We start from the raw sequence: 62,079 nt of genomic DNA on the forward strand, positions 1-62,079 counted from the left end.
CTTCTGGCATGACCCATGGTGCTCAGAAATTCCGCTTCTGTCAAATGCTCAAGCAAGATTGCAATTTGCAGTAAATGACACAACAAAGGTTGCAGATTTCATTGTCAATGGTCGATGGTCCAATATCATCACCGATTTACCTCAATGTGAGCTCAAATCTATGATAATAGGAACTCCTATTAATTCTTTGCTACCAAATGATCAGTTAGTGTGGACTGTTACAAGCAATGGAAAATACACTATCAACTCTGCCTATGCAGCTCTTAAGGCTATTCGAAGGAAGGTAAAGTGGTTCAGCGTTGTTTGGGGTAAGCTCGTCATTCCCAAACACTCCTTTACTACTTGGCAACTTTTTGCAGGTGCGCTTCCTACTAAAGATAAACTGATGCAGAGAAATATCTTGAATCACTCGAGTTGTTGTTTATGTGATAGTAATGCCAGAGAAAATTCACATCACTTGTTTTTCGATTGTTCTTTCTCAAAACAAGTGTGGTCATATGTGAAATCTCTACTTGGTTGGGGATCAGTGGTTAAAACTTCTGTGTCAGAATGGTATGATATCTTTAGAAGGTGTAGGGGTGCCTCTAAAGAAGGTGAAATTGCAAAAGCCTTGATATGTGCAACGGTCTACTGGATTTGGCAAGAAAGAAATGCTAGGAGGTTTAGAAATCAGAGTACTACGCCTCAATTACTCTACTGGAGAATGGTCAAGACTATGAAGTCAGATTTGCAATGTCTTGATCAAGGGACGAACCGATAGTATTGGTACAAGAGAGTTTATGCACGAGAATAGGTTTGCAAGTGAACCACGTCCCCTCAACGTTCATTGAATGCTCATGGATCAAACCGAGAAGATGAAGTTATGTTGAATCCGGATGGATCGATCCACTTCCAGCAGGTTGTGGTTATGGAGGTGTCCTACGGAATAGAGAAGGAGCTGTTCTTGGTGCTTACACAGGGAGCTCACTCAATAGATCAGTCACGTTTCAAGAGCTATTGGCTGTTGAGAAAGGACTTGAGTGTGCACTTCTTATGAACCTTAAGAAAGTGAGAGTAGCTACTGATTCGTACAGAGCAATGCAGATCATTCAAGGTAAGGAAACCATTCCGTGGTATTGCCTAAACCTTCACGCATCCATTACCCTCCTCATCAGCCGACTGGAGAAATTCAGTATACAACACACATACAGGGAATGTAACAAGCCAGCAGACTACTTGTCAAAACTATGTAATATCAATTATGTAGTTTTTATGTTTATCAATCACCCTCTTGATGCCCAACTATCAGAAATGATAGATGATGATGCAAGAGGCACCATGTACCAAAGGTTTCAAAGTTAATACAGGTTGGGGTCTGCCTAACCCCGTAACCAATCAAAAAAAAAAAAAAACTTTGGTAAGAGTATCTTTAGAAGATCTGGAAGAATCAGTGTTTCCCTAATGGGTGCTTTGTGAAGCATGTTTGTCAAGAAAAGTGTATGCTTTAGTAACGCCTTTGTCCATGAAACAACCATCGTTCATTATATCTAATGTTTTCTTTTGATGGTTAGAGAGACCTTTAAAGAATGAACGGACTAAGACAATGGTGTCGAGTTGATGATGAGGACATTCGAGAAGCATATCAGTAAATCTACTCCATGCTTCTGAAAAGGATTCCTAGGGGGTGCTAGCGAAAGAATTGAATCTTCTGAAGCATTTCTATAGTTTTCTTCTGAGTATAGAACTTTATCATGAATGCTTGTACGAGTTTGGCCCATGTGTCAATGGATTGCGGTGCTTTGCCTGTGAGCCAAACTGAAGCTTTATTAGTGACACTTCCTCATTTTTGTGTGTAGATGGTGTATGGATGATGTAGATAGATGATGGTCGTTGAACAAAATAGAAGCGTATCAAAACCTAATTATCCCTCAATGAGTAAAGGATGAGTAGGGTATCGTTCCACTTTTAAGTGTATGTTTATATGAAGGACAGGATTGGAAAGGGGGTTTGAGGGATTTAAAACTATGATTATAGATATTGTAGATTCTAATGCTAAACTAAACTAAACTAACTAAACTTATACTAAAGCTAAGAATTGGAAATAAGGAGAGAATATGAGAGAGATAGATTCAAGATATTCAAATCCACCAATGCTTTTGATTCAATGACCTTTTGCTTCATGTTGTTCTCCAAGTGTACTACAATCGGGCAATCGAGCGAGTGTCGATGCCTTTTTGGGTGAAACATCGTTAAACAATTAACTCTACTTAAGGTTGCTCCTATGTTCATGTTACTAGTATCTTCTTTCCTTTTATGTGAGCTTGGGCAGCTATTCAATGAATCACCATCTAAAGCAAACACAAGGAATACTTCCCTTACTCTAAAACACTACACAATTAGAAGAAAAGTAGAGAATAATAGTATAATATTCAATTACAATAAATAAAACTCTATTCTAGCATTATATTCAATTGCAATAAATAAAAGCATGTTACTAACAAATATTCAATTGCAATAAATAAAATCCTAAACTAGCATGATATTCAATTGTAATAAATAAAAACCTTAATCTATACTTCCATCCCCTGGTGTGGGCAATGGAACTAATAACTAAAAACATAAAGAACTAACCTGATTGAAGAACACCATAAACCAAAAGAATCATTAAACCTTAAGCACCGGCTTCATCTCCTCCCTTGAAGGAGAAGATTAGCCTTCCATATAGAAGGAAGAACACGAAGAACGAGAAGAAGAAGAGTCGAAGAACATAAGACTAGAAAGACTAATTTATTAAGACTTCGCCTAGTTAAAACCGATCTTTTATTATTAATCTCTCTCGCCTCAAGTTAAGGAGACAAGAATATAAGTGAATTGGCCCATTACATGAGGCACTTAGGTCCTCTATTTATAGGGGTTACAATGAGCTCTAGAAGCATTCCAAACCGTCATTTGTTTCCTAATACAAATAGACTTCTTTCAGAGTCCAACTTCATCTCCAAAACTGAGAAGGAATTGGCTACAGTGCCGATTCATGCGTCTGGACTCATTATCCATGCGTCTCGGACTCAAGAAATGCATCCCGGACTCACGATCTATCGTCCCCAATCGCGAGCATTGAGTCCAGACTCATGATCCATGAGTCTCAGACTCAGAAGTCTATTTTCCCTCTTTTGCTCCATCCTTCTATCCTCTTTTGTGGGCTTTGGTCCAAGCAACGAATCCTTTGGCCTTGGGCTTCCAAATAGGCTTTAAAATAGGTCCAAGGCACATCTTTAATAGCTCCAATTCCTTGGCCTTCTCCATGATTGTCCACGGACTTCCCATGTGATCCTTAATGCTCCGAATTGCTCCATTTTACCCTTTTTTTCTATAATATTCTACAAAAAACTCTCTTTTTCACCTGTAGAATCTTAAAACACAACTTATAAACACTATTAGTCCACTAAGATGGCTAAACAAGAGGCATAATCGAGGGTTAAATAGCACTTTTTGAGCACTTATCACAACTCCCAACTAGCCATTTGCTATTCTCTTAGCAAATAAGATAAAAAATAGATAAGTGATCAAAATCACATCCTAATAACAAAAATAAAATCCTAACTCATTTTCACAGGCATCGCGATGGCATTTACCATATGCAACAAGGCTTTAAACCTTTAAGTTCCCCAAAAAGGATGAGTTATAGTCTCGTGAGGGTTTTCAGGTGATATACCCACAAAATCAATCAATAGCATGTTCAAGAATGATAGTATTTTTCAGAGAGAGAAATTCCTTACCCACTTAGTGCTTACTCCAACAGACGGTATCCATTGCTAACTACATTGCTGCAAAGACTCATAGATTATGATGGGAGATAGTAAAAATTGACAAAATTCTCAATCAAGGCTTATGTGTGTACTTAGTCAATCTCCTATACTCTCCTATCCAAGAAACGGAATCCCTAATTTACCATAGGTAGATAATCTCGACTTTCAATCCTCACCGGTCATACTCTCAGAAAAGAATCTCTTAGAAGATGGTCTACTATTTTACCTCATGTATGTGGGGAAAAGAATAATGCATTTGAACATCCCACATACTACTTTGAAAAACAAACTTCTGAATAAAAGTAGTCTCATGGAAAGAATGTCAATCACATATGAAGTGTCGGGTCCTTCACTTTAGCATCCTCTCACCTATTCTAGACTTCGTACCATACTGTAGTGATAAGTCATGGGTTGTAACTTGGCTTGGATATTGGTTTATGAAGGAAAGGTAAAAAGGATTCTAAGGTTGTTTCTGAGAACACTAAGGGTTTTGCTTCTTTTTTTTTGAAGATTTATTCAAATTCTGTATTGCAGAGAAAATTCTTCCTTTGTCTTAGCTTTTCCATCCATTCTGTTCAACTTTTTTTTTTTTACTCAGTGGTATATCCTTGATTAATACTAGATATACTTGTTTTCCACTAGCTTCTTTCACTTTGAATAGAATGATGGTCTTCATTGTATCTCTCTGATATTTCCTTGTAATCTTCCTTTTGTGCTCTTTCTTCCTCCTTGTGCCCCTCGTATTCTCAGAAACATATGGGTATGGCTGATAAAGATTTTGGCTATACTCCTTGTCTGGAGTTAGGTAAAGGGTAGAAGGTTTTATGAAAGAAAATGGCTTATTATAAGGCGCAAAAGGGTTTAACATAATGGTCCTACTAGGTGGGATAAAGGCTGAATGGGTTTACTACTTGACTTATCAAGATGATACTGTTTTGAATAGACTACAAGACCTAATGGCTATCTCCCCAGTTGATGTCGCTTCGTGATTAACCAAATCAACAAAATAATGAGACTATATTACAACGACATAAAGAACTGAAAGATGTTGAGTCACTAAGACTCGGATTTTTCTCGTAAGAACTCTCCAAAAAATGGGTATAAAGCTCAAGTCTCACAGGCTAAGTCTAAAAACTCTACTTCCAGTTTACTAGGAGTTTAAATCTCTCTTCTAGCAAAAGTACACAAAACTGACCAAGTACTATGGTGGTGCCTTGATAAATAATTCTATCAACAAGAACTATGTCCGAGCATAATAAGTAGTCTAAGCGGTAATGAAATCAATAATATCAACTATCTATCAAACTCAACACTAAGTAGTATAAAATATATATCCCATACTCATCATTAAAATTCATTTTTCTCATGCTGCTGATATAGAAACAAAAAATTTTTTGTTTGTGAAAACTAATTTTCAAAATTCATTTCTCAAGTACACCCTCCCCCAACTTAACATATGCATTGTCCTCAATGTATAGAAATTAAGTAAATGAACTGAATGAGAAAAAGGGAAGATGTTACCATTGATGCCAAATTTTTAGGTCTTTTTACGTCAGATCCCTAAGACGTAATGTGAGTCTTTTAAAGTCAGATTCTCAAGACTTTATATCATGCATTATCAATTTGGAGTGAGGAGATCAGATTTTCTCACCCAAATCTGACAAATGTTTGGAGGGCGAGGAGGTCTCACCTTGTGGGTCATCAAAAATACTCCTTGATATGCTGGAAAGATTGTTGGTGAAGTTGCTTCTCTACCTTGAACTATTTCAGGTCTGATGATTGTGTGATAGGCCTTGTGGTTCCCCTTTGTAGAAGGTTGACGAAAATCTCTCTTTCTAATAGGACAATAGTATCTGATGTGCCCTTTACCACCACAGTAATGATAATGGATGTCTGGCTGACTACGCTCAAGGTGGGCAGTAGACTGGTTCACATACTTCTCTCGTTCAGACAATAATGGTGTAGAAGAAGCTTCAACAGTGTAATGCTTCTTATCAATATGGTTCACTTTCTGCTTCAGAAGACTCATTTCAGTTTCTAGATTCTATTGTTTTTCAAAAACTTCTTTAAGCTGATTCTCTAGTAACTGATTTTTCTGGGCAGAAGTATGTTGTTCATCCTGAAATGTAGAGTTCATCTTCTCAAGGTATGATACTCTCTCTACCAATTTTCCATTATGCTCACTTAAATCCTGAATTTTCTGCAGAGATTTCAAGAACATGGCTAGCAACGCCTCTGTGGTGGGGTTCTCATGTTCATCACAGTTTTCTGTAGATTGAGCACTTTCAATTGTATCTTCGAATGGGACGAATTCTTGTATCATGCTATCAAGGAAGTACACCTCTCCACCTTCGGTGTCATCACAATCCTTATGCAACAGGTGAAAGATATTTATGTCCATGGACATCTTACCAAAGTTTATCTTCATTTCACCGTTGTGACAATTTATCAAAGCTTTTGAGGTAGCAAAGAAAGGTCGGCCTAGAATAATAGGAATTTTATCAAAGGCCTCTTTGGTGTCTATCACAATGAAATCCACTGGATAGTAGAAATCGGCTACTTGAACAAGAACATCCTCAACTATGCCTCTGGGAATCTTGGTAGAACGGTCAGCTAACTTCAATTTGACTTTTGTAGGCTTTAGGTTCTCCAGGCCCAACGCTTGGTACACATGATATGGCAAGAGATTAACACTAGCACCAAGGTCTAAAAGAGCATTACCCGTGAATTTTTCTCCTATCTTGCATGATATTGTAGGACTTCCTGGATCTTTGAGCTTGACTGGAGCTTGCTGATGGATAATAGATGTTGTTTGTCCAGCTAGAAATGCTCGCTTTGGAACATGAGTACTTCTCTTTATGTTGCATGCATCCTTCAAGAATTTGGCATATGATGGCAACTACTTGATCGCTTTGAGAAAGGGGATATTGATGTTATCTTTCTCAAATGCCTCCTTCATCTCTAAAATTGCTTGTCCTTTTGCTTTGAGCAAAAAAATATAGGAAAAGGTGCCTTCGGTACAAACACATCAGCATGTGTCTGCTCTTCTTTCTCTTCGGCATTCTTGCATATCTTGTCTTGGTTGTCTTGACAAATGGGAGTTGAAAGGATTTCCCCCACTTTCTTTTGAACTTCATTTGAAATCTTGACCGATTGCTCTGTAGCAATGTCATCATGAGAAGGTAAGTCAAACTTGTTGTCTATCTTTAATCTTGATCTGAGAGTATTAACTGAGCTAACATGATCATGGAGGTGATCAATACTAGAAGTTGTCCCAATGTGGCATACATCTTCACTCTTCAATATTGGTTCCAATAAGCTAGGTTGAGTGGCTTTTGTCTTTACAGACAAAGCATTGGTGAGTTGGTCGACCTTAGCCTCTAGAGACTCCATTCTAGAACATTGACTTGCCTGAGATTGCTGGAGATTGAAAGGAGACGTGCAAGAAGCTCTAGAACACTTTCAAACTTCTGATTTTTCTCGTGATAGCAAAGTAATTGCATTCTCCGGTTGGCAGGTGTGGCATAATTTCTCCTAGGATCGGCACTAACTCTCCACTTGTATTGGAATTTTGTTGAGAGTATAATTGTTGTTGAGGGACCAACTGTGAAACTTGACTTGTCTCGTGGAATATAACTTTGATCTTGAGAACACGGGGGTCCAAAGATTTCTCTCCAATAATTACCTTGAAAGTTATTACCACCTTGGTTGGGCTTCGAAATGAGTTTATATTGTACTCTTCAACCGATGCATGTTGATAGTAACCGTGACATTCTAGAGTTGCATGAGAAGTGTCGAACAGACTTCGCGAGATTGGCTAGCTTGCATGACCGGGAGAGATTTAACTTGAGACTTGTTGAACTTGGAGGGATTCATAGAGAACTGATTAAATTTCTTACTCGAGTTTCAATCTTTGGTGGCCAGCCGCCAATGTAGACTTCAGTTCTTGATCTGATTGTTCATGTGCTTGGTAACCAAATTGCTTTGGCTCCCCCTCCATGCTAGCGACATCCTCGTTGCTAGTAGTCCATTGTTGTGTTTCTTCAGCTAAATTCTCGAGAAAGTTGTAAGCTTCCTCTCCATCCATTGATGTAAACTTGCCTTTGTGCATTGACTGTATCATCTGCTTGTTCATCATCGAGAGTCCTCGATAGAAAAAATGAGCAAGTGTGCTCTTATCGTATCCATGATGTGGACATGAGACTAGCAGATTATTGAATTTCTCCCAGCTTTGATGATATTCTTCAGTCACCTTCCCTTTGAAATTGTTGATGGCTTGCTGCATGGCATCTGTCTTCTGGGGTGGGTAGAACTTGTTCATAAACTTTGTTCTCAACTTCTCCCAGTTGTCTATTGAATTGATCGGCTGTGCAGTTAACCATTCAGATATTTTACCTTCGAGTGAGAGTGGGAACAGAATGATTTTGATACTCTCATCCCTGATATTCTAGTTCTTGAAAGTTCTAAGGACTGATAGAAATTTGTTCATGTGAACATAAGGCTGAACATTGTCTGAACCGTTGAACTTTGGAAGCATAGAGATTACTGATGTTCTAAGCTCAAACTGGTTAGCTTCTGTTTCTAGAAAAACAATACTGTTGGGTGGGTCTCCAATGATTGGGGAATAGAAATCGCTCAACTTCTTCCTCTGTTGTGCTTGCATGGGTGGGATAGCTTCAGGATTATTGGTGTCCAAAACACTTCCATCATTGCGTGCGTGCATTATATCAATCCTGTCTAGTATTCTTGCTATGCGAAGATGATGAAAACTATCCTATTATGCTTGAATGCAATTAAACTAATATGCAACTATTCTAAATTATAGTAATATGCAAAACTACTTTTCTTCAACTTGGTTGGGCTTTGCAGCTAGTATCCCGCCCGTTGTCTAAAGCTGTCTCTTCTAGGGTTATGGTGAATCACTTGGATTGCTTAAGTACCACGTCCCACAGACGATAGTCCGTTTGTCAAGATTCAGACAAGAAACACTAGAGTTTGATATTTCGCTGTGTTGGCTTACAACTTCAATTGTTGAAAAGATCCTAAATGCAATTATACTAGAAAGCAATAAAACTAAACTATGATGCAACTATGCTAAGAATGAAATAAAAAGAATGAAGATTCGACTAACCTGGATGGTAGATCTTGTCTTCGAGATGTCCTTCAAGCTTCTCTCTTTCTCAAAAGGTTGGATGATGCGACTAAAATTGCCTCAAGATCCAAAGTTCTAATCTTGAAAGAAAACGTTAAACATAAACAACTTAAAACGGCAGCAGCGCCATTGACACTGCCTCTTTTTGTGTGTGAGATGTGGTATGGTCGTTGAACAAAAGAGAAGCGTATCAAAACCTAATTATCCCTCAGTAAGTAAAGGATGAGTAGGGTATCGTTCCACTTTTAAGTGTATGTTATGTGAAGGACAGGATTGGAAAGGGGGTTTGAGGGATTAAAAACTATGATTATAGATATTGTAGATTCTAATGATAAAATAAACTAAACTAACTAAACTTATACTAAAGCTAAGAATTGGAAATAAGGAGAGAATATGAGAGAGATAGATTCAAGAGATTCAAATCCACCAATGCTTTTGATTCAATGACCTTTTGCTTCATGTTGTTCTCCAAGTATACTACAATCGGGCAATCGAGCGAGTGCCGATGCCTTTTTGGGTGAAACATCGTTAAACAATTAACTCTACTTAAGGTTGTTCCTATGTTCATGTTACTAGTATCTTCTTTCCTTTTATGTGAGCTTGGGAAGCTATTCAATGAATCACCATCTAAGGCAAACACAAGGAATACTTCCATTACTCTAAAACACTACACAATTAGAAGAAAAGTAGAGAATAATAGTATAATATTCAATTACAATAAATAAAACTCTATTCTAGCATTATATTCAATTGCAATAAATAAAAGCATGTTACTAGCAAATATTCAATTGCAATAAATAAAACCCTAAACTAGCATGATATTCAATTGTAATAAATAAAAACCTTAATCTATACTTCCATCCCCTGGTGTGGGCAATGGAACTAATAACTAAAAACATAAAGAACTAACCTGATTGAAGAACACCATAAACCAGAAGAATCATTAAACCTTAAGCACCAACTTCATCTCCTCCCTTGAAGGAGAAGATTAGCCTTCCATATAGAAGGAAGAACACGAAGAACGAGAAGAAGAAGAGTCGAAGAACATAAGACTAGAAAGACTAATTTATTAAGACTCATAGTTAAAACCGATCTTTTATTATTAATCTCTCTGCCTCAAGTTCTGGAGACAAGAATATAAGTGAATTGGCCCATTACATGAGGCACTTAGGTCCTCTATTTATAGGGGTTACAATGAGCTCTAGAAGCATTCCAAACCATCATTTGTTTCTTAATACAAATAGACTTCTTTCAGAGTCCAACTTCGTCTCCAAAACCGAGAAGGAATTGGCTACAAGATGTCGATTCATGCGCCGGACTCATTATCCATGTGTCTCGGACTCAAGAAATGCGCCCGGACTCACGATCTACGCTCGCCCCAGACGCGAAAGCATTGAGTCCGGACTCATGATCCATGAGTCTCGGACTTAAGTCTATTTTCCCTCTTTTGCTCCATCCTTCTATCCTCTTTTGCGGGCTTTGGTCCAAGCAACGAATCCTTTGGCCTTGGGCTTCCAAATAGGCTTTAAAATAGGTCCAAGTCACATCTTTAATATCTCCAATTCCTTGGCCTTCTCCATGATTGTCCACGGACTTCCCATGTGATCCTTAATGCTCCGAATTGCTCCATTTTACCCCTTTTTCTATAATATTCTACAAAACTCTCTTTTTCACCTGTAGAATCTTAAAACACAACTTATAAACACTATTAGTCCACTAAGATGGCTAAACAAGAGGCATAATCGAGGGTTAAATAGCACTTTTTGAGCACTTATCAATTAGCTAAGGTGAAGGGAAACAACCTAAGAAAGACTTGTTCGTTGGTAACGGTCGGATGGCGGAAAGTGGTGGCTACTTGTTGCATCTGACGAAGGTGATTATACGGTTTTTCATGGTCTAGACCATGGTAAATAGGTAACAACCCGAAAATGTTTGGCGGAATGTGAAAATCTCCTGCAATCTCATCGAGTTTAATACAAGAAGCAGGTCCTTCCTGTAAGGCAGTATAGAAGTCCAAAAGGGGTTTCTCGATTGTGGGATTTTCCTTAGCCATAACTAAGGGAGATAATGGCAATGAAGATACTTGACGAGGTTGGTCGGGCTAGCAACTTCGAGTTTGTGGGCCTGGAAGGGATGAGACGTGAGCTACGTATTCCTCATCCGCCACAGCCTGTTTACAACCCACAACCCTCGAATGCATATCGGCCCGACTCACGTAATCCGCCAAGTAATCCTCGGATGTTTGTCGTGTGTGGACTGATGGGGAGCCTACTTATATTTCCATTCCCGAGGTGCCTCATGCTCGTTTCTCGAGTTAGAGCCGCGATATTGATCAAGATACCATGGTGAGTTTAATTATTTTATTTATCTTCTTCATTATATATATATAATATGTACTAATTTTTGTATTTTCTTGGATTTTCAGGCTGAGGTTTAGGAAAGATATGAGAACCAGGTTCTTATGTTTGATGGGATGAGGACTGCCCTGTATCATTATAGCCAAGAAAGATAGGGGGCATATTCTCAGACATATCAGCAATCTCAGCGTGCGTATGATGAGACTCGAAAAGCGTATGAGGATATGAAGCAAGTGTACACGCAGCAACATCAGGGATATGAGGAACTTCAGGCTGAAGTAGTTAACCTCCGTGCAGACATAGAAGATCATCAGTCTCAGATTAGGAACTTAGAGGAGCGACTTGAACGCCCAAATAGAGAGGAGATGGATCGAGTGGTAAGGGGCGTAAGAAGAGAGCTAAATAAATTTGATGTAATATGATAGGTTTTGGATTATTTTGGATATTATATGATTATATCATAATCATAGATTTTGGACTGCATAATCATAATCATAGGTTTTTAATTTCTTTAATTTTTTTCAATTTTGAATTACAATTCTTAATTCCTTCAATTGTACAAATGTTAATTTCTTAACTTCTATGCACAACTCATAATTTTTCAAGTTCTATGCACCATAGTTCTAATTTTCAGAAAAAACGCACGCGGTTTTGGCAAAACCGCGCCCATTGAAGCCCAAGCCCACGCGGTTTTGCCAAAACCGCGCCATAGAAACCCATTTAGCAGCTCAAGCCCACGCGGTGTTGCCAAAACCGCGCGATTTTGGCAAAACTGCGTGAGTGATTTGATACAGCACCAAACCTGGAACCAAATATTGGTCTATTTGGTGTTTGGTTTGGTGTTTTTTTTTTTGTTTTCATCAATATGTAGTTCTCCTGAAGTTGAAAAAACACCAAATTCTTGATGCTAGGTTGATATCACTGCTGAGATGCTCTTATAGTGGTGATCCATGACATGTTGATGCAAGACATGTAAAACTTACTAGAACACCGGCCTGAGCAATATGAAAGAATATTTCGAAGTACTCAACATATATATATATCATATGTAATAATATGGGAATATTTCTGAAAAGACCAAAAGGATCGTCATCTGTGCTCCCATCCAATCTTTCGATGCCTATAAGTAGTGCTAATAATTCCCAAAAAAAAAAAAAAAAAAAAAAAAAAAAAAAAAAAAGAAGCACCAATCGTGCCAGTGGGTCTAGGAGAAAATTTGTGATTTGAAATGGATATTCTAGAAATTTTGATTTAACAATGTTTTGGACACTGTAGATGAGGGTGTGTCTTAAAATAAGACTGGCCAGTTGGCAACAGCTATATTTATACCTGAGAACATGGATCGACTTGTTCAAGTAATCAGTTGAATATGGCTATTCGAGTTCATCTGGTCTTAGGCCTTTTTATGGTTGCTATAGTGATCACCTTAGCAGCACATTTTGATTCCTCTACATTTAATCGAAGAAGTTTTCCAACAGAATTTGTGTTTGGAACAGCTTCTTCTTCATACCAGGTAAGTACATAATCGACTTGCATTGTTGTTGTCATTCGTCAGTGCATTCAATTTGTTCATTGTGTTAATATGCTTCGCTTTCCTTTCTTTTATAGTTTGAAGGTGCTTACAATGAAGGCGGTAGAGGCCCAAGTATATGGGATACATACACTCACAAACATCCAGGTAATGAGCTGTGATGTGTGCTCGTGGGAAATTTTCTTGATCTTGGATTATTGTCTTTTTTAGACCTTGCATTTTTTGCAACTAATTGTGTTTCCCAATACCAAGTGTAATGGAATTAGGATTTTCCAAAACTAAGTTTTTACTTTTATTTTTAGTAACAATTCTGATTTCTGAAGATCTTGAAGTCCTATTTTAATTCTTGAGGTATTATCATTTGGTGATGGTGACACAGAAAGAATAGCAGATGGTAATAATGGAGATGTAGCCATTGATCAATATCATCGCTATAAGGTACGTAGAGTATGAAACTTTTCTTTTAAGTTTTTTGCCTTTTCGAGTACATTCTAAATTGTAAAAAAAAAATTGCATTTAACAGGAAGACGTAGTGCTTATGAAAGACATGAGCATGGACGCTTACAGATTCTCCATCTCTTGGTCAAGAGTTTTGCCAAGTAAGTATATCAATCATATAATGTACACATTATATGAATCAATTGCTCCAAATGTACGTATGGTGTAAAACAAATTCTCTGTATAATGCGTTCTATGAAATGGTGAGTGTCTGACTATCTGGAGTTATACATCCTCAAATGAAGATTTTTTTTTTTGGTAACTGCATTTCCTTTTTTTATTAAACATTGCGGAAAGTACATACAACAGTTATATCATTGAAAACTAGATTAACAATACTAGGTGGTGGTCTATTACACCATACAAAAGTATGTCTCAGGGACAAAAGTTGTAGAGCTTCCGGCAAATTTGTTCTAGCTACTGTAGGTTGTAACCACCATTCATTACTATTAGCCTGAGTAGAGCCAAATTTTGCAAGACCATCAGCCACAAAATTTCCTCTCTATAAACCCATTGGAGTTTAAATGAAGTGTGACAGAGAAGGAGGCCCTGAACATCCATGATTATCGATCGTATTTCCCATGGTATAGCCTGCTTGTGCTTTGCAATGCATTGAAAGATATATTGGGAATTAGTTTCAAAGATAATATTTGTTAGTCCCAATTGAGCAGCTAGTTGAATACTAGTTTGCAGAGCAGTGGATTCCGCATATATGGTATCAGATTGGTGTAGAGAAACCCAACATAAAGTCACCCAAACCATTCCTTAAAACACCACCAGCGCCTACTAGACCAGGGTTACAGAGAGAGGATCCATCTACATTGAATTTGAGATAGTGGAGAGGAGGAGAAGTCCAACAAATTGCAATGGAAGTACTACTATGTTCAGAGAATTTCATACTAGAGTGCAGATTCAATAACTCACTAGATAGTTGTTGAGCACTGCGAATGACATTGAAAGGATTGGGTGGCTGTGTTGTAGGTTGAAACCGATATTTGTTCCGCTCTAACCAAATCAGCTCAGCCACATAGTCATAGGAAACAATATAGTCTGGTATTGAGATCATTTGATGTGCGAATCATAGAGAATATATCCAATAGCCAAAATTTTATGTGATTTCTCCTTGAAGCATTTATAGCTTGCAAAAAATTAAGTCCAAACCAAACCACTCAACCAAAAGGACACTGATTAAAAAGATGTAATTGAGTTTCCTCCTATTGTGCACATAAGTAACAAGTAGGATCCACTAAAAAAGATTTAGTCACCAAAAAATCTGCCGTTGGAATGACCCCTTGAGAGCCCTGCCATAAGAAGAAACGAACATTGTATGGCACTTTTAATGTCCATATTTTCAAATATAAAGAAGAGTAAATATCCCGTTTAGGATTAAGAAACCTCATCACTGTTGTATAGGCACTCTTGACTGGTATATGCATGCCATGCGTGTCAGGTGCCCAGAATTTGGAATCCTCATGAACCACGATACAAAGAGGCAGTGAAAGTATTCTGTTACTAATGAGTAAGAACAAGCTCTTCATTCCAGCATCGATTCACCGGATCAATAAAATTTGGCACACAGTAACCAGTTGGTTGTGGAAGTAATGGGAGTGGACAAGGTGTGTCTGGCACCCAGGAATCTAGCCATGCTCGAACAGATAAACCATCTCCAATATTCCACCGAATACCATGCGCAAGGAGATGTCTAAGTTTGTATATTGACTTCCAAACCAATGAAGCAAAAGATGGACATCTTGCTCTAAGAAAATTGCCACGAGGAAAATACTTGTCTTGCATATATGTCGCCCACATAGACTTTGGATTCAATAAAGACCAAGCATGCTTGCCTAATAATGCAACATTTTGAACCTCCAAGTCTTTATTAACACCTAACCCTCCTTCTTTGAAAGGTTTGCCCACAAGGTTCCAACTGAATTAATGTAATTTACGCTGCCCTTCTCATGCCCCCAAAAGGAGGATTTCCTGTACTAGTCTAACTCCTCAATGATATGGACTGGAAGTCTAATACATGACATAATATGAGTAGGTAATGCAGATAAAACAGAATTAATTAATGTAATCTTACCACCCTTTGCAATTGATGTCAAAGAAGACTTCCAGCCTGCCAATCTACTTTGAAGTCTCTAAATCAAATTAGAATATTGATCCATGGTTGCTTTACCTACCAAGTATTGATGGGACTCCTATATAATTAGGAAAAGAAGTAGTACAAGCAACCTTATATACTCTATGCAAGATAGAAATAGAACTTCTTGAAATGAAGATTAATTGAATTGATGAAAACATGTAGTAATGCCTTAATAAGAGTTTCCGAGAGTAACTGCATAATTCCCTCCTTTCCAAAACAGGGCAAAGCGGCCTCGCCCAGCTTCTGTTAAAACAGTTCTAGCTAAGATTGGAGGCTGGAAAAATAGAGCGAGGGAGAATACTCAACTCTACCAAGAGTTGAGTAGTTTCCTATTTATATATATCTTATATATAATGGGAAAACTTGCCCCGTTTATTAGTCCCCGTATTCTCCATTTTACACCAAGCTTTTTAATCACAAGGGTACCCGAAAGTTTCACCCTCTAAGTTTTCGGAGAGCTTTAAATGAAAGGGTATATTGGCCATTGTACGCACTGAATTATTTCACACCCGTTTAATCGAAACAGTGCGTCTCTTATAACAACTCTAAAACTCAATTCTGTCAATTTCTTCATAATAATTAATAAAACTCTACGAGGTTGCTATGGTTATCCAAATTAAAACTTCAAGTTTCATTGCGCACACTTCAAGAACCCCAATTGGATAGAGAAAAATAAAAGGTTCGTCTTCTCCATTCTTGACCCTGCATGATTTATTGTAAATACATAGATATTTATTTTAGTTTACTTATAATGCCAAAACCTGATTTCCTCAACAATCATATTTTCTTTCAATCTGTTGTCTGAGACTTTTGTATGGTGTTTTTCTGTTGTTGCGGTTTTGAAGGTATATTTCTGTTTTGACTTTCTCCTCAACAATCTGTTGTCCCCACGACGCAAAGGTATGGTCTTCTGCCTCTTTTACAACTTTCTGCCTTAATGGCTTCACAGTTATCTACAAATCCGAGTTTTATTCCAAATTTTTGTTTAACGATTTCTACTATAATAGTTGGTATACGATTTCTACAACTTTCTTTGTTTATACGACTATAATAGATTGTCATACTATATTGTTGCTTTTGTTCTTCATTTTATAGTTGGTATCATTATTCTGTTTCATCGGTAATTTACATCATTCCCAGCATGACTATAAAACTCAACGTCTTCAGAAAACAGACATAGACACCGTTTCCGTTTTCCCAATTAAAAAAAAAATGAAAACCGTTCGTTCATCTTCTCCGTTCCTGATATTCCCAATTAAAACCCGTCAAGTTCGAAATTTCAAATCAAACACTTTGCAACCAATTCTATGAAGATGACCAGTCGATCAGAAAAATTCCGAAACCAATCGATTATTCCGGTGGCATTCTTTGCTTCGTTATAAATGCAAGTGAGTAAATAAAACTCTTCGATACAATTCTCTGTTTCCAATTTGTAGGAAACCACACTAAATTCTTTGCACCGTTTCAACACCGTTTCCAGATTTAACAAAGAAAAGTAAATCATCTTAATTCATGTAATTCATTATATATAAAGCGGATACCAGATTTCCCAATTAGTTCCCGTATTCCCGGTTTTACACCAAAGTTTTTAATGGGAAGGGTACCGGAAAGTTAGACAACCACTTATTTTTTGTTCTTCATTGAAAGGGTACATTTGTAATTAGCCTGTCACCCGAAAAATAACCCAAACAGACGCACCGCTTTGAGCAGTTTACCAAAATTAGAAAAACTAAGTTGTTCGGTCATCTTCTCTAAACCAATCTCTTTCTCAACTCTCTATCTCTGCGCCTTCACATTTTTTTCCATAATCGATTGATGCATCAAAGAGGCGATTCTTTGAGATAAATCCGTTTCATGAATAACTGCAATACCAAAACTCGTTTCGAAGTTCGTTAATCTGCAACGAAATTTCTGATTACTTTCTTATCTCTCAACAAATTTTCTTTGGATTCTTGGTATGTTTTCCCATTATAATTTATTATTTTGTTTAGATCAGATTTGTATTTAGAGTGATTTTGTTGTACTTTCATATTGCAATAGCACTATCGGGCTATCAACAATTAATCCAGGAGTGTGTGTTCTGCGACTCCCATTTTTCAGGTGTGTTCCATTCAATTTTCGTCGTTGGTGATTATCTCGAGAGTTTAGTGCATTCTTAAGAAATAAGTACTACTAATTTATTATTAAGACTGATTCTGTGTGAACCAGAATGGATTTCCATACTATTGTTGCTTATGTTCTTCATTTTATAGTTGGTATCATTCATTATGTTACATGTTGCTCGTTTGTTTCCCCCCAAATAATAATATTCTTTTTGCTGGGAATGATTTCAGTGTGCTCCATATATAAAATTATGGTCTCTGGATTATTTGTTTAATATATAAAATTATGGTCACTAGGGTGTCTGCTACATACCGTTCTTTTGTGGGTCTTTAATTTCTATATCTCTTAAGTGTAGACTCACAATGTAATAAGACATCTCTTTGGATGCATTACTTTTGACATCATTTCAATTTACCAATCTTAAATGCAGCGTAGCCAAAAAGTTCGCCCCTTCTTTACCTTTTATAGTCTGTAGCCTATTTAACTTTTTCCTTCGTTTATGGCTACTCACTTTTACATTTATATTTAGCGATGCTGTTGTTCAGACTAAATTGTTGTCTAAGTTACTGTATATAGTATTCTGTGGTGCTTAGTTTCCCTACATAAGGTTTTAATTTTTAACGTCTCATCAATTATTTCAAACAGAATTCACATTTCGTCTATTTTTCAACCATCGGCTATGCATTTTGTAGTTTGTTCAGATAGTTCAAACTGCATTTCACGGTAAACAATTGTAGTTTAGTTCAATTCCCAATGTACTGTGATTTTCCTCTCTTTGTTGGCGTCTTGGTGTATGTTCAAGGTTTATGAGGACGAGTCCAATCAAAAGGATCTTCTCCCTCTCAATTCCATCCACTCCTCCAATATTCTTTTTAATGTGTATTTCTTAATATTTTTCTAATGTCACAGATTTAATAATAATTACATTATTAATAGGGCTATTTTAACACCGAGGAATGATGTTGTTGATAAACTTAATAATTAGATGATAGGAATGTTCCCAGGACAAGGAAAAAACTACAACTCATTTGATATTGTTCCACCTGATCTTCAGAACTTATATCAACAAGAATTTTTAAATTCTATTGCACCAGGTGGCTTGCCACCACATCAATTAACTCTGAAAAAGGGATGTTCAATCGTGCTTCTTAGAAATATTAAACCGAGTATAGGGTTCTGTAATGGTACTAGATTAATTTGTCTTCATTTCTATGATAATACTATATGTGCTGAGATTTCGACTGGACAGTTTAGAGGTAAAAGAGAGTTTATACCACGGATACCTCTCGAGCCAAATAAAAGCGAACACATGCCGTTTACTTTTATAAGGAAACAATTTCCAATTAAGCTTAGTTTCACATTGACTATTAATAATCACAAAGACAGACTATTCGTGATGTTGGTATAGTATATACCTTCCTGATCATGTTTTCACTCATGGCCAACTATACGCTGTGCTATTAAATCGGCGAGTACTCAGCGAGTACTCGGTGAGGAATCGCTACTCGGTACCTAGCCGACCCGACCAACCAATTACTCCCCATAAGTGATCGGGGTCCAAAAATCACCAAGTAATCGGCCGCGTTGCCGATTTATGACGAATCGGAATCGGGCGAGTTACTCACCATAAATCGGTATATAAAAGAAAACCGAGATTTTTCTTTTTTCTAACCACGAAATCAAGTTAGGGCTTTTCTCCAGCCGCGAAAACAAGCTCCAATTCCAGGTACGTTTTTTTCTTTTTCTCCACTTTCTCCACTTTCTTTTTTTCTTTCTCTCTGTCTCTCACTCTCTCCAGTCTGTTCTTCTCTACGTTTTTTTCTTCCTGCTCTTCTCCTCTCCAGTCTGCCACTCGCCCACTCTCCACTCTCTTTATAAATGCAAAACGTCAATTTTTTTTTCCCCGATAATCTTCACAAAATATGTTCAGTGAACACTATGTGGTGTATTTTGACTGAACACTATGTGGTGTATTATGATTTTTGAGAACCTACTTGAATACTTGATGACAACTTAATATAAAAAAAATAAAAATAAATGTGCTAACCCATGTTTTGCATTTGTAACTATGACAAGTTAAAGAAAAGAAAAGATTGAAAAAACAATGATATTGATTTGAAACTTTAGTGGTCAAATAACTATGGACAATGTCAACATTTCTATAGCATATTGATAGCAAAATTTTGTACCATGTTGTATGCCACATTGCCCGTCAATGTACATGCTACATATAAACATAAAAATTAAGACATCTCGAGTAATCCCGATTAATCCCGACCGAGTAGACCTATTTCGCTACTCGCCTCCTCCACCGAGTAGCGACCGAAAGTAGCGGTTTAAAAATCGCCGAGTAATCCCGATTAATCCCGACCGAGTAGACCCTTTCGCTACTCGCGACTTCCCCGAAAGTAGCGATTTAAGCGATTTAACCGCCTGACTATACGTTACATTGTCGAGGTGTGTCTCAAGAAATAACATAAAGATTTTAGTAAAAAATGGAACCTTAACTAAACGTAGTGGAACTTACACTAGAAATATAGTATATCGGGACGTGTTACTTAAAGATAATGATGATGCTTTGGATGCTTTACATTGAACTTATTTTCATGTCATTATGCTATCATGCAATGAATTGTTATTATTATTATTATTTTTTTAATAAAAAAAACTCCCTGATTTTCGTCTGTATAATAAAATCTGATGTATTCCTGCAGTACCTTTTTAATTTGATTTATTTGACGATTATTTGTCTACCGCCGTTTAAATAAACAACATGGTTAGTTCGGGATACCCACCCACAACTAATAGTTGCAATTAGGCATACCTCATCCCTACTACTCCCCACCTCCTTAGACAAAAAACATAAAACTGTTCAAAAAAAAAAATGGTGATACCCCCGCAGTTGAAAAATCCACTAGCGAAGATTTTTTTTTTACATGAACAAGGTTTGCTAAGCTTTCCTTTTGTTGGTACAATACATGGGTGCCTTTTGTTTTTACAATTAAGCCCTTACTGTAAACAAAGCAAACAGCCAAACAATAAGAATAACAACTATTAAAGGGAGGGTATCCACGAGTGACCCAAAACATTTTTAACTCCGCCAATGCATTTTGCGTTTTTGCGTTGCTGGTCCCAAGCCCAGATAAAGGAAGAGGGAAAATAAATTTATTTTGATGTTCTCTGCTCTTAGTTATTCTTAGTCTTGATAGCTCATTTGGGACTTTAAACATAGCATGTCAGGCTCTCGAAATTTTCTTAGGAAGTGCTTACTATCCAGCTGTTAATTCCTGTCATTTCGTCCTTTTTCCATTTCAGGTTCTACATGTGGTGGTGGAGCAATCTAGATGTCACTGAAGCTGATTTTAGTTTTTGCATGTGGTGGTGGAGCAATATACATGTCGCTGAAGTTGATATGCAAGTACAGGTTAGTAAATGTGCTATACAAGATGTGCAGCCATTATTGGGTCTATAAGATTAGGATTTAAGAATTTAACTCTATACAAGACTATTTTGTTTTTGGATTTGATTTATGCATTTTCCCTACAATCTGTGGACTGACCTCTTTTGGAATTCAAGTGAGTATAGTTCTATTGGCCCATCATTGGACCAGTTTTCCTGATATTCTACACGTGCTTACCTCTTTCTTTTTATCTTCGCGCAGTTTGTTCAAGATATACAAGTAATCACGTCTAACTTTTGTTACATTAACAATCGATTGTGACTCTGAAGAGGTCCAATAGAGTCAATGGTGTCGCAAAGGATGGGATACGGACAGTGTTTTCAGGCTGAACAAAATGCAAGGCTAGGTGTTGCCGTCATTGTGATTAAACTTTAGATGATGATGAATATGTTATCACTCGAAAGAAGTCGATGGAAAGCCAACATCCTTCTTAACACATGAATCATAGCATCGATATACATTGGCATCGCTCTCATCAATGCAAGATTCCTACAAGGAAGGAACATTACTCTACTCCTACAACCGTGTTATGCATGGCTTTAGTTCGAGGATAACACCATCTCAGCTATCCGAGTTGCATCAACTACCAGGTCATCATGTTGCATACCGTGAGTCATATGGAAAGCTATTCACCACTCGCACCCCCAAGTTCCTTGGCTTAAAACACATTTCTGTTTTATGGTCTGCAGCTTCATATGTTAAAGATGTAATTATCAGATTACTTGACACTGGCAGGTTGCAGTAGTTTCAATGACAAAGCAATGACACCAGTGGCAGAGAGATGGAAAGGTAACTGTGAAAATTGAACAACATTCAGCCCTTTCAATTGCAACTTCAAGCTCATAGAGGCTATGGAACGCACACATCCTCAACAGCTGTAGATAAATCTGTAATCACTGCAGCACATCCCGCATATGCCAAGGGAACATTAAGAGGAGTCACCCCAGGTGCACTCCTTGGACTTGATGTTGGAACCCCTTAGCCAGCTGGTTTTGCAAAATAAAAAACAACTGAGTCAGTGAAAAGAAATGACAGAGAGGAGATATTTGAGAGAAATTTCAAAGAAAAAACAAGTCTGGAACACAGTACTGAAAAAATGCCGCTTGATCACAAGAAAACCCAAGAATTTTGGAGCTCAGGGAGTAGCCCATGTGGAAGGAATCAGTAGGGAGAATCTTAATGAAGAAACTCCTTATTCTAATCTCTTGCTGATAAATCGTACTGCTAGCCCTCTTTCATGGTAAGTTCATTTTCAATGTTGGTATTTGTCTTTAGTCCTGTATTGATAGAAGGGTTGAGCAGATCCTAAACAGTGTAGTTTGACCATAATCAAAACCGACTTTGATGTGAAGCTTGAGATTTTTTAGACCTAGGATTTGTTTGACTTATAGTGCAAGTTTTTCATTTCCCCTGTCAACTCGGTTGGAATATGTGTATAGGCGTAACATTGCTAGCTTCTGTTATACATCGATCATAATTATCAAAACTTAAAACTAAAATAAACAAACAAAATAAATAAAAGCGATCGTAATTGCCATCCGGGTTTATGGAGTGCAAGGATAGAAACAACCGCAGTGCTATAATGCTATCATATTCATTTCTCCCTTCTATGGCATCAAGGAAACTAAGAAATGCAGCAGAGAAGGTGTGTTGGTCTGTAAAATCTATTTGTATACACATTATTTGCTCAGTGTATCTTCTTTTTTTCTATTTTTTTATAATGGTTATGCTCTCTAGCCAAGTAAAAACTGGTGGACCATGTTACATGCAAAATTCTGCTATGAGTATTGCCTGGTTAATCATCACTGAAAGTAGCTGTATTTTCTTTGTCCACACATGTGATGTGCAATGTGTAATGTGTTGACGTAACATGTTAAAACCCGTAAACCGATACCCCTTCATTTTGGGGTGAGGTGTACGGGATACATCAACTACATCTTTTTTTTTTTTTTGATGCAAATCATACTATATTATATATTTAGCAAAAAGTTACACAAAATGGGGTGAGCAGCCAGATTCTGAAATACACACTGGGAGATCAGATGGTTCTAATTCCTGGTAAACCCACGCAGCTAGTGAGTCTGCATCACCATTCAAGTTCCTGCTAATCCATCTAAAGGCAAAAGAGCTAAGCTCAGATCCTAAACTGAAAATATGATTTTTTATACATTCCCATTGCCATCTACATGAGCTGCCTTGTAAAGCTCCAATTACTTCAGCATTATCCCCTTGTATCACATAGTGGTGTCCTCCAAGACGACGTGCGGCTGACATTGCAACCGGTGACTTCGACTCCGCTCGCTTGCTGCTTCCAAGGCCCTGAATCTCCTAACCGCAACCCCAACAATAGCACCCTCACTATCAACTGCAATAGCCCCAGCTCCAGCCCACCCTTGTTGCCTGTGGAAGGAAGCATCAAAATTAATGAGTATACTAGCATTAGGTATAAGTGGAAAGACAGACTCCAAATTTATATCATCATAAGCTAGAGCAGGGTTAGTGTGAGGATGTGCTTCACTATATGCCAGATAGCACTTCTCTGCCAGCCTGCCGCTTTCTCTGACCAGCCTTTCACAGTTAGTCTTTCTCTTCTCAAACTTCAAGTGATTCCTGGCTTGCCAGATCTTGTGAATCAGGACAACAATGTGGGTTCCAGCCAGCCTAAGCTCTTCATCAGGACTACAGCACCAAGTCAAGAAGAGGTCTAGCCTCTCTCTTATGGAAGTCTGTTGTTTCTTGTGCACTTTCAACCCAACCTGGGATCCAAACCATACCATCCTTACCCATTCACAGGTGAAGAACAAGTGGTCTGCAGATTCCATCTCTTTGAAGCAGAAGGGGCAGGATAAGTCCCCCTTAATTTTCCTCACTGCTAGGACATCACCTGTAGGTAGGATCTGCATATAAAGCTTCCAGAGGAACATTTGTATGTAGGCTGGGAGAGGAGCCTTCCATATATGTCTAAGGGTGAGGTGGTTACAGCTAGAGCTTTGTCCCATCTCTTGTTTAGGCTTAAGAAAATTATAGACAGACTTGACTGAGATGTTACCACCTCTTTCCTGTCCCCATTTCATCTTGTCTGTACTATTTTCTTCAGGTCTTATCTTGATATCCAGAACCTTCCTACAAATGAAGTGATTAAGGTGAAGACTAAGTTTAGTCTCATCCCATCCACTTTTGTCTGGCAGAAACAGATCTGAGACCACACTAGAATCCAAGGTGGGTGCTACCACCCCCAACTCCTCCAGCGTACTGGGCTTGCCATTGCAGAACAGCCAAGGGTCCTTTATTGCTGAGATAGAATTCCCATTTCCAATGGCCCAAATCAGACCCCCACTTATGTCATTAAAAGTTCTATGGATCCCTTTCCAGAAGTAGGATGCTTTGTCTGGGGGTTTTTTTACATCACCAATCCAGTGTTTACCATATATGCTGAACATAGTCCTAGTCCATAGGGACTGTAAGTATGTAGCAGCTTTCCATGGCAATTTAGCCAACATGGCTACATTCATGTCCCTAGCCTTTCTCAGGCCAAGTCCCCCCACATCTTTGGGCTGACATATGTGCTCCCACCCAATGGTGTGGACACTTTGAGATTGTTCCTTTCCTACCCACCAGAAATCTCTACATGCCTTGTCAATCTTAGTGCAAGTAGAGCGCAGTAGCACATAGGTTGACATGGCATATAGGGGGGTAGATTGAACAACAGCTTGGATAAGAGTGGTCCTGCCAGCTTGGGACAGGACCTTTGCTCTCCATCCCTTGATCTTATTTTGGATCTTGTCTACCAAGTAGTCAAAATCCTCCGACTTCTTTCTTGATAGCATGATAGGAACACCAAGATACATTTCCTTAGGACCAAAGTTCCTAACTTTCCAGAATCTTTTCAGTCTGAACTTTTGTCTATAAGTTACATTTCTACTGAAGAAGATACTAGTTTTTTCAAAGTTCACTTTTTGGCCAGAAGCCTCACAATACCCATCAAGGATTCTCTTGAGGTTTCCTGACTCTACCATATTAGCCTTAGTAAAGAGGATTAGGTCATCTGCATATAAGAGGTGAGATAAGGCAGGGGAGTTTCTTTTGATTTTAATACCATGTAGCTCCTCTTCCTGTTCAGCCTTAGCAATCATTCTAGACAGGGCCTCAGAGGCAATGATGAACAAATACGGAGATAAAGGATCTCCTTGCCTCACTCCTCTTTCAGGGACGAACCTCTCCAGAGGGGAACCATTTAGCATAACTTGGAAAGAAACAGTGGAGACACACTGCTGAATCATGTGTCTCCATTTCATATTAAAACCCAGCTTCTCAAAAATGTTATCAATGAAGGTCCACTCAACCCTATCATAGGCCTTTGCCATATCCACCTTAAGAGCAATCCAACCCTCATTTTTTGATTTCATGTTCTTCATATTATGGAAAACCTCACAGGCTAGCCCCACATTGTCCCCTATACTTCTGCCTTTAATGAAAGCCCCTTGGAAAGGGGAGACAATTTTATTAATCAAACCTTTAAGTCTGTTGGCAAGAATCTTGGAGATGATCTTGTATCCAAAGTTGCACAGGCTAATAGGTCGAAACTTGGAAGCATGGTCAGGATTAGCAATTTTAGGAATCAGGGCTATGTGAGTCTCATTCAACCTAGGATTCAGACTCCCTTGGTGGAAAAAGTCCTTTACAAGGTCTATCACATCAGGCCCTATGATGTCCCAGCATTTTTGGTAAAAAATGCCTTGAAAACCATCAGGCCCTGGGGATTTATACCCACCCATCTTTTTAACCACTCCCCATATCTCCTCACTAGTAGGGATGCCTGTAATGATCTCATTTTCTCTGGCAGTGATGCAAGGATGAAATAAGTTTAAAATCTCATCATTTCTGTGGGGGTGGTCAGAGGTGAAGATCCCCTGGAAATATTGGTTCAGGGAAGCCCCCACCTCAGTCCTACCCTCCTTCCAATCCCCTTCATTGTTTCTGATTTTCTCTATAGTGTTTTTCCTTCTCCTGAAGATGGTGGAGAGGTGAAAAAACTTAGTGTTTCTAGCCCCATCCTTCAGCCAAGATTGAGATGACTTCTGTTTCCAGAAGTCCTCTTCTTTGTCATACCATTCTAGCAGCTCATCCTTAAGCTTTTTGGCCTTATTATAGTTACTGATGCTAAAGGGTTTACTTAGCACAGTATCAAGATTGGCTTGTGTAGCCTTAATATTGGTAAAGATGTTACCAAAAACATGTTTATTCCATAGAGCCAGATCCTTTGTTGTTTTCTCCATCTTTTTTATGAAGTTACTATCAGGTAACTCATGAGAGATCGAGTTCCAAGCCTTTTCTATGGTCTCCATGCAAGTTTCATGTTTCAACCACATATCAAAGAATTTAAAAGGTCTGGGCAGTTTCTCCTCTTTTTTTTCTAGATTAATGAACAGGGAGACATGGTCAGAGGTGGCATTAGCCCATGTTCTAATCTGGGCATTAGGAAAGGAGGCCAGCCACTCCGGTGTTGCCAGAGCTCTGTCCAGCCTTTCCAGAATATGGTCATATGGTTTTCTATTGTTGCTCCAAGTGTATTTGGGGCCTTTAAACCCCAAATCCACAAGACCAAGATCATTTATGAAATTATTAAACTCCTGCATGCTCTTAGTGATTCTACTCCTCCCACCTATCTTTTCATCTAAACTTGATATGGCATTGAAATCCCCAAAGAGGCACCAAGGGCCAGGGATTAAGGGAGCAACATCCTTCAGCTCAGCCCATACTTTATTTCTATTATGGGCTATAGGGTTCCCATACACAAAAGTGAAGAACCAAGGCTCAATATGAAAATAATTTGAGAGCTTACCAGTCACTTGGTTGCGAGATGACCCTAGAATTTCCAACTCCACATCTTCTTTCCACAAAATAGCGAGCCCACCACTAAGACCTTGAGCTGGAACCGCAAAAAAGTTGCTAAACTTGAGTTTCTTACTTAACTTACCTATTCCTTCCTGACTTGCCTTTGTTTCAGCCAAACAGACTAGATCTACACTAAACTTCCCAATGAGGTCCTTTATTTGTTGAACTGCCGTGGTGGTACCAATACCTCGGCAATTCCAGGCGTGGATCGTCATGGATACCAAGGCAGCTGTGAAGGGACAGCTACCGCGAACCCTGGAGGAGTTTGTGACAGACCCCCACTGTTGTCTTCCCCTTTTTGGACCTCAGCTTTCTGGACTTGTTCAGAACTCTCTTTCTGACACACTTCCTGACTTGTTTCCCCTGGATCTTTCCCATTACTTCCTTCGTACTTGATCACTTTAAAAACTGTGGAATCATCCATAGCCAATGGAACTACATGCCTTCTTGCTATCGGTCTTTGCCTTCTGCTATCGGTCTCATCAAACTCATCCCCACCCAGTGAAGCTTTCTCATACTCCATGGGAGTCTTCTCTGGATTCACAGCAGAACTCTCCCCGATACTGTGATACTTTCCTTTGAAAGAGACTCTTCTCGTAACAAACGAGTCATCCACTGCTAAGGGTTTAGGTTGCTTGGCCAAAGAGATGTTGTCTTCTGAATCATATCCACCTTCTTCAACACTCCCTTGCACCAGATCCCCTGGAGCAAAATCCAAAGCTACTTCCTCTTGCATTGGTACATTCTGCATATCCAAACTTGGGCCCCTCTCTTCAGAGTATGAGTCCTCTTCCCATTCTGTGAAGGCATCCGAAGGAATTTGGTCTTCTGGGATGCTATGGTCTGAGAGATCAGAGGGTATGTTGGGGTTGAGAGACCGGCTTGAGTTTGAGGGGCTTGAGTTGGAGGGGTCTGTAGATGCGCCAGTGTCACTAGAAATATTAATTACTGGAACCTCTTCTGGGATTAACATATGCCCTAGGCCTAGTTTCCTAAGCTCATCAGCCTCCTTCTTAGCCCTCTTAGATTGTTTTGCTACCGCCTTCAAACAATACCTTTCCCATTCTGCATCATCCATGTTTTGTTGTTTTCCGGTAGATCTAGTAGCAAAGGATCGCTTCTTTCCTATCCTTTCCTCTTGACCAGCACCTTCACGCTTCTTAACTACTACTCCCTTTCTCTTACCTCGAGATGCCACCGTTTTAAGACCCCTTCCACGTGTAGGCAGTCCTGTGAACTTGAAGCAAGAGCTCTCTCCTCCAGCTGGTGAGGTGAAGTGTTGAGATCCATCAGGCGTGGTGCTCTCACGACTTTGTATGATGATATCCGACAAAAGTAAAATAGAGGGCGGCGTAGCCTGTTCAGCCACAGAAGATGGTCCTGTTCCCAAGGACTCATCTATTAAAGCTATCTCGCCTGGTTCTCCAGCTGTGTGATCTCGAAGAGACTGCCTATGCTCTTGTTCTTGATTGCAGATATCTGTTTCGAGACCCTTACCTTGGTCCATATCCATCATACTCGAGCTTGGGCTCCAGAGCACCAAGGCCTCACAGGCCTCTTCTATTCTCTGATCTGGGTCCATCGAACCAGCTTTTGCCCCTGAGTCATGGGCCTTTTCCCTATCTGTCATATCCAGGTCCACCCCTTTGTTTGAGACAGTGCCCAGCTCAGCCATTCCAACGGTTACTGATTCCGTGATCATCCAGACTGATGTATCCGTTCTGTGTTCTGTCAGAACCTCTGAAATACCCTCTGTACCCTTTGGCCTGACCTCCACACTCGCCACCACCGAAAGCCGATTGGTGGTAACCATATCCCATCACTCTTCCACAGCTTCTTTCCAGGGGGGGTTCTGTTCCTAGCTGGAATTTGATCCATCCTAGGTTTTTTAGGGGAACCAAAAAAAAGTAATCGATTTTGGGATTGGCACAAAGCCGTTGTTGTAGAAGACATTTGCTCTTAGACCAAAAGAGAAATTATTTTTTATATCTCTAGGAGAGCCTCCCAGCTTCCTCATCTCCAAGCTATGTTTTTCTCTGATACTACAGTAATGTATATCATGCCCAATACATCCACAAAAGTAGCAGAAGATTTCTAGCTTTTCGTATTTGAAGGAGACACAGAGGACTTCGCCCAATTCCGTACTCAACTCAATACCTTTTAGCAATCTCTCTTTGATGTCCATTCGCACTCTCACCCTTGCAACAGGGTTTTTGAAAGCAGATGAACACTGAAGATCCATCCCCTTAACTTTGCCCAGAGTTGAGCCCACTTTGTGCACATTTTTCTCATTTATGCGATCTCTTGGGAGTCCAAAGATCTGCACCCAGAAGTCCACTCTATCAAATCTTCTGTCTTCTTCCATGCTTCCCAAGTCATCTACTTTCTTTACGGATAGGATAAATCCTTGGATCACCCAAGGTCCATTTTCCTTGACATGCTTATAGTCTTCTACCTCCGCAAAAACCATTTTGTAGATACCTTTTGAAATGACTTCTATCTTGGTCTCCCCCTTGATTTGCCAGCATCGATGTACTTCATCTGCAAGATCTTGTAGAGATATGTGCTTTCCCCCATATAGCTTCCCCACCAAGGTCGTGTGATCTGTAAGTAATTCTCTGGGGTTTTTGCAGCCAATCTTCACCACATGTTTCTCCTTAGAGCAAAATAAGTTTTTTATATCTTCTTGGAGTTTCTCTATTCTGTCCCTTGAGAGCTCTCCTTGCTCATCGTCCCCTACTACACCTCTATCTGTCGATTCCATCAACCAGAACTGCTTAGTCTATCAGAGGCTAGATTACCAGATAACTAACAACAAACTAAACCTACTAAAAAACGTGAAGCAAAAGAAAAAGACAACTGAAAACTACTCCGCATAAGCTGGACTCAGTAAAGGAAAAAAGAAATTTGAAATTTGAAATGTGAGAACAAAAAGGGGGGAAGAGTTTGGTATGTGCTGCTTTGAGCCGCAGCAGAGCTGTTTAATGGACATAACAGTTGAAGAAGATGGTAAGTGATCTTCTCAAATTGAATAGGATACATCAACTACATCAGCATTAGACTTTGGAAAACAACATAAAAATTAGGTGCATGTAGAAAATCTGGGAATCGTAATTGGGATTTGGTACAGCCGTACAAGTCATTTCTTACTAATTGTGCTTTAGTTATATGCTAAATTACTTATGACTGCCTTGGTTGGCTACACGGACTTCGCCGAATGGGGATCGATAGACTCTAGAGAATGGACACTTATAGACGCACAATTGACTACACTTGGTCCGTACTTTTATCTGAAGCATGACCAGAGATCTTCTAGAACGTTGCCCTATCAATTTCCACTTTCTTTTTGCTCTTCGCGGAACGGATAAATATGTAATTACATGGTCCTCGTACTCTTTCAGTTAGAATTGTAAAATTAAAATACTCGCAAAACATACACACCGTTCCTCTTTCCCTACTTTCTCAATTACAAAAAAAAAAAAAGACGTATCTCCATGGCATGCGCTTCTCTCCACTGAATTCTGCCGATTTGCTACAAAACCGTCGATCTCCTCGTCTCTCCTCCTCCCAAACACAACCAAACACGGAAAAAAAAAACAAAAAACAAAAAACAAAAACAAAAAAATAAATAAATAAATAAATAAATAAAAATCAAATAAAACTTTGTGGAAGAAGCTAAGTGAACTATTTAGAATTAAACTTTCTTTGTTTCCACTTTGTAGGAAACCACTTTCAATTATCTTGATTTTGTTTTGCAGGCAATCACAACTATTATCTTATGTTCCTCAATATCCTAGGTTGCACCAGTTTGCCGCAGAATGACTAAATCAATCAGAATATGGTCGAAAAATAATGGTTATTATCATACCACTTTAGACGCAACTCAAATACCATCACATAATGAAGGTTTCATATTGATGACAGAAGGATCATTTGACAATACAGCCCTCCTAATGAAATATCATATACGTCTCATCGTCGACTTTTGTTTTCATTCTAGATTGGAAGAGTATGAAAGTGAAGCAAAAGTCATCTTCAACTGTTATTTCTTTATCGGATTGGAATGAGAATACTTTTTTTCTCTTACTTTCACTTTTTTTGGATTTTCAATTTGCCATTTGATTTATTAGTTGCAGGATACTACTTTCTTCCATTGAATGAAAACCAATAGTTAAATACCTTTTCAATTATATTCTTACTTTTGTTCCTTTATAACTTTTTTAGCCATGTGGTTATTTCTTCATCTTTTATATCCCCCATCTCATTCTTAATTAAACCAACTCTATTGTTTACATATCATGTTCCAGCATTCAAATTCATTTCCAAACAAAGCATTTCTATGTAAAGACTCAAATTTTTTTTACTGAACTATTCTTTTTTACGTTTGCTAAGCAATTATTGACATTGACATCTTTCAAATAAAAAAATTAACTATTTTTGCAACACGTGCATCGCACGTGCCCTTTTACTAGTATATATAAATAGGAAACTACTAGATACGGTTCGGACTTTCACACCGTATATACAAGACACAAAGGATAGGCGCCCTCCCATGATAGTTCAACATCTAACTCCATTTGTTGCTCACGCCTATATATAAGGAACATATAATAAGTGCACGCCCATACATATTTCAACACTCCCCCACAAGCTGTAATTATATGAACTGTGTATATTACATCTTGGATTGGATTACATAAATAAATGATAAGAATACTACTCTTCCTTTCTGATAGGACTGTCTTTAGTTGAAAAACTCGAACAACTGTGGAGACATTCTAGAAAGTGAAACTATCAATTTGGGCAATAGCCTAAACTACATATTGAAGTTGTAACACAGTCACAAATTGTAACAATAACACTTGTTTAGTGGCGCGTTGTTTGGCTGCTACTCACTCCATTTTCTACTATGGATGTCATAATATAAATTGCAAACAATAACACTGATTTGATGTGTGTTTCTTGGCTGTTACTATCAATATCACTGTTGTAGTCAACAAAATATTGCTCTGAATACTCCTGAATACTGAATATTGATGCAGTTTAAGCATGATTGCAACCTGAATACTAATACCAACTGATGCAACTTAGGCATGACTGCTACCTGAAAACACGAGTGCAATTTAGGCATGATTGCTGCCTGAAAGCCACTGAATACTGTTGCAGTTAAGGCGTGACTGCAACCTGAACTCATACTCTTCCACATACATCTCCATATTCTCCCCATCAAGTTGGAACATTCTAAGTCTTTTGTATATTCCAACTTGACCAATATCTGCAATACTATAGAACACGATGCAATATAAACTCATGAGAATATTGGAGAGCTACCATTACTACTGGTGGAATTCCACTTGCCTCAAATACTACTATACTCGATGTTCTCATACTCAAATACTACTCAATGTCACATATCTCCATATTCTCCCCCTCAAGTTGGAATATACAAGTCTAAGTTAGAACATACAAAGACTTGTCTATTCCAAGTTGAACTTGAAACATAGGAAACCAAACACCAATGCAAAAAAAACTAGTCATGCCCAAATTTATACAACCAACCAATGCCCACTTCAAAGAACAATACTGCGTTCCCCAATAACCATATTCTCATAACTTATAATAATTAACAAACACCGAAAGAGATCATGTACGCACACAATGAAGCAAAACAAGAAATACTTTGAGTAAGTGGAAAACTAGCACAAAACATAGTTGGACATTTTAACAAACACTTGGATGCGGAAACAGATGACAAATATTTTGTTCACTAATACCAACTGAGGAAGCTAGAAACTCAAACATCTATAACAATACCAACATCAAATTGTAATACTTGAAACTACTCAACGAGCAATACTACATGGATACCAAAACTACTTCATATATACTTGAGGATAAATTCAAAGACAGATAATACATGATCCTCTTTGCAGTATACCTCATTAAAAAAAAAACTTCAAACTTGTTCCCACAAAGATGAAATCAAAACTAATACTCATAAAATACTGGATAGATCACCTCAATCTAGTTCCTTCAAAGATGAAACTGAAACTAATTAATAATATTCAAAGAATACTAAATAGATGAAAATACCACATACCGGACAAATTAAAACCAAACTCATCACTCTTGGCTCGTAACTGTAGAAGCTCGAGTCCACCGCTTTCATACTATAGGCGCGGGCCTATGGTTGAGGGCAAAAGTATCGGTGCGCGAATTGAGACGGGAGAACTTCAAACTTTATCAGTTTCCTTAGATTACCTTCTTGTTTGGCTTTTTGAACTCGTATGCAACAATAATCTTTAATACAACTTGATACTTGTTTCTTCTTGTTAAACTTGAATACTGAAAACTGAAAAATTGATTTTTTTTGTTTGTATACTTATTTTGGGAGATACTTCTCCTAGCATACCATCAAACTTAGATTTCCCATGTTAGTGTCTTAGCGGTGATGTTATGAGAGTTGTAACATTATTGAGAAAATACTCAACTCTGCCAGAGTTGTGACATTATTGAGAGAATACTCAACCCTAATACATAAAAATAGGAAACTACTAGATACCGTTCAGATTTTCACACCGATAGGCATGCGCCTATATACAAGACACAAAGGATAGGCACCCGCCATGGTTCAACATACTTCTAACCATAGTACAAAATATCAGGATATAGGTATTTATCGATATTCAATTTCTGGATATGTATCGTGGATATATCCTCATCTTTGGGGATATTTGACATTGTTTTACATGTAAATATCGTGGATATATCCAAAATATCGATAAATATTGTAGATATTGTGGATATTTATTGATATATCATGATAAATTATTTATATTTATTTGAAATATAATGGTAAATATTAAATAAAATTGTTATATACACAAAATATCACAATATATCCCCAAATATCACAAAATATCTTCAAATATTATAAATATCGTCAAAATATCACCGATATTTACAGTCGTATATATCTCTAAACATATCGTGATATTTATATATCTTTCTCTAAAATCTGAATAGATATCTCCAAATATCGCGATATATCGGGATATTTTGTACTATGCTTCTAACTCCATTTGCTGGCTGACTCCTATATATAAGGAACATATGATATGCGCACGCCCATACATACTTCAACTAGATTTTTGGACCCGATCAACGAACGGGGTCCGTTTTTATATAATTTTTTTCATTTTATTACTATATATCAAAAACTTACTTCCAAACTATAATAAAACTCATACAGTAAATTAATTGGTCAAAGTTCCCAACGCCAATTATTTACCAGATTTCATTCTAGACTTCAAATAATAAGGAAAATGATAAACAATAAAGAATTATGCAAGACATTTATATTTTAAGAGAAGAAGCTCTTGAGTCCACACTACAAATAAAGACATATAACCACTAAATGTTTATAAGTATTTCATCTTAATTAACACTTTCCAAAAACTACCGTGGTTACTTTCCAGTAGTTCAAATCACCTACAACCTATGCAATCTCTTGATCTTGCAATCTCTTAATCTCTTAGAGTTTCATAAGAGTAGTGTTCTATGAAATTATATACGCAAGCATTGGAACTATTCACTATCCAAAAAAAAAGAGCATTGGAACTATGTTGTATTGTTAAATATTTGAGTTTGACTCCAACATGAACACAAAGATGTCTATTATCTTTGCTAAATAACGATCTTATGATATCGACTATCTTTTATTTCAAGTAATTAGATTTCATGGTTGAACAATGTATTGCCATTCATATAGCTCTATATATTTGGGGAACACTAACGTTGACATTTCCAAGTACTAATATCTTGTGTGCCCAAATCCTAGAGGAAAGGATTTCATTGATTGTAAAATAAAATTTTGCACAATCAATTTAAAACCATATGAAAGCTTACAATAACAATTTAATAACACACAATTGATCTTCATAGAACCCTCCATTCTAAAATGTAGATATGGATCATTGCTACCCCATAAGAAAACAACGTCTCATGTCGTATGCCAAAGTTAAAACCAAAGCCCTTTCGGAAGGAAGATCGAAGACTTGTATTGACTATTGGTTGTGTTGTACAATTTTTTTAAACAACTAAAATAATTAAAGCATCGGGATATGACTATTGAACTAACTACAAAAACAATAATGGCAAAATATGTCTATTGTTAAATAATAGACAAAGATGTCTATTGTTAAATAAGTTGACTGGCTTTAGAACACATTCATAAAAAAAAAGCTGCTTATCCCATTGACTTCATCGTAACTATAACTTCAGTCTGGTATAGCAGGAGTGCACTCATCGATGCTTTTACTTCCAAATGATTGCCCTTGCTATGTCAGAAGCAATAATGAGGGGAAAATGGAAAATGTTAGCAAGCTAAAAGAAGGCATGCAGACACACATAAAGGAAAAGGAAAAGCTAAGTATACCTTTAAAAGTTTGAAGGTAGTAAGGATGTGATTTCACTATCCGGCAAGTCCCCGCTTCAAGGTTCGGACATAATACTTGTGTGTATAAAAGCAATTGTGATCGCCAGAAAGGTAGCAGTTTCTAGTTCGCAACATCCCCATGCAAAGCAGTATCTCTCATATTCATCCACACAATAGCATGTGCTGCCCTTAGGGCAGGAGATCGAGAAGGGGAGGGGGACATGAGTACGTGGGAAAAGAAGGATCGACCCTTCCTTATGGGGTACAAATCCAGGTGATCCCACACTTGCTAGTGATATAGCTAATACCAACTACATTACGTACGCTCTAAATAAATTTACCCATTTTATCCCTATAGTTGGCTCCCAAGCTGATTAATATGCCTCAAGTGCTAGAATTGTGCATGACATTAGAATGCTACAATGAGGGAATATAATTTAAACTTGAGACAACCATCTAGAAACTCAGAAAGGGACAAAAAATTATACTGATTTCTATTAGTATATTGCATATTTCACTAATCATGTGATACACATGAAAAAATAATAATTGATCTACACAGAAAAAATGAAGCAAGCAATACCAACCATACTTACTTGAGTGTTGGTGAAGTGTATCAAAGAGCGCTCCCTCAAGAAGTACGTTTGTTTGCAGGCTTATTAATTAGAAACTTGATATTCTCCACCATGGTAATTGTGTTGTTCTTCAACTCTTCTTGTATCCAAGAATTGAAAGGATGATCAATATGAATATTTACGTTGGGCATGACATGGACGATAATACAAATCATTAACTATCTCATCTTACTAAACAAAGGCATACAGAGAGAGAGAATAAGTTAAATGAAATATTAACAAAAATACCTCAATAAATTAGTAGAAAGTGTCGTGGCCATAATTCCTTTTGGGTTGGCACTATAATCTCCTCGAGTATGTAAAGTTGAAGCTTCCTTTGTCTGAAAATTCATGTAAATAACCAAGTGAATGACCTGAGAGAGAGAGTATATGGCTAATGAAAGCATGTAGTAGATGTAGTGAGGAATCTAATGAGAATGAAAGCAAAATCAAGTGATTGAATGTTAGAAACAAAAAACTCCTAAAGACAAATAGTTACTAAGAGCCTCATCTTGGAAGTCTGTCTGCCATGACCTATGAGTTTCAACCACGTTTACAATCCAAACTTGAATAATGATCTAATGATAAGGAATGAGATTAAATCAGACCAAGTCTTCTTATTACTTTCCAAAAGTCAACTATTGTATCTTTCATATCTAATGATTCACTCTACATAAATTACCACGTCCCTTGAAGTTGTCTTAACCCTGAGTCCATCCTTAGGATGCCTAGGAATTTATACGGAACAATTTTAAAGTTTTCACCCAATGAGATCTCAACAGTGCAGTCTTGTAGCTACTGAACTTACCATTGAGTTTCTTTCATCATAGGGCATGACATGCATTGTCTATGTACAAAATTCTATATGTAGCTTATTTTTGAACAATTATTTTGAGAAACAAAATGCCACATCAGTATTCTTGCATAACTGAACATTTAAGAAACAAACTTTAACTTTAAACGATGGCAATCTAAGGTACTTCATTGGGGTTTCGTGGGCACATCAATCATAAAAGTTTTCGATAGTCTTTATAAGAAACCAAATAATTGACTATTCGATCATGGTATCGAACATGCTGGTAGAGTCTTAATTAAATTGACAATGAAAATGAAGTAGTAATCAGAAAGAAATTCTCCCAATAAGACAGAACAAAACTATAAAATGCATGTAAAGCTTGTCTTGGACAATTGGCTTGTTTAGACTTGTAAATTGTAATGCCATTGGAGACAAGATGACAAGATTTAGTAGACACGATTCACTAAACAGTCACAAATGCCCTGAAGCACTACATGGCGCATGCTTACGTAACATAGTGTTGAAGTTTAACAATTGTTAATACCTACACCAACATACATACGTTTGCCACCAAATGTTCCATTAAATTTCTGAACACCTTAATGAAGTCCTTCATACAACATCTTCCATAAACTAAACTTCTCTTTCTTTAAGGCAAACACACCATGAAAAACCATTCCAGTTAACATTCTAGATCCAGGTTGTACAGCTCCTTGATAAATTTTCCTTAATATTCTGTGACCATCTATAAACTGATATTTATAAACAATCAATATACTTCGTATTCAACAATATGAATATAAGTAAGTTCACAAAAATTCATCTGCACTAATAGTTTAATAACTAATAGTTATATTCTTGTCATAAGGACTCTGAGGAAGCACATTTATGTTAGTAAAACTATTCACTTCATTAAAATATTTTAAGAAATGACACCGACCATTAGCACATCTCACCCTACACAATTTGCAAAGGTGCAAACTGAGGAAGCCAAAACCTAGAGGCATGATCCGATCCAAGCACATATTTAGCTTAGAAACCTAACTTATAAAGAAATTAAAGCGACCAAAAAACTGTAAGGAAAAAAATGCTTCAATTGTAGTTAAAATACCTATTGTTGTGCGAGTTTAGTCTACGCTTGATTATATTTAAATGCATTTAATTGGCTGTAGAAAAGAAGATGAAAAAAAAAAGATGAAAACACAATTAAATTTTATAGGATTTTAGTTCAGTTGGTGCATATGAAAATTCAATCTAGATCATTGTAATCACAACATTGATTATTTATAGTAATTTTGCAACAAAATCGAAGGTAAGCAAATTAAAGGGGAAAAAACATAAATTGTGCAACCCCTAACCTCAAAAAGAAATCATGGGTTTTCACAGAAATTGAGTATTAGTATTGAATTTTTTTAAGAGATTGAGAAGTTGATGAAGATGGTAAATATGGTGATCAAACATCTTGTTCTAGAAAACCTTAACAGTCGAAATTCAAGTACCTTGATACATGATCAAAGAGAGAAAACAGAGCAAAGAGAGAGAACCACAGCACATTATCAAGCCAAAAAAAAAATCAAATGAAAAACTTTGGACTGTTTGATTAATCTTCATGGGAGGGGAGAGGAGGAAAAATAATGGGTTATGGAAAGAGGTACGGTGGGTTTATTAGATAGTATTTTGTTTGTTGTGAGTTTTTTGTAGCAATTTCTCTATTGCCTAGCTTAATACTAATCTCTTAAAACTAACATCGTATTTGTAACACTTTTAGGATGTCAAGTTTCCTTCTCTAACAATTATTGGTGAAGAAAACAAAGGTCTTCTACTTGATCTTACCAAATGGAATGCACTTTTATTACAATATGATGCATTGATAAGGGGAGAAATTGAATGTTCGTTAGATACATTAGTGTATTTCAAAACTTGATAACATTGAATAGACTTCCAACGACCTGATGGTTTGTAGTTATGAATAGAGGATTACTTGAGCTGTAGGTGACCCACAACTTGACACTCCCAAACAAAATCAACATAGCACCGAAATCCCAATTTTTTATTAGCTAAATCAGATCTAAATGTTCCATTTTCTATTCATTTATAAGAACCCAAATAAATCCTAAAAGTTCAATCCTATAAAAATCCAATCAATTTCAATGAAAAAAACACCTTAGTGGAGCTGGAGAATGTGATCGAATACCCTGATTAAGATGTTGGTTTAATTACAAAACATAAATTTTATAAAGAAAGAAGAAAACGCATACCTTGACTTAGAACGGTAGTGAGAAATGCTCCAAATGGATACACATCAATATGTGCACTTGCTTTGCCAGTTCTAGCAAGTTTTTGTGCAATATAATCGAGAGCACCTGCATGGCAAGAAGTTTGAAGATCAACTCCATGATCACATAATTTAGCAAGGCCGAAGTCCCCTAACTTTGGGAGTAGTATATTACACTTTTACATCTCTATGAATAACCACTTATAGCCATTGTTGATGCAAGTAAAAGGGCGCCAAACTTAAGTATAGGCTTAGATTGATCGAAGGGGAATTTGTCGAGATTACCATCGGACAGGAAAATTGTATACCAACAAAAGCTCTCACTTAAGTACCTATTAAGATATTGTATGGGTTTTAGTTAAATTCTCTCGTGGAAATCGTGCTCATTTGATTCCTTCTTTTTATTTTTCCTTATTTTTCTTAAAAAGGTAATAAAATATTAGTCATATGATTTGTAGATCCTTAGTAGTACTCATAAGATTTGTAGATTATTAGACTATAAGTGCCTAACTTCCATTCTCAAAGAATTTGATTCCTACTTTTCCTTCTTTTTTTTTTCTTTTATATATACAAACAATCAAGAACAATTGGCACAGTACATGGCCTTGTATCCGGAAAAAGAAACAATGGAAAAAGGCTTAAAAAAAACAAAAAAGGAATTGGAATATGTGTTTATAAGTTTAGGGTAACCAATTTTTGAGTGACACACTCAAAGTATTAATTAATATCACTAAGAGTTAATTGTGGAAGGACTCATTGTGGAACAAAGTAGTACTGGACAATTAGATTCCAAATTCCAAATATTAAATGTAGAGTGTGGAGTGTGGAGTAGTGGAGTACAATGTGGAAAGTTATAATGGTGGAGTATAGGGTTAGCCAGGTAACCTCAACCCCCTCGGCTCCGCCAGCTGCGTGAGTGGAACTCTTTTTTTGGTAATATCCCTATGCAACATCATGAGAGGACAATTTCTGCATACAATTAGATAAATAACTATTGCCGGGCAGGAGGGCAAACAAAGATGAGCCTATAAGTCGTATATTATAGTTTATGAAGACAACTTGGTATTCCATCCTATGCTCATCTATGTTGGGATTCTTCCAAGCTAGGTCAGCTTTGCATATCTATTCTTGCTAAACCTGGGGAATATATCATTTAAAAGGGAACTGGATTAAGAGTTTATTACATTTCCCACAACCTATTGTAATAGAACTTGTGCAAGATATGGTGTGTATACTTCAATAGAAAAGTATGCACAATGTTATACAATTTCAGGTTAACCTAAGCATTTGTCAAAGCATATTATTATACTTTATTAAGTGTTAAAACCAACTTAAATACAGCAAGAAAGTCGAGCATATCGTGATACTTTATCAAGTGTTAAAACCAACTTAAATACATCAAGAAAACCAAGTGTTATTACCTTCTCTTTCTCTTTTTCGGAGATTAACGCACTTTGTCGAAAGAATGTTGTTCCTGAGCAGACTACATACAAAAATACAAATAATCACAATTCACAACCAACAAAACACCAACTCCATTATTTAAATAAAACAGTTGGGGAGCTAATTTGGAATGGTGCATTATGATAATTTGTTTAGTAAGTTTAGAGTAACCAATTTTTTAGTGACACACTCAAAGTATTAATTAATATCGCTAAGAGTTAATTGTGGAAGGACTCATTGTGGAACAAAGTAGTACTGGACAATTAGATTCCAAATTCCAAATATTAAATGTAGAGTGTGGAGTAGTGGAGTACAATATGGAAAGTTAGAATGGTGGAGTCTGTGGGGTTAGCATGGTAACCTCAACCCACAGCTCCGCCACTGCGAGTGGAACTCTTTTTGACTGGTAATATCCCTATGCAACATCATGAGAGGACAATTTCTGCATACAATTAGATAAATAACTATTGGCGGGCAGTAGGGCAAACGGTGAGCCTATAAGTCGTATATTATCATTTATGAAGACAACTTGGTATTCCATTCTATGCTCATCTATGTTGGGATTCTTCTAAGGTCAGCTTTGAGCATATCTATTACAGCGAAACCTCGGGAATATATCATTTAAAAGGGAACTGGATTAAGAGCTTATTACATTTTCCACAACCTATTGTAATAGAACTTGTGCAAGATATGGTGTGTATGCTTCAATAGAAAAGTATACACAATGTTATACAATTTCAGGCTAACCTAAGCATTCGTCAGAGCATATCGTATACTTTATTAAGTGTTAAAAACCAACTTAAATACACAGCAAGAAAACCAAGTGTTATTACCTTCTCTTTTCTCTTTTTCAAGATTAACACACTTTGTCGAAAGAATGCTTGTTCCCGAAAGCGATTTGCATATAAAAACACAAATAATCACAATTCACAACCAACAAAACACCAACTCCATTATTTAAATAAAATAGTTGTGGAGCTAATTTGGAAGGGTGCATTATGATAATTCGTTTAGTTAGATTCCTGCAAACGCGTCTCCGACCGGGCTTGAGTTAAAGTGTTCAAATTCCGATATATGACTAATGCGCAATTAAGTGATGGCACAATTCTGTAGTGATAGCACATACAATTCTGTAGTGATGCAAATTCAAACCTGTCAACAGATGCAATCATGACAACTAAAAAAAATAACCCCTGTCAAAGAAGAGAAAACCCACAACCAAAAACGCAAAGTTGGGGAAAAAAATAAAAAATAAAAAACTTGCTTTTACCTCGCGATTAATGGAAGCAGTGTGTTTAGTCCCTGCAAGTTATACGTGAATATTTAAGCCCGCCATTATCAAGTTAATTCTTAGTAGATTAATATTCATGGGATGGGAGAGGAAGAAAAATTACGGGTTTTGGGAAGAAGTATGGTGGATTAGTTATTAGTTATTAGTTAGTGTTTTGTTTACCGTGGATTCATTTAATTTGTAGGTTTTGTTTCCATTTTTCGTCCCCTGATTTCTTGTGTGCGCAAACTTCCTTTTTTGTTGTTGTTGACGAAGGCATGCAATGACACACTAAATTGTAAGGAAACCCCAACACCTTCCTCCTACATGAGAAGTGATAAAACATAATTAAAACTCATTCAAATATGAGAATTAAAATCCGCAGGAAGGCAACCACTGATTGAAAAGAAAAATACCAAAACATTTATTTATAAGGATAAATTGTTATCTAAGTTCCGAATGTCGACAAAGATCTTTGACCATGTAACCACTACTTGACCCAAGACATCCTAACTTGGGATCGTTAGGTAACCTTATTGCAATTATATAACCTTGTAGTTTAGAATGGTGTACTTGCTTGGTGGTAAGCATAAAGTCATCTTGTAACCGATCTGAGGGAATATTACCATTGGGTGATGAGACCGATGGGCACAAAGTCTAGATTTTCCAACGCTTTTAAAGAAAAAAAAGAACAGAATCAGAAATAAACCAAATTGAAAAGCTCAGATATAGATTTAAGGTAATGCAAGTGAAAACATTTTTTGATTCAATAGTGATAGTACTTGTTGACATTGTGTCACAAAACAAAGAAGACACATGCATTGATATTTAATTAAGTCTAGTCATGAAACTTATACAGTGAGCACGGCTAGTCAATAACTAACCAATGTGTGCATGGCCACCTTATAAACTACCCATGCTATGTCAAGGCAATATGGAAACCTCTAAAACTTACTCTTGAGAAGAATGGTCTCACGCAATATGGAAACCTCTAAAACTTACTCTTGAGAAGAATGGTCTCACACTTCCTCATTTTCTAATGTATCTAATTTAGTTCAAGAAAATGCCATGACCTGAGCAGTCCTTCCTAAAGTAGAGAAAACAATCAATAAGGGCACAACAATCACCATACATTTTGGTCTCATTACCTCTAACTACATTGGGTGAAACCTTAAAGTACCACAGTGAATTCAGCTAAGGGCAAAGGCTACACTAATTATCAATCAAAACAGAAGAGAAAATAGTCAATATGGAGGAAAATAAATTTAATAGTGTAGAAATTGATTGATTATAGGGTCAAGCTAAAAGTTTATTGAGGTGACACATAAACTTTGGACGTCCTATCTCAAAATGAAATCACAAAAAGAACAACATAAAGTTTATGAACAAATCAAAGTCGTTCTTACTTCTTCTCAAAATAAGAAAACGCATATGCATTTAATCTCTTCGATCTTCCAGGATTTAGATGCCTTTGAACTATGTAGAAGAACTGTAGCATCCCTCATATCATTAAAGTTGGAAAAAAAAACATTTATGCATGAACTTCCGCTTCTTAACAACGTTTCAGCTTTAGTAGAAATAATAAATCACTGACTTAGTTCTGATGTTCCCTTCTTTGTTGTTTTTTCTCCTACTCAGTGAGACATTGTCACAAACACTTAGACCCAAATCAATTCAACACAAACAATGATAAAATCAGAACCCATAAAGGCTACAATTTTACACCTTATAACATCATAAAATAGGGATAATGAATCTAAAATGAGAATACTAAATATAGTATGTTGCACTATTTGGTTCGAAGAAGAGGACCATACCTAGTTGCTAGTTACCCAAGGGAGATTGAAAGAGCACAAACCAACAAACACACCTAAATTTTTTTTCCGAGATGGGTTTTCGGGTTTGGTATTGTCCGTGGATGAATTCAGGAGTACGTGTGAGCATGTGAGGTACCTAACACAATATTAACAATAATTGATAAAGGTTTTATCCCTTGTCGTTTCGTTTCTCATCACCACATATTGAAGCATCATTACCAAAACAAAACAACTATAACATTTATAAAGAGATCAAAAAAAATAAATAAGAATCGGATCATCTAAAGTATATACAATGCTTCTCTAGTAGCTAGCTTGTTCAACCTATTTTTCATCAAATCATGTACTGAGATTATATATGCTGCAAACACCTAGGAAAATAAAATAAAGATAAACATACAAAGATGGCCTCTTTGTATATTTTTTTTCATTTATTTAGCAGCTTAACTAACTTAAAACAAAATGTATTAGCTTGGAAAAGTATCCAACCATGTGGCATCCTCGCTCATCACATTCACATAAAACATTATGGAGAAACAGATCGACATCATAATAAAGAGTCTTGTGATCAAGAAACAATTTTGCCAAAAGCGGCCACATTCTCGCCATACACCTTGTTCTTCTTGCCATGAACTTGCTTGAAAATGTTTTTAAGTTTTAGAGACCCACACACTAAATCATTTGCATAATATGATTTCAAGCAAACCTTGGTTGAAAATCACTTAAACCTGCCAAACTTTAAGGGGCACTTCATGAAATTGAGAAAAAAATCACTGAAGTACAACTTTAGAGAGTCATTGTATTCTGGCGGGAAATGGGAGAAATACCATGTCTCGGTCTCATTTAGCTTTTAAATGGTGATTTGGACTTGAAAAACTGTTTCGTTAACAAAATACACAACTTTTGAAATGAGTGACTTTTCGTCACTCATATACCTAGATATGCCACCAGAATTTTCCATATTGATTCTTGAAACTTTTATCATTTAAGTCCAAGTAGTTTGTGAAATGACACTGAATTCCATCAAGAGTTATACCGAAAATAGAAAACCTCAAGATTTAATTTATTTTTTAAAAAAAAAGGAAAAGAAAACCTGAAAAGTAAATCATTGCAATTTAGAACTACCTTGGTTATGATCTATCAAGTATCGAAGAGAGCACCTTCAAAAGTAGAGGTAGTAACCGATCATTTCGGATTGATTTTTTGTTTGCTATTTGAATTTTCAATTTATCTTTTTGAGAGACCGACAAACTCATGAGTTTTTTTTTTTGGTTCTTTGCGTAAGCTGCCGTACTATTAAGTCAAGTTAAGATGATTTAATGTCCCATAAACTTGCATAAAACACATTTGAAAACGATAATCGTATGACACCATTTCAAACCTGCACTCTCATAAGCTTGCAAAAAGAATGACGAACTACCTGAAGAATCAGTTTTGGCATTGGCCGAGAGATGTCAGATAGGCGTGAAGACTTCTTGGATGAATCACCAACATCTGAAGAAAGCCTAGGATGTATTGGAATTACTATTATTCTAATTAAATATGATGGTGGGTGAATAAACATGTTCATGCAACTTTGCAAAAATGGTCGAGCTCAAGTATGTACTTAGTTATTGAAGGCAACCATAATGCATCTGTTGACAGATGTGTGAATGGTGTGTAGGCATACCTGCAACTGGCTTTGGCTTTTAACATATGCAAGTATACCCCTACTTGATCTATCATCTAGTGCAACATATGACTGGTTAAATAAATACAAATAAGTAGTGGTTTATGCAAGCTTATGGTGTCAATATCATTATCTAATACTGAACATTGCAACAATATATTATTTCAGAATAGTCAAGCAAAACTATCAATCACTCTGCTAAAAGTAAAACGTCTGCTTTCTAAGGAAACAACTCACTTTCTATTATTGTCATAGTAACCAAGTTCTAAGGAAATTTCATAACCAAGTTCTAAATAAAATGCCATAGCCAACACTTTCTAAGGAAATTTCTTAAAAAGCTATTAAATTGTCTAAAAAGGTTTCAAAATCAAGTACAACCAAATAACAACAACAAAATATCCCATCAATTACATTTTTCGGGGCCAGGTATAGTTCCTGTAATGATCTGGGTTTAGTTCAGATTGATGCCATCATATCCCATCAATTACATAGTTAGAATCATTCTTACAAAAAGACCAATAGAGTTCTAGGTTTAGCTCAGACTGATAGCATCGTACTTCACGAATTGTACACCTACTAACCTAACAATAAAAGTTTAGGTGTTGACATAACATTTGTCTAATGGCTTCGCATTATTCTACGTTAGCGCTCTTTTGTTAATGCCAGTGAACCTTTTTCCCCATACTTGGAGAAGACATCTGCTAGAATAGCCTTCTCCTTGACCTTCAATCTTCACAACAAACAGGAAATGTGAAGAATGTGTTCCAGACCTATAGTTAGCATTAAGAACTGAACACGACATGTATGCATAGTCTACCTCTTTGCTGATCCAGGAATGTTCGACTTTGGAGACTTATGTGATCTTCCTTTGACAGTTGGCTTTTTCTTAATAGTTGGCTTTTTCTGTTGTTGCTTCACAGGCAAAGGGTCAATTTTATCTGCTGCTTTTGGTCCTGCATTTTCATTGTCTTCATCTCTGCCAAGGTTATATGTGCAACACCCTCTTCTATTGCTTGGGAGGTTGCTGATATAGACTCATTAACCTGACCATCAGTATCAACAGAGGAGCTTACGTCACCCGAGTCCAAGGAGATATCTAGCGGGTCAGAATCTGCATAAGAGTGTGGTTCCATACTTGGAAGCAATTGTTCAGGAGCAGATGTATGAATATCATCTGCTGAATGTTCAGAAAGGTCGGAAGATTTGGGTGGACTTGTTATCTCACACGTTATCTGCTTTTCAACTTTACCAAAAGTTATACATCTCCCGGAATAAGTTTGGACGAACCTACAAAATTAGAACATGTGGTTAATCACCTGAAGTTTGAACTGAGCTTGTATTTCCCGAACCATCACTAACTAAAGCTGAGTGCCCAGAGTTCTGACTTGATTGCAGATTGGTTTCACTAACCTTGCTTGTGCTTTTCCAATTAGCAGGGGCGAGAGCTCCTTCACTGCTCCTTGTGAAATTTGACCCACTACGTCCGTGCTCATTAATGCCTCTAGAATTACTATTATGAGATCCATCAAATCCTCCAACTCTACTATCATCATTCCGAGACTTCCTGCGGAAACTTTCGCCTTCAACATCATTGGTTATAAACTTTTAAAAAAAGAGATACAGAGAATAGTGTTCCGAGTATTTATGATTAGGGAATGGTTTTTCTTTTCTTTAAATGGTTATACCAAATGAGTATTATAGTATTTAAATGGTTTGTTTGCTTTAGATTTAAAACCTCTTCATATATATCTTTGGTGGTTTCGAAATATTATATTTATATAAAATAATATAATTATATTTTGAATAAATATATTAAAAAACAGAAAATATAAAATGAACCTTTCGGATAGAGAAACGGTATTCAATTAATTAAGTATATCTAGATCAACCGAACCCCATTAGATTTAATTCAACTAGGAACATTATCAAAAAAAGGGTAACTTCTTTTTTTCCGGTTTGGTCAATCAATAGGGTTATGAAGCATTTCGACTTAATTTATCGCTTTTTACATAGAATGGATTTACCTGGACCAATACACTACTTTCTTTTTAGTATTTTTGGGATTGGGTCTTATAGCGGAGGTCTAGGAGTGGTATTACTTACCAATCCAATTTTTCTGCCTTTTCATTGGGATTGGTTCTTGTTTGTACATCCTTATTCCATATTCCATCGAACTCCCATTTTGTAGCTGCCGCACGGCTCCTTATTTATGTGGGAGCAATAAATGTATTAATTGTATTTCTTTGTGATGTTCATGAATGGTTCAGAATATTACAAAAATTTCCATCTTTGGGCCGTTGGAGATGGAGCCACTTCACTGGTTTGTGGAAGTATTTTTTTTCACTAATTACTACTATCCCGGATACATCATGGTGCGGGATTATTTGGACTACAAGATCAAACCAGATTATAGAACAGGACTTGATAAATAATGGTCAACAAATTGGGATTCATTTATCAACAGATTTTTTTTCTTCCATTTGAACTTATTTCGATAATTCTTTTAGTTGCCTTGATAGGTGCAATTGCTATGGCTCGTCAATTACTAAATACTTAGAAATAATAAGAAAATAATAAGTACTTGTCTTGCTATGTCTTATACCATAAATTCTATTTAATTTATTGTTCATGTATAAAAGAAAAATGCTCTTAGTTCAGTCTATTATGTATTACCAATACCTTCCTTTATTACATTACTTTTTTATATTCTTAATCTTAATATAATATTATAATTATATTTTTTTGGTCAATCGAATCAATTGAATTGTTGTTCATATTGAAATGAATCGAGATTGGTGAGGAGTTGGTCAATGATGCTCGAACATGTACTTGTTTTGAGTGCCTATTTATTATCAATCGGTATCTATGGATTGATTACAAGTCGAAATATGGTTCGGCGATTATGTGTCTTGAGCTTATCTTGAATGCAGTTAATATGAATTTTCGTAACATTTTCTGATTTTTTTGATAGTCGCCAATTAAAAGAGAGACGTTTTTCGATTTTTGTTATAGCAATTGCAGCATTTGAAGCAGCTATTGGATTAGCTATTGTTTCATCAATTCATCGTAACAGAAAATCAACCCGCATCAATCAATCTAATTTGTTGAATAAATAGTACTAATAGTAAATCATCTAAATAAAATCCACAAATAAAATTTGTATGTGCGACATAAGCATATGACGCTGTTTGCTAAAAACGTAATAAATCAAAGTATCTTGGCCCTCTTTCATGAGCGGATCCAAAAGTAGGTTGATTACGGTAAATCTAAATCATTGATTCGTCTGGTGTCTACAATATATAATTAATTTACTACTTTACTAGATCGAAAAATTTATGAATTTAAAAATTTAGAGATCCAATGTCACATTCAGTAAAGATTTATGATACATGTATAGGGTGTACTCAATGTGTGCGAGCCTGCCCTACCGATGTATTAGAAATGATACCTTGGGACGGGTGTAAAGCTAAACAAATTGCTTCGCTCCAAGAACAGAAGACCGTGTAGGTTGTAAAAGGTGTGAATCAGCTTGTCCAACGGATTTCTTGAGTGTCCGGGTTTATTTATGGCATGAGACAACTCGTAGCATGGGTCTAGCTTATTGATACGTCCAGAAAATTCCACTTGAATCCATTTTTTTTTATCTTTATCGACAAAACCCGCTCAAAAAAATTATATATTTTTTCGAAGCGGGTTTTTCTGGTCAAAGTGTATCTTGCCTTTACCACGAATAATTTTCCTTGGTTAACAATGATTGTTGTTTTACCGATATTTCGCGGGTACTTTCGTTTTCCTTTTACCTCATAGAGGAAATAAGGTTATTAGGTGGTATACTATTTGTATATGTATATTAGAACTGCTTCTAACGACCTCGCATTCTATTATCATTTCCAATTGGACGATCCATTAATTCAATTAGAACAGGATTATAAATGGATAAATTATTTTTATTTTCACTGGAGACTAGGAATCGATGGGCTTTCCATAGGACCCATTTTACTCACGGGATTCATCACTACTTTAGCCACTTTAGCGGCTTGGCGATTACTCGAGATTCAAAATTGTTCTATTTCCTCATGTTAGCAATGTAAATGGGTCAAATAGGATCATTTTCTTTCGGGATATTTTACTTTTTTTATCATGTGGGAGTTAGAATTAATTCCTGTCTACCTACTTCTATCCATGTGGGGAGGGAAGAAACGTTTGTACTCTGCTACAAAATTTATTTTTTGTACACCGCGGGGGTTCTATTTTTCTCTTAATGGGAGTTCTAGGTATGGGTTTATATGGTTCCAACGAGCCAACATTAAATTTTGAAACATCAGCCAATCAATCGTATCCTGCGGCATTAGAAATAATATTATATTTTGGATTTCTTATTGCTTTATCTTTGTAAAATTACCGATTATACCCTGCATACATGGTTACCGGATACCCATGGAGAAGCACATTACAGTACATGTATGCTTTTAGCGGAATCTTATTAAAAATGGGAGCATATGGATTGGTTCGGATCAATATGGAATTATTACCCCATGCTCATTCTATATTTTCTCCCTGGTTGATGATAGTAGGCACAATTCAAATAATCTATGCATCTTCAACATCTCCCGGTCAGCGCAATTTAAAAAAGAGAATTGCCTATTCCAATTCCAAAAATATTTACAATGTTCAGCAGCTTCTCGATGGCTTCTCTTTCATTGCCTGGAATGAGTGGCTTTGTTGCAGAATTGGTAGTTTTTTTTGGACTCATTACGAGCCAAAAATTTCTTTTAATGCCAAAAATACTAATTACTTTTGTAACGGCAATTGGAATGATATTAACTCATTTATTCTTTGTTAGGTTTTAGTAGAATTTGTATAAAGTTTATTTAATTTGTTATTTTTTTAAAAAAAAAATTGAGGAGTCCATAAAAAATTAAGAATAGATTAGGGAGATTTAAACAAATCTAGGGAGGTGTCACTAATTATTATTCCATTCGATTTTTTAGGAGCCAATCATATTGCTCTAGGTGCAAAATAGAGTGATATGGTGAGGAGAGAGAATGTGCGCGAGCTTTTATATATATATATATATAGATAGTAAACAAGAAGTAGGGGGGCGCTGTCTTCAGGCGTGAACCTCTACCTTAATTAAAATGCAGAAAGTATTTTTTTTTTTAACTGACCTTTAATTCATGGGCAACCCCCAGTTTTCATTGAGATATATAGTCTACCACCTGATTAATCAATTTTGTATCTCACTGAAGATTTTGAGATGGAATTTTCTCAATAAAGTGTGATTAATATGTTTAGGTTAGGGATTTAGGCCTGGCAGCTGTAGTAAGCGCTTTATATTCTTTGTGATATGACAGATTGCCTGCACCTAATTACATTAGAGGTTTCTGACTTTTAGGTGGTTTGGGCAGCAGATAGGTAATTACATACCCTCCCAGATGCAGGTGATCTGTATTCGTTGAATTGTTTCTGTGTAGAATGATCCATATGATATACGTTGAGTATGTAGGCGCTATACAATGATTTTCATCTTGAACAGTTTAGAAATGTTTTAGGTGGAAAACTCAGTGGAGGAGTTAACACCAGAGGAATCCAATATTACAACAACCGCATTGATGAGCTCCTCTCGAAAGGTTATAATTCTATCTCTACGTATCTGTTTACATATTTATACGTGCTTGTGAACCATTTCGGCCATGACGCACAGGTTTGCAGCCTTATGTGACTCTTTTTCACTGGGATGTACCACAACACCTTGAAGATGAATATGGGGGATTCTTAAGTTCCCTAATTGTGTAAGTAACTATCATCAGCTGTAATGTTACATAATTGGGTCACAGAATTACGAAAATTCTAACTCACGGCACCCATATCTTAATGTTGTCCTGTAGAAATGTTGCGTCACAAAATTATGAATATTCTAATCTTATTGTTGTTTGATAGAGTGTGGAATAACATGTGACATGTTCACTTTAGTTTTGGTTCACTTCACCATTAAGTTGTTTTGAATGTATACACTTCACCGTTAAGTTGTTTTGTATGGTAAACAATGAAGTTTAAGGAAAGACGGGCATACAAGTAAACAGCCGTTGATTGGGTGTGACTTCCAGTCAGCAAGGGTGTTTAGAAGTTAAAACTTGGCCAGTCTAGCTTTAGGACCTAACCTTTGGTACACATTTTAAGTACTCTAGCTTTTATGGACATACGCATCACAGTAGCTGGATAGTTTTGGGGTAAAAGAGGTTTTGGTCCAAAACAGATTGTTGCAAACTTTGCATTTATGTCCAGATACGCCAGCAGGCTTCGACACAAATAACTGGTTTTATTTTTATGGTATTCAGGCAAGATTTCCAAGAATATGCAGAGCTTTGCTACAAAGAATTTGGTGACCGAGTGAAGCACTGGATTACCTTGAATGAGCCATGGACCTTCAGCAATGTTGGTTACAACTTAGGCTTTTTTCCGCCACACCGATGCTCTAAATCAGTCGGAAACTGCAGTGCCGGGAACTCTTCAACAGAACCATATATTACGGCCCACAATCAACTTCTTGCTCATGCAGCTGCAGTGAAAGTGTACAAGGAAAAATATCAGGTGAAAAATTGTGGCATGCTAATTAATTTTGGTGTATATTGTTTAGTAGTTTCAATTGATGTGTTGGGCTTTTATTCTCTCATAGCTAGTACGTAAAAGACAGTATAATGCATGGTGGTAATTGAGATCAAAATGGTAGTAAAACAGACCATGCTTGGATATCCTATTTGAAGTGATAAATGGGGATATATGGAACTTGTGCAGACTGCGCAAAATGGGAAGATTGGTATAACTTTGGTGTGTCACTGGATGGTACCAGTTTCTGAAGCCAAGATTCACAAAGATGCTGCCCAACGTGCTATTGACTTCATGTTCGGATGGTAAGTCCTGCATAAATCTAAATGGAATCATGTAAACCAGAATAATGGAAAAGTACTCGTGGATATTGCCCAAGCAGAGAAATATTGCGGAGGCACTTAATTAGCCCATGTTTTTGCGGCTAGCTTTGCTCCAAGGTTGAGTCCGACAGTGGTTAGGAAGTTGTCCTAATTACTTAGTACAAGTATAATGAAGAAAATATTAATGTGAAGGCCTTTTTAGAGCACTTGGCACTTGGTCCCGTAATCCCATATGAATTCTGGAGATGAGCAAGCTCAGGGAGGAGCAATTTCAAGAGAGTCACCTCTTGGGAAGTTCAGTCAAGAACAAAATTTTGACTGAGAGCCTAGGGTGCATGGATCACTGGATTGTTATTATGGTGGCAGGCTTGTGATACACTCATACACATAGAGTTACAGTTTATGGATATGAAGTTGTCAGAGATCTTAGGTGTACTGTAATAGACTACCACTTACTAGTTTCAGGGATTTTGAGTTTTATGAACCTATCCCCATGGCGATGGCTTAGTGGAACAGTATCGAGCATGTTAAAATCCTATAAAATCAATCACCTAATCTGATGGATGGACAAAATTTTACATTGCATACAAAATAGTCTGTTTGGAATTTACTCATTCTTTTGTATATAGGTTTATGGATCCCTTGACCTATGGCAATTACCCAAGCATCATGCAGTCACTTGTCCGAAACCGATTACCAAAGTTTTCTGAAGAACAATCTCGTATGGTAAAAGGATCATTCGACTTCCTTGGGCTAAACTACTATACTGCAAATTATGCCGCAAACGCTCTGTTGTCTAAAGAAATCCCACCAAGCTATCTTACAGATTTTAATGCTCATCTCTCCTGTAAGTTCAAATACATTCAAATTGCATTTCATTCTTATAGTCAGCATAATGATTTGATTTCAGTTATATAATGATTAATGATAATTTTTTTTGGAACAGCTGAGAGAAATGGGGAGCAAATAGGCCAAAAGGTGAGAATTTCTAACTCGATCAATGTTAAACGTATTAGAATCTTGCAAAGTTGCGATATAAGATTTAACTACTAGTTTTCAATAAGCGAATAAACTCAAGGAACACTGCAACATGCACACATGCACTTCCAGTACATAGCTAGTTATTCTCAAAAAATTGTATATACATATTGCTCATTGTGTATGTACTCTGTAATCAGATTTTCTCAAACGAACCATTTTACAGGCTGGTTCGCCTTGGCTTTATGTGTACCCAAAAGGGATCCAAGACGTATTGGTTTACACCAAGAACAGATACAACAATCCTATCATTTACATAACGGAGAATGGTAAGAATCAATCGTTTTCTTTAAATCAAAATTATGATTCATGCCACATGTGTAACTAAATATATGTACGTTCGAAAACATACGTGCCCATGTTGATATGTAGACTGTTGTAACTTGGAACTAAATGTTCGGAGGATATTTGTCACAGGTGTAGATGAGGTTAGCAATAGTACGTTATCTCTTGAGGAAGCATTGAGTGACAACATGAGGATAGACTACCATCATCATCATCTCAAGTTTCTATTGAGAGCCATCAAGTGAGTTATTCTGTTAAATGATTTCAATATGTTCCAAATAGTATTAGATGATGAATCCGCTTCTCGAAACTTAAATTAGCTGCTTTTTTAGACAAAAAATAGTCTGCGGATTGAGGTGGCTTCATTAAAAAAACTTAGAATTTAGAATAAATGGTACACACTAGATTATAGCATAGCAATTGAGTATTTTTTAATTTGTCACTAAATCGTTTTATTGTTTTCAATTAAACTCTTACTACATTCAAGCACTTATCATAAACAGAGTAATGTGTTGCAACTCAACTTGGGGACTTGATTTCTTCAACAATTGCCTTACACTACTTTTGCGATTAATGGCCTGACATTGATCCACTATTTTGTAATCTATGAAAACCGGTTTTTTAAACTAGTGTGAGAAATGTAGTTGCCTCATTTTATTAATCTCATAAGATATAACGAGAATTTACAGCCAGTACGGCAGTACTATTTGATCTTTTTGTATTCCATTAGATCATTAAAACTTAATGAATCTAATTACCGGTATTAGTGAGTACTAAAGATTTAGGCATTCTTCATTCTTTTACAATATTTTTTTCTCAGCTCATAGAAGATCAAATAGATTAATACTGATGTGGCCTCTCGAACTACTTAGATTTCTTGTATTCACTACCGTACTCAACTTCCGTAAAATATAATCCATGCTAATCCTTGTGTTAGTTGTGTATACGTTTTTTTTTTTTTTTTTTTTTGATAAACATCCTTGTGTATACTAAGAATGCGTACAACTTCCTATCCATAAAAACTATGTACATCTTGCGGTGCACGTACTATAACCAGTTTTCTGCTAAAAAAGGTAAATTCATGTCATTGCATTGTAGCTAAGTAATGTTTGAATATCTGTTTTACAGTGAAGGCGTAGATGTGCGAGGATATTTTGCTTGGTCATTTTTGGACAATTTTGAATGGGCTGATGGCTATACAGTTCGTTTTGGCATTAATTATGTTGATTTTAAAACTTTGAAGAGATACCCTAAGCACTCATCCATTTGGTTCAAGAAATTTCTCCTCCATTGATCTAGAATTTTCCTTTTTCCTGTGCAAGCCTGTTCTTACGAACTCCATATTATGGAGCCGATACTTTGCATGTAATATTTATGCGAGCTCTTTCTGGTGTTGAGCTTATAGTTAGGAGTTACGAGACAATATCTGAAACGGTGCCCAGATAGAATAGGCTATGTATATAAGAGTACTTTTACATCATATTTTGAAACCTCTGTACCCTGATTCCACCCTAGACGCCAAAAACTATTGTAACATAATCGAGGCCTGCCTACTGGGCGGCTCAAGACAATTGGGGCTCTAAACAAAGTTCGAATAGGGAAGGATTTTCTATTGTTAATACTAAAGTTCGAAATATCAAATTAGAAAATAACAATTAGTGTAAAAAAATTATCCTAACTTTTTCTATTTTCTTATTTGAACTAACAAATTTCAATAGATTATTACAAATAGAGACTAGAGAAAGAGAATAAAAAGAATTCTACACCAAAAATATAGAAAGAATGATAGATTATAGAGAAAAACTAAAGAAGGCAATGAGAGATGATAGAAGTAAGATTGTATAGTATTTTTTAGTATTATTTTATATTTGTTAAGAGGTGATAGGTGAAAAACTTTTATTAGTTATGGATAGCGAGGAATTTTTGTTGGAAAAAGATGGAAACGTGGAGAAGACAAGAGAAACAAATGGTTTAATATTGTATTTTTGTAGTTTCCATTATAAAAAAATTTCTAAACTTTATCTAACAGTTAAAAAAAAAAAAAAAAAAAGGCAATAGTATGCTGAAATATATAGGGCCCTAAGCAGCTGCATATTTCTATATATGGTTGAGCCGGCCTGCTATGAGTGCTACTCAGGGACGGGTTTTCAAAAATTTAGAGTGTTTGACGTACTGCGCACACTTCGTAGACACTCCATTTCACATAGGATTCATTCATAAGCTTGCATTTTGTATGCTATTTAACATGCATGTAAGAAGTAGGCTCTCTATCGTCCCAATCATTTGTTTTCGCTCCTTCACCATATCTTTATTTCAAGTCGTTTCATCGAAATCAATTCCCACTTTTAAACGTAATTACATTTTCTAAATTATTTTCAAGAATTATTTTAGACTCAGCTCATTATTGGATTCTCAGTTTTATTAGATTTACGATTGAAATATAGTACCATAGCATCTGTAAATACCAAAATGAGCTTATTTTGGAGTCGCTCTAATATTACACTAAATGTGATTAGAATTAGGCTAATATATGGAAAATGGGGAAGGTTTTGGGTGTTTGGTAATGGCTGCTCTTCTCAGTGAAAGATGTCTACCTATCAAGTTAGAGAGATGGATCTAGAATCAAGCCAATATAATCAAATGACAAGGGATGAGTCATAGTCGAGAGTATGGTTGAATAGTGTAGTTAGAGGAGAAGCATGGTATGATTGCTGTAGTTAGTGGAAATGAAATGATTATAGTTGCAAAAACTTGACATTTCTAAATTATTATATTTCTTTTTAAAGATGACAACTATTTTTGCCTAAGTTAGAGATTTCCAAATAAGTTGAAATTTTGTAGAGGTGATTTTTATGTTGAATAGAACATATCTACAAAAAATTAGGTTTGAATTCATTTTCTATGTGAAATTTTACTTACGTACTTATTTTAAGTTAAAATAAATATGTATTTCTAAGAGCCGGATTGTATATATATGGGTTCTTTGCTTTTTATTCCTGTTGAATGATGTACTTGCTCGTCTGGCCCAATTTGGTTTTGTGTTGTTTTGGCCGAGAAGATGTGCGTAATAACTTCTGTTATAAACGTACGAAGTGGAAGTGGTGGTGTTTTGAGGGTGGAAATGATCTTTTGGTGGAGAGTTGATCATAATTATGGCCCTTTGGTTATGGCGACTGTGAGGAGGTTATGATGATATGTCCTCTTATGCATGGCGGAGGCATGTTATCCGGGTGGGCCTATGTGGTCAGCCGCACGTACTAGATAGACGATGCTTTTCAGGGATGGTATTTGTGGGCACCATTTTTGTAAGGTGTTGGATGCGCTAGTGTATAACCGTTCTTGATGGTAATCCAGTGGACGAGTTGTATGTGATGTCTGGATTCCTTTGTAACGACGCTGGTCTTCGAGATGTCTAGCTGATCGTTCAAAGACAGGACAACTTGCAACTAATCACTGTTCAATCGAGTATTCAGTTGTAGAAGTCGATACTGCTGCATTGAGCTTGGTCGGAGTGGAGTGAAGAGCGAGGTTAGTGGTGGTAGGTTGGATATCAATCTTGCAAACCTCCGTATGGGTTTGTTTGGATATTGTACGTGTTGATCCACCTATGACTCTCCATGTCTTCTGCTTTCTTTGACGCCTCTATTGGCGATAGTGTTGTGTTGCATGTTGTTCCTGTGGTATAATCTGCATTCTAAATAGGTGAGAGAGCGCCCAAGTGAGAATGTCACTGTAAAGGAGAGACAGAAGCACTAAAGACAGAAGGGGGTGGATCACCATTAAAAAAATATAAACCATCTTTTTCATTCCCCAAACCAATCACCATCATCGTCTTGAGATCTTGAAAAACACAGTCAGAAGAGGTAAATGTTATTGAACACTGGAGGGATTTAATTGGTAAGTTGACTAATGGATAGTAAGTTGGTAGGAAAATCAGGAACAAACAAACCAAATCATTAGACAAAGAAAGAGAATGACTGGGATGAATAGTGTCAAAACCATAAACAGTGCGAGTAGAACCATCAGCCAAATGAACAACAAACATAGAAGCCACAAAATTAGAGAAGATAGATGGTATACCAAACATATGTGTTCTAGCACCATAATCAATAACCCAAGCAGGGGATGGTGACGCTACACATGCAGAATTACCTGAAGCAGCCAACGTTGCCATATATAGAAGAACTACCAAGAGTCAAGTTATTAAGTTTGTGCAAAATCTGACTGAGCACATCATCTTGAGTAGAAACAAACTAAGAATTACTAGAACTCGGCTCTTCAGAAGGAGGATAACCATTCTTCTTATAACAAAAACAACTCAATATGACCAATATTTCCACAATAATCACAAAGCCAATTTTGATAAGGTTCACGACCTTCTCGTCCGCCACGAGGAGCACTACTACGACCACCATGACCTCGACCACCTCTAACAGAGTCACCACGACCATTTGAAACAAGAGCAGCAGATGCATCTTTGGAGACAGAAGGTGTATAAGCAATAAACGTTCGCTGGAGGCGAGAATAAGCATTAGCAGCGCACTAGGAAATGACTCATTAACTAAAATTTGATCTTTAAACACAACATAATCAAGATTTAAACTGAATAGAAATAATGCACACTTAAAATCCTCCCTATGTTTGTGCTGAGTCTCAACATCAGGAGTTATAGCTAGGCTGATAAATCAATAACTCTTTCCAAAGGTTGCGAAGAAGAGCATAATGCTCATTCAATGGTTTGTCAACCTTGCTTAGTAGAAAACATCGTTTCAGAAATCTGATAAATCTGAGAAACATTAGAAGTATGAGAATACATCTCCTCAAGGATGTTCCATATCTTCTTTGCAATATCAAGAAAATGAACAGTGGAACCAACAGAAGGTTCCATACTATGCCATAACCAGGTCATTACCATAGACATCTCATTCCACCAAGTTTCAGCACTAGGAGAATTCTCATCAGGTGGATCATCAGTTAAATACTTATGTTTCATTTTAGCATGAAGAAAAACCCTAACAGCTTATGACCACGATAAATAATTTTTACCATCCAACTTAATTAATAGACGTAATTTGTTTACCAATATCATCATGAAAATATCGAGGGGGTTGGTTAGAGTTGGAACTCTGAGCACCAATAACAACAGACGAATTTTTACCAGTATCAGACAGATCATCCATAATTCAACTATACTGAGATAAACCAATAACAACGAAAATACACAGAGATCAATCAGTATAACAAACAAATAAGAATTACCAAATAAATTGAGATTTAGCCGAGAAAAATCACAATCCACCACAAAATTTAGACGAAATTAACTCACAACAACAATAAAACAAAATAACTCCAATACTCGAGCCAAACCTTCAAACAAATATTGATCAATCACTGAAACCCTAGAATATAGGGTTAAAAAAAAAAAAAAAAAAAAAAAAAAAAAACAACAACAACAACAACAATGAAATTTAGGGTTTCCTTAAACTCCAATCAAACCAGCAAACTTGTAGATTCAGAAAAGAATGAAATAACACATACTCTTACTAATACCTACTCAATGTGGGACTAAACCACATACTAGAACTTAGATATATCTCAGCATTTTTCAAGGGACCATCTAGTGGATCGGGCTGATAATCGAAAAAGTCGGCCTGATTGGAGTTGCAATTTGGACAGCTTGCATTTGGTTTTAGGAGGATATCTCACTTAACCAATAATGGGGTCAATAGCTTTTTCTACGAGGGGTACTTTTCTCGTAATTTCCTATTCACTTTTCCAACTGTAAAGACAGGCTGGGTAGAAGAACTTGGCTATCGACATCCAGTTATGTGACCTGTACAACAACATGTGTTCGCATAAAGGACATAACTCCATTGCAGCTAACTGTTATGAACAATTGCAATGATTAACAGAAACAAAGTTTTAGCTTAAAGCCCACAGTTCCAATTTAATTATGGATAAAAGAAACCTAGTTTTTTTTATTTATGTGTAAAGCACACCCAGTTGACTTTTTAGTTAGATTACTACTTTGCCCCTTAAGACAAAACAAATAACGTTAAATATGAAACCGGACTTAGATTTCTCTTGTGAACTTTGTTTCGAAATTTTGAGAAACTTCGATTGGTAATTTTGTCCTTAAAATTTTCTCTCGATTTCTCTCCCAAAATCTCTCCTCCCCCCCTTCAAACAAATACTGATCGATCACTGAAACCCTAGAATATAGGGCTACAATAAAAAAAAATAATAATAATAAACCAAAATTTAGGGTTTCCCTAAACTCCAATCAAACCAGCAAACTTGTAGATTCAGAAAAGAAGGAAAGAACACATACTCTTACTAATACCTACTCAATGTGGGATTAAACCACATACTGGAACTTAGATATATCTCAGCATTTTTCAAGGGACCATCTAGTGGATCGGGCTGATAATCGAAAAAGTAGGCCCGATTGGAGTTGCAATTTGGACAGCTTGCATTTGGTTTTAGGAGAATATCTCACTTTACCAATGGTCAGTAGCTTTTTCTACGAGGGGTACTTTTCTCGTAATTTCCTATTCACTTTTCCAAGCTGAAAACAGAATTTTGGGTAGAAGAAGAACTTGGCTATCGGCATCCGGTTATGTGACTTGTACAACAACATGTGTTCGCATAAAGGACATAACTCCATTGCAGCTAACTGTTATGAACAATCGCAATGATTAACAGAAACAAAGTTTTAGCTTAAAGCCCACAGTTCCAATTTAATTATGGATAAAAGAAACCTAGTTTTTTATTTTTATTTTTTATTTATGTGTAAAGCCCACCCAGTTGACTTTTTAGTTAGATTACTACTTTGCCCCTTAAGACAAAACAAATAACGTTAAATATGAAACCGGACTTAGATTTCTCTTGTGAACTTTGTTTCAAAATTTTGCGAAACTTCGATTGGTAATTTTGTCCTTAAAATTCTCTCTCTCTCTCTCTCTCAAACAAATACTGATCGATCACTGAAACCCTAGAATATAGGGTTACAATAAAAAATAATAATAATAAAAAACCAAAATTTAGGGTTTCCCTAAACTCCAATCAAACCAGCAAACTTGTAGATTCATAAAAGAAGGAAAGAACACATATTCTTACTAATACCTACTCAATGTGGGATTAAACCACATACTGGAACTTAGATATATCTCAGCATTTTTCAAGGGACCATCTAGTGGATCGGGCTGATAATCGAAAAAGTAGGCCCGATTGGAGTTGCAATTTGGACAGCTTGCATTTGGTTTTAGGAGGATATCTCACTTTACCAATAATGGGGTCAGTAGCTTTTTCTACGAGGGGTACTTTTCTCGTAATTTCCTATTCACTTTTCCAACTGTAAAGACAGGATGGGTAGAAGAACTTGGCTATCGGCATCCGGTTATGTGACTTGTACAACAACATGTGTTCGCATAAAGGACATAACTCCATTGCAGCTAACTGTTATGAACAATCGCAATGATTAACAGAAACAAAGTTTTAGCTTAAAGCCCACAGTTCCAATTTAATTATGGATAAAAGAAACCTAGTTTTTTTTTTTTTTTTTATTTATGTGTAAAGCCTGCCCAGTTGACTTTTTAGTTAGATTACTACTTTGCCCCTTAAGACAAAACAAATAACGTTAAATATGAAATCGGACTTAAATTTCTCTTGTGAACTGTCTAGAAATTTTGTGAAACTTCGATCGGTAATTTTGTCCTTAAAATTTTCTCTCAATTTCTCTCCCAAACCCACCCACCCCCCTGCAACATGGATGTTGCACTATCTATTAATATTACAACAACCACTGTCTATTACTACTGTAATATGGATATTGCACTGTCAACCCCCTACTGCAACACTAGACTGAAGTCATAAGGTGCATTCTCACATTATGTACACTTGATGTCGAGTTATTTTGTCACATAATTAACTAAGATAAACAATGCAATGTTCTTCAAGTTTAGAAATTAACTGAAATATTATATCAAAGACTAAAAATACACAAAAACAACATATATTCTATTGCCTAGAAGCAGTATCATTTATTTGTGGCTACAAATTTCGATCATAACACATACAAATGCTATTAACTGTACATATACTACCATCAAAACGAATATTGATCAATATGGACTCGAACAATCACCCTCACACTTAATGAGCGCTCTTCCCTTTTGAGCATACGGGTTATTTTATTATACTCACACACTAATGGACATACTTAGTAGAAATTTGTCGCAAAGATATGGATTAAAACAGTGATAGAATCAGTTGCAGTATTAAAGGCTCCAAACATGAGACATTCTACGAATGATAATTTGAACATGAGGAAGGTACTTGTAACAAAACATGGTATAAACTCAGAAAAATAAAAGCCTGATTATTTTTTTTAGTATAAAACCAAAAAGAGATGTTAGCTTATTCAATAATGCATTTTTTTATAGAAGTATCAGGATCACTAATTTTCTTGAGGATGACTCCTGCAAGTTCATACAAGTTTCTAGGGTAAATAAGCCTTGCTCGCAAAAGATTATCCAAGACTGACGCAACACAAGACCTCACTTTTGGCTCCCTATCTT

At 36.6% G+C, this 62,079-nt stretch overlaps 3 protein-coding genes and 2 long non-coding RNA genes across 8 annotated transcripts; 2 read left to right on the top strand and 3 right to left on the bottom strand.

Moving 5' to 3' along the window:
* The first annotated feature begins 12,616 nt into the window (after positions 1-12,616).
* LOC147509146 (beta-glucosidase 12-like) lies at positions 12,617-54,980 on the top strand. Of its 2 annotated transcripts, none has more exons than XR_015218364.1 (13): positions 12,617-12,807; positions 12,903-12,972; positions 13,205-13,263; positions 13,349-13,424; positions 50,801-50,878; positions 50,953-51,040; positions 51,587-51,839; positions 52,044-52,159; positions 52,807-53,024; positions 53,124-53,155; positions 53,356-53,484; positions 53,633-53,741; positions 54,629-54,980. XR_015218364.1 is itself a non-coding variant. In XM_086601449.1 (13 exons), exons 1-13 carry the CDS (start codon positions 12,664-12,666, stop codon positions 54,792-54,794), a joined length of 1,512 nt encoding a protein of 503 aa, XP_086457575.1. In that variant the 5' UTR covers positions 12,626-12,663; the 3' UTR covers positions 54,795-54,980. The 2 variants fall into 2 exon arrangements, 1 of the variants encoding a protein (XP_086457575.1); XM_086601449.1 differs by having other exon boundaries at positions 12,626-12,807; positions 53,382-53,484.
* On the top strand, positions 13,432-22,387 carry LOC147509147 (uncharacterized). Of its 2 annotated transcripts, XR_015218367.1 has the most exons (4): positions 13,432-16,148; positions 16,315-16,369; positions 20,888-20,996; positions 21,234-22,387. It is a non-coding gene; the product is annotated as an uncharacterized LOC147509147 (long non-coding RNA). The 2 variants fall into 2 exon arrangements; XR_015218366.1 differs by lacking the exons at positions 13,432-16,148; positions 16,315-16,369 and adding an exon at positions 17,433-17,569.
* Positions 23,336-28,740, bottom strand: LOC147509148 (uncharacterized). Its single transcript, XM_086599616.1, has 2 exons — positions 26,875-28,740; positions 23,336-23,432 (listed from the first exon to the last, which is right to left on the bottom strand). The coding sequence occupies exon 1, from the start codon at positions 28,738-28,740 to the stop codon at positions 27,139-27,141; it is 1,602 nt and encodes a 533-aa protein (XP_086455742.1). The 3' UTR covers positions 23,336-23,432; positions 26,875-27,138.
* LOC147509149 (uncharacterized) lies at positions 35,480-40,534 on the bottom strand. Its single transcript, XR_015218368.1, has 4 exons — positions 40,471-40,534; positions 39,033-39,137; positions 36,228-36,319; positions 35,480-36,075 (listed from the first exon to the last, which is right to left on the bottom strand). It is a non-coding gene; the product is annotated as an uncharacterized LOC147509149 (long non-coding RNA).
* LOC147509150 (uncharacterized) lies at positions 45,523-46,911 on the bottom strand. Of its 2 annotated transcripts, XR_015218365.1 has the most exons (3): positions 46,659-46,911; positions 46,066-46,535; positions 45,523-45,978 (listed from the first exon to the last, which is right to left on the bottom strand). XR_015218365.1 is itself a non-coding variant. In XM_086601450.1 (2 exons), the coding sequence occupies exons 1-2, from the start codon at positions 46,838-46,840 to the stop codon at positions 46,163-46,165; spliced, it is 555 nt and encodes a 184-aa protein (XP_086457576.1). In that variant the 5' UTR covers positions 46,841-46,911; the 3' UTR covers positions 45,523-46,162. The 2 variants fall into 2 exon arrangements, 1 of the variants encoding a protein (XP_086457576.1); XM_086601450.1 differs by having other exon boundaries at positions 45,523-46,535.
* Positions 54,981-62,079: the final 7,099 nt, after the last annotated feature.

Source organism: Coptis chinensis, chromosome 3 (genome assembly GCF_015680905.1).
Source record: "Coptis chinensis isolate HL-2020 chromosome 3, ASM1568090v1, whole genome shotgun sequence".
Taxonomy (NCBI): Eukaryota; Viridiplantae; Streptophyta; class Magnoliopsida; order Ranunculales; family Ranunculaceae; genus Coptis; species Coptis chinensis.

Excerpts from the sequence above, each read along its gene's own strand:
- LOC147509146 (XM_086601449.1), top strand. The coding sequence starts at position 12,664 with ATGGCTATTCGAGTTCATCTGGTCTTAGGCCTTTTTATGGTTGCTATA. Across the intron at positions 13,264-13,348 it reads ATCAATATCATCGCTATAAG|GAAGACGTAGTGCTTATGAA; the intron begins GTACGTAGAGTA and ends TGCATTTAACAG. Across the intron at positions 51,840-52,043 it reads TGTACAAGGAAAAATATCAG|ACTGCGCAAAATGGGAAGAT; the intron begins GTGAAAAATTGT and ends GAACTTGTGCAG.
- LOC147509148 (XM_086599616.1), bottom strand. The coding sequence starts at position 28,740 with ATGGTTACCACCAATCGGCTTTCGGTGGTGGCGAGTGTGGAGGTCAGG.
- LOC147509150 (XM_086601450.1), bottom strand. The coding sequence starts at position 46,840 with ATGATGTTGAAGGCGAAAGTTTCCGCAGGAAGTCTCGGAATGATGATA. Across the intron at positions 46,536-46,658 it reads ATTGGAAAAGCACAAGCAAG|GTTCGTCCAAACTTATTCCG; the intron begins GTTAGTGAAACC and ends CTAATTTTGTAG.